This window comes from Musca autumnalis, unplaced genomic scaffold, assembly GCF_047663935.1.
Source record: "Musca autumnalis isolate F117 unplaced genomic scaffold, ASM4766393v1 scaffold_4, whole genome shotgun sequence".
In the NCBI taxonomy this organism is placed as follows: domain Eukaryota; kingdom Metazoa; phylum Arthropoda; class Insecta; order Diptera; family Muscidae; genus Musca; species Musca autumnalis.
Window position 1 is genome coordinate 111,474,614 of NW_027411977.1, and position 72,089 is coordinate 111,546,702.

General features: G+C 36.6%; 3 protein-coding genes across 3 annotated transcripts in view; all 3 read left to right on the top strand.

The window, feature by feature from the left end:
• Positions 1-478: 478 nt before the first annotated feature.
• On the top strand, positions 479-57,844 carry LOC141402730 (uncharacterized). Its single transcript, XM_073984613.1, has 7 exons — positions 479-893; positions 32,850-33,019; positions 36,518-37,064; positions 37,132-37,425; positions 57,103-57,314; positions 57,414-57,485; positions 57,638-57,844. The coding sequence occupies exons 1-7, from the start codon at positions 818-820 to the stop codon at positions 57,770-57,772; spliced, it is 1,506 nt and encodes a 501-aa protein (XP_073840714.1). The 5' UTR covers positions 479-817; the 3' UTR covers positions 57,773-57,844.
• On the top strand, positions 26,689-27,651 carry LOC141402733 (uncharacterized). Its single transcript, XM_073984616.1, has one exon. It carries the CDS (start codon positions 26,807-26,809, stop codon positions 27,527-27,529), a length of 723 nt encoding a protein of 240 aa, XP_073840717.1. The 5' UTR covers positions 26,689-26,806; the 3' UTR covers positions 27,530-27,651.
• A 13,928-nt stretch (positions 57,845-71,772) lies between the features above and the next one.
• Positions 71,773-72,089, top strand: part of LOC141402731 (venom serine protease Bi-VSP-like) — an 18,531-nt gene continuing 18,214 nt past the window's right edge. The window contains exon 1 of the mRNA XM_073984614.1: positions 71,773-72,089. This exon is cut by the window's right edge and continues 244 nt beyond it. Coding sequence (XP_073840715.1) covers positions 72,037-72,089 — 53 coding nt within the window. The 5' untranslated portion in view covers positions 71,773-72,036.

Genomic DNA, 72,089 nt, shown 5'->3' on the forward strand with positions numbered 1-72,089 from the left:
TGGAAAAACAAGATACTCGGGTGCAAAAATATAGCGTTCTAGCTCAATTATTGTGGACGCTAGAGTGATTACAACAGACGAACAGGCGGACATGGCTATATCGACTAAGAATTTTATCCTGATCAAGAATATATTTTATAGGGTCGCAAATGATTATTTCAATGTGTTTCAAAAGGAAAAACAAACTTAAAGGAAAAAAACTCAAAAGGTTTCTAATATCGAATCACCTTATATGTACGATTATATGCCATTTAAAAAAAAAAAAACTAATCAAAATATATTACAGGAATAAGAGGTTGTTAAAAAAGACATCACCCTAATGTACTATACTGCTGAAGTGTGTTTAAGGTCAATTCACTTTGTGAAAAATAAAATCTAACAAATAAATCAAATTTCAAATTAACTCCATTTTGGATGACTTTGCATATGTGAGGGTGTGTGTGCGGGTTTTCATTTGCCCATTCTTCTCATACATGACCAGTGCGGGTGAGTAATAATGCTGCTGCTCTACAACGTTTTACGGGCTTTTTTCAGATTTTAATTTTAAAATCAATTAAATATTAAAATTGCTTATAACAATAATTAAAACATTTAACAACTTTTCAAGTATTTGGGATTTTTTGCCGGCCTTTTTTGTGAGAATATTTTGTCAGACAAACAGAAATTCGGTCGATTTCATTTTGTGTAGTAGCTTTTGGTGCTTTTGGTGTTAGTTCGACTAGACTTTGTTCACAATTGTTGCCGTTATAAGTTAAAGAAGAGCAGATCGAAGACTTTTTACAATAAGTTGGTTTTTTTGTTTAAGAACATTTATAAAATGCAAAGTGTTGTTGTTGAAAAGATTTTAGAAATATTCATTATGTTTGTTGCAATAGTTCCTGCATTGGTGAAATGTGAGTAAAAATTTTGTGAAAAAAATGAGAAAATATTAAAATCTATAAGAAATATTTGTTCAATTTTATTTCGTTTGGACTTGATTTGAAGTTTGAATTGACCAGCGTTACTTATAGTCTAATTTATTCAGTTTTGCGAATCGAACTATAAGTAAAAATAAATAAAAATTATTATAAAGGAGTCAGTGGGTTTTGTCTCCAAGTACGGCATTCACACTGAATCTCCGTACTGCCTCGTACAGTCTGTCCACTAAATCGTTACAGGGATGCTCACTGCGATAACACCCAAGCAGGTACTGCATTCTACAACATCCTGTTGTGCTGAAGCACCGGTGTCATGATGAGACAGCCTGTTGCAGTTCTCAGGGCGGAATTCTGGCAGGTTTCAATATTCTTCCACTGCGTAGCGCAAACAATTGCATACCACACTGGTGCCACAGACCGGCCTATTGCTTTGTTAGAAGCAGGCTTTTGGAGTCGGAGTCGAGCAATTTTGCTGAAGTCTGAGTCTGAGTCGAAAAAATAACTAGACTCCAACTCCGGGCGAAATTTTTTCCACGTTATAGAAATATAACATTAAGTTTGGAACAAGAAGATTTTTTTTAAAAATCATTATATATTTAAAAAGAAAGGTATAAGAAATTATATATGCAAATTATATATTATACTAAGTTAAAGGACAATTCACAGAATATTTACTATCCTCTGAAGTGTAGTCTATTCTATTTGTTGATCCAATTGATTCATTACTTTTTTGCAAACAAAAGTAAAGTTCTATGACAATCGAATTATCGACAATCGACCTTTAACCTCTTTCGTCAGAAATCTTACTGGTCTTCTCACAAAGGTCTATTGGTATTATCATCTTGTTTTTTTATGAGAAGTCGTCCTTGTCTTCTATTAAAGACATTGTGGTCTCTATGGGAAATCTTACTGAATACCCTGTGACACAAGATCTGGGGGAGGAGCCACAATTGAGAACCCCAAAGGATCTTATAGCTAAAATTTCTGAGTCATGACATAATGAATTTTTTGATTGACTCCCATCAATCATTGAGAAAATAGCTTTATATCTCTGTTTGGAGATATTGTTTCATCATTTTTAGATGACATGTTTTAAGTTAAATAGAATGAGGAATCTTTTTGTCGAATATGCTGTTCTTCTAGCTCAGTTCCATCTATTTCCTTTTTGTTATTGAACTCAAAAAGTTAAACCAAATGCAATTTTCTACAGAAATGTTCCACCGAAAATTATATGTAGGTTTCTGATATCCAAGAAATATATATTGTCACGTTTTCATTGTCCTTTATCAGTTTTACCCGTTACTTTCTCAAAAAAAAGTATGGTTACGTATTTCGGTAAATTTCGCATAATATATTAACATTTTGTTTTTCAAAATAGTCAGGCTTAATCCCATAGTCTTTGTTTTAATATTTTATTAAAACAACTTTAATTTATTAGTGGGAAAAATTGGCGATGTTTACCAAGAGGTAAGGCAGGGAAGACTATAGTTTCAGATCTCGCCACAGATCTTTATCAGTTCCCTTGTTTCTTGTTTTTCAACAAGAAACTTTTTGTCTGAAGTGTGGAAAATTAATTCGACTTGGGGAATTGCGGAATTTTTGGGGAAATCTGAAAAATATTTGGGGATTTTTGGGGAAATTCTTTTTTGAGTAAATATTTCAGTTTATCTGAATGGATCCAGGCTTTACTTTTGAAAAAAAAAAAACTAGAATGCTTGGATGAGTCAAATGCTGAAACGGATGCCTACAAATATGCATTTTTTAAAACTTACAAGCATTTTCCCCCCAATATTTGCTACAATTCATTGGGTCAACCCAATTTTAGTTCTATAAGAACCTTTTTAGAAACAGTTGTCAATACAAGAACCTCCATGGGTGTTTACGAATCGTAATGGATAAAATTCCCAGAAGGGACAAGGGAGATTTCTCTCATATCAATCAGTGCATCCCGATTCATATTGGCTCAATTATATGAGACCTACAGTTTATCGCCGAGTCCGAACGGCGTGACTTTGGACACCACTTGTAGAGAAAGTTTAACCCTGCGTTTACACATGACAGGACTGTTGACTTCATGTATTGATTGTCAAAATCCCAAAACTTGTCTGTGTGACGTAGGCGTCCCGATAACTGCAAAAACAGTTGTAAAATTATGAATGAAAATGTTTTCCGTTCACATATTTTGTTTTTATTCATGTTCTTTTGTTTTCAACACATTTGAATTATTAGTTGTGTCTTTTTACTTTTTCAGTAATAATTATTCAGTAACTTCTTTTCAGAGAGTAAGAGAGATTTTACTCTTTCATACGAAAATAGAGAAAAAAGTAAAAAGACAGCATTTAGTAAACTTTAGCAAGATAACAGTTGATTACAAAAACAAAAACATTGCACAGTGGATCCACTTGTATGGAGAAAGTGGCCAAAAATATTTAGGGTGTAAAAATCAAGCCAATACGCCGGTTACAGCTTTGTGCTGCTGCGAAGAGTGTTTTAAGAAACCACGAGCGTAGCATTCTCCCCTCTTTCCCCTCTGGAGGGGGTATACGGTAAGAATGATTTTATGCTGTTAATACAAAATTACATGAACAAAGGTCCCGATTATCTTATGATGCAAAAATAGGCTTAGGGAAACAAAACAGTCTCCAAAACAACATAAAATCCAACTAATTTAGCGGATTAAAAAAAAATTATTTTTTGTCTGAAAATTTTTAAAATATTTAATCTAGATCTTATAGCGTTCTTCCTGGAAGGCACGTACGGCCAACGTAAGACAAGTTTGAAAGAAGATATCTTTATCTTGCCACTGATGCCAATTATGTTAATGTACGTGTTCAGATAACAGAGTTATACGCTAATATATTCATACAAACCCTATTCTAGGGCAGCTTTAGTCGGCGACCCACCATTTATAGTCTGGCACTAGATGGCAGCTGATTTTAATACTGAATAATCTTAAACCCATGACCTACTTTGGAAAATTATTCCCGAGGTGGGCACTGGTGGGCATCATGACTAAAACCTTATGTATATGATCGAATTGGCATTACAAAATACACTAAGAAAATATGCAGCTAACTAGAATTCCACAACACGCTAAAACACTATTTTTTAATGAAAACTAAGCTATTACCCCCTCCTTCAAAATCCACTGTAATATTTTGCTATACGTGTTAGTTTCGCGAAATTTTGAATATATTTACTTGCACTTAAAATATAGGTTGTACTCACAACAAAAAATATTGGTGAAATGTTCTGACTTTTGAATCTATTCTTAGGAAGTTCGCGTTCGAATGAAACAAAAACTAATATATTTTTAAAAAGGTCCATGTCATAGCTGTCAGAGTTGCCAGATGTTGTAGCAAAATTTTGACATTCATTTTTTTATTTTTGGCCAATGGGTGGATCCACTGTGCATTGGCGCCAATGTATGAAAGAAAAACTAACTCCAAAGCAATGAAAAAGTTCTTCAATTTTAAGCAAAATAAATAAAAAATAATAAATATATTAATAAAATAATGAATACATTGAGCAGCTGACCATTAGCAGATGATTAAAAAACAGCTGATCGAACGTGCTAAATGTTCCTGGGAAAAATTTCTCAGCAAACAACTGTCAAAATTGTTCTCTCACTTCGCTCTCTTTTACTGAACTTTTGTGTAAAAAGACAGCATTTAGTAACATTTCGTAATAATTATTACAAATTATCACGTCAAAAAAAAAAAACACATCTATTATCTCCTATCTCACTTATTTTTACAAACATTTCAAAAATTTGTTAACCCGACTGTCTATAAAAAATTATGGACAGCTGGAAGATAGCTGACAAATGTATGTATGTGTTAGTAAATCAGAGTTGTATTTGAAGACAAACTGTCTGGTGTAAACGCCTAGTAACGTAGATGAAGTAGTCAGGAAATGTCGCCAACATTATTGAGGGGTATTTTGCCACCGTTGAAAATGTGATTTTGCCTGACCTGGGAATCGAACCGCAAAGCTTGTGAGTGCAAGGCGGGTGTGCATACCATCGCACCACCGTGCACCCATGGATTAAATTACCCTTCGTAAATTGGAATGCCATATTTGGAGATAATTCTGCTAATGATTTAAAACCATTTTGGTGTAATATTGTTTTTCAAGAAATTGCGGAGATAGTTCATTCCAACAAGTAATGCATGTGTAGAAAGATTTTTTCTATTAGAAACTGTATTAAAAGTATAAGAATAAGTACTTTATGATACCAATTTATCTGAATTTCAATGTACAAATTTGAATGAAGTATTTAGTACAAACTTTTTGTTGACGTTTTCCTATTTTCAAGTCAAATAAATAAAATGCATGAAATGACTTTCAATAGTAAGAAGCTCCAGAACCTGCAAGAAGCTACTATTTTTTAAAACGATAACATATTTTCCTATATCGACGCCTCCAAACAATAGTATGCTAAGTCGACTTAGCATGTTTTCAAGTTCTTTACATTTTTATATTTAACGTCCTTTAACTTAAATTCTGTCAAATTTTGGTAATAATCGGACAATCCGAACAGAAGTTATTAACAAATATTTACTTAGCATAGTACTGAAGGTCAAAAAAAGTTCCACACTTTGAGAGCTTCTCCTGCAAAACTCACTTTTTAGACTTAGCATACTATTATTTGGAGGTGTCGATATGTTATCAAAAAAAAAAAATATATATAAAATAGTAGATTCTTGCACTCCTGGAACAGACCAAAAACTACTTTTAATTTTTTTGTAAATATTTGTTGAAAACGTTTGGGGATTTCTTTGGGGAAATTCAATAAAATCTAAGGAATTTTGTGGAAAAATGTTGGAGAAGTTGAGGGAAAGAGGCTGAAAAATACTGGCAACGCTGCTCAGAAATCTGACAAACGTCGAATCTTTCTTGTAGGATTCAATATATACTCAATGGGGGCTTTAGATGTAGACATTCAAATAACCGGATCGGTCCGCCAGGAACATATATATGTAGTTCATGTGAATCCGAGTTTTCAACACAATCAATAGCATATACGAAATTCAATGAAATACATAATCATAGAGTTTTCATGAGAAAGGATCGGCTAAAAGTGATAAAGGACAATGAAAACATGACAATATCGATTTCTTGTCCTAGTGGAGCGACCGTACATAAAATTTTCCTAGCAACATTTTTGTAGAATATTTTCATACACGAAATCTCATCGTTTGCTAATTTTCCAGTTCCAGAAAACATCCATCTGCCTACGTACTGAGTGGTGTACACAATATATCTCAAATCTATATAAATAAAAATCAAATGTCGTTAGTTGGTAATGGCATCAGTTGAGAACGGCTGGACCGATTTGGATAATTATTTCTGTGAAATGTTCGCCATAACCTGACTTAGGTTTTTATGAAAAAAAATGACCACACCCACTTTTTTCATTTTTCAATTTTAATTTTTTCTACAAAAACTACTGAACCCATTTTTCTGAAATTGTCAGGGAATGTACAGGGATGGCCCCCGGTTAAAATAGGCTACAAAGTCAGTTGAATTTCGGAAGGGGCGGGGGAAATCCCCTATACCCTATTTTTTAAAAATGTTATATTTACAATAATTACGAATGTATCTATTTGGAAGTTAATTTGCGAGACAATTGTGGTGTCTCCGACTTTACCCACTTTTTTAGGACCCAAAGACTTGACCACACCTACTTTTAAAAATATTTTACATCTACAAAACTACTGAAGCGATTTTCCTGAAAATTTCATGGAATGTACAGGGATGGCCACCGGTGAAAATAGTATGCAAATTTTCTTGAATTTTGAAGGGGGCATATTTAAAAAAACGCCTTATCTTTATGAATAAAAATCAAATGCTGTCATAACCCAACTTAGGTTATTATGGAAAGAAAAGTTTACTACGCCCACTTTTTCCAATTTTCAATTTAAATCTATTCTGCAAAAACTACTTAAATTGTCAGGGAATATACAGGGATGGCCCCCGAAAACGGGCTACATATTTTATTGAATTCCAGAGGGGGGCGGGGTACCTCCCCTATGTGATATTTCTAAAAAAACGTTATATTTGCAAACATTATGCATGTATCGGTTTAAAAAATACGGGTTAATCTACAATCTAGGTACTTCTTTAGGGCCTAAAGACCTGACCACGCCTGTTTTTTTTTAAATATGTCATAACTCCAATACTACTGAAGTGATTTCCATAAAATTTGCAGCAAAAGCTCAATGTTTTCCGTTGTTATGTATATTTTATGAATTTCGGAAGAAGTGGGATACCATTCCCATGATTATCTTTTAAACGCTATATGTATAAGCCAAACTTTCAGCATGCATTTTGGTAGGCAATGAAGTTGTGTGCACCCTAGGTACATATTTGGAGCCAAAAATACCGGACCACGAACACTTTTTTAATATGTTATATCTTGAAAACTGATGACCACGCCCACTCTTTTCAAAATGCTATTGTTTTATAATCGCTATATTTGCTAAATTTATGAGTGCATCGGGTTGCAAATTAATTTTCGAGACAACGGTGGTTGCGCCGCCGATCAAGAAAAACTATATATTCACAAATTTCCTTAAATGGTGAGGTTCAGCGGTCCATCATCCATGAACAACTAAAATATATAAGTGCCAGTAAGCGGGAGAATTCGACTTAACCATTTTTTTTTTTCAACTTTTATAATTAGATAGCTTTAGGATAAAGACAGTGACATGGACGATAATAAATCCTAAACAGTATAAATTGGCGAAAAACTCCGACAAAGTCCGTAAGAGAAAAAAAGGTTACAGACCAAATCTGTTGATAAATTTTAAATTCCTCCTCCGTTTGACAATGGACCGAAGAAGTGAGGTAGAAAATACCTGTTTTTGAATTGTCAAGCATAAAGTCGATAAAAAGTTGTCATTAAAACTCATAACGACGGGCCAGCAACGCAGACCGGGGTCTGTTAGTATTTCAATAAAATTATCCACTCCACACCAAAGTTCAACATGTAAGGGCCGAATTTTAGTTTAAGGGGTGATCCCTATTTATAAATTTCAGAAAAAAGTAGAAAGTATAAATAGCATAGAATATGTGGTCAAATTTTTTAAGTCGATCGGAACAATACTGCCTTAGTATGAGCGTTGGATGGGAAAAATTGATTTTATTTTGTATACAGCACAAAAATATATGACCATTGGTTTATTAGTTTTCGAGCTAGTGTTGGCACCGCAAATGCTTTAATAAAAACAGGTTTTGGGCCTCAAAACTTCGTAATATTTTTCTTCTTCAGCTGAAGGAAAAAAATCTGTCAAAAAGTTTCGTAGTTTTTTCGGAAAAAAATCATGAAAAATGGCTTTTATAGGGCTTTACAACTGGGGGCCTCCTTTGAAGGCTAAGTACACTAAAATGTTGGCTTACATCCAGTTGAAAATTGGTGAGGAATTGCTTATAATTTTTATTGCATGTCGTCCTTATGATTCATTTTCACGTATTTTGAAAGCTTAAAGATCTTCTCACGCGGAAGAATTCCGTCCAGAATATACTCGTGCAAAAAAAAGGAAAACCGACAAAAACTTTCTAACTTTGTTATTTGTCAATGTAAGATTCGGCAGAAACAGTATTGATATGTTGGAATGTATTCCAACGAATGTCCATTCTAATGAATATGTAAGGAAAAACTAACACATTAGCCTATATAGGCTAAATTTGTGCATATTTTATTCATTTTTAGTTGTATAAGAATTCACTCTTAGAGTCGACCCGGAGTCGGAGCCGCAGTCGTGAAAAAAAAACTCGTCTGGAGTCGGAGTCGAGCCAAAAATACCACGACTGCGAAACCCTGATTAGAAGTCAACAATGTTTCTCTGGCTTTTGCAGACAATTTAAACATGTTATCAAACGTCACACCCAATATTTTGGGGTACTTAGTGGGCGGAATCTGGACACCATCGATCAGTATTTTCAGTGGGAATTAGATCGCCTTAGTAAAATGACAAAGAACATGGACGATAATGTTGTGTATTTAGATTGAAAACAAGCACGCGTTTGATAATGTTTCAAGAATAATGCTTTATTTAATAAATAATAACAACAAATATGAATATAAAATCGAATAAAAATGGTGTCGAACGTTTTGATCTGTTTGATGGTTGAAATCGAAGTGAACAAGTCCCGTATGGGATGTTGTGGAACAATGTTTTTGTTAGTAAGCAAAATGGCAGTTACCAAAAATGTAACGAATAGTTAATTAGTACAAAATATACGTTGATAGAAAGAAAATTTATAACATAGAAATAGTGTTACCATGTGTATGAAATAAATATGAAATACAATACAGATAATAAATCCCAAACTGCATCAATGGGCGAAAAAATTCGACAAAGTCCCTATGAGAATAGAAAGTTTACAGACAAAAATCTGTAGATACACCGAAGAAGTGAGATAGAAAGTACCAACTTTTGAGTTGTCGAGCATAAAGTACATAAAAAGTTGTCATTAAAACTCATTACGACGGACCAGCAACGCGGACTGAGGTCTGCTAGTAATTATATAATGTAATATTTCAAATATATGCATGTATGTATATGAAAAATGTATTAATGTTCCCTGCAAATATTTTATATCGCCTGCTTGACGGAAAGGTCACTTAAAAGCGATTGCGGTGTCTGCTACGACAGTCGCATTTTTATCCAAAAAAGATAAAATGACTAAAGAAACTGTTCCACTTTTGCGGCCCTAACTGGCTTGTCGCTTCCGTCACAACTGGAAGTTTTGAAAGCGATAATATTGGCATTAACGAAAAAAAGGATATTTATTTTTTATTGTTTTATTATAATTTTAAATTTTCATTTTTTTACTTATATTTTATTACTACTTTACATACTTAGTTGAATTACTCAGAAATTGTCGTCAACATTAATTTTACCATTTTTAAAGTCTGATGTTTCCTGGCCCGGGAATGCCAGCCGAGCATGCTATCCATTACACCACCGTTCAATATAATACTCAGATGTACTAATGGCCTTTATATGTTCAACGTTGTACAAAATAAATAAATGTGAACAATCGCTTTTTTGATCTAAAGTAAGGCGCGCAATGGATTCTTGGAGATGGACAGTGGGTAAATACCCAATGGGTAAATACCCGGTAAATTGGGTAAATACCGGGTAAATACCCATTTGTGGGTATTTATTTGGGTATTTACTATATTGAATACAACATCTTAGACCCTATTTCTGGGTTTAGGTTATGAAATCGATTCAAAATGGATAGTTTTACAATACTTTAAACAAGGGGGTAAATACTTGGGTAAATACCCGAGTATTTACCCAAGTGTTGGGTAAAAACTCATTAACTGCCGAACCATTTGACGTAGGCTGACAAAATTTGGCTCAAATCTTACTTATATCAAGAGAATATCTAGCATTGAAAATGGGGTCTCTGGGTCCATGTTTTGATATAGCCCCCATATAACCGTACCTCCCGATTTAAGGTATTTTTTGTCTATTTGCCTCATTTACAATCACAGTGGCTGAAATTTGGCACAGTGAGTTCTCAATATGTAGAAAATATCCTTGCAAAAATTTGTCAACATAGGTCCACGTTTTCTAATAGCCCCCATATAAAGGTACCCCGATTTTGAGTATTTACCCAAATGTTGGGTAAAAACTCTTTAACTGCCGAACCACTTGACGTAGGCTGCCAAAACTAGGCATAAATCTTTTTTATGTCAAAAGAACTTCTGCTACTGAACATGGGGTCTCTGGGTCCATGTTTTGATATAGCCACCATACATCCGTACCTCCCGATTTAAGGTATTTTTTACAATTAGCCTCATTGTACAATCATATTGGCTTAAATTTGGCACAGTGAGTTCTCAATATGTAGAAAATATCCTTGCAAAAATTTGTCAACATAGCACCACGTTTTCTAATAGCCCCCATATAAGGGTACCCCGATTTCGAATATTTACCTAAATATTGGGTAAAAACTCTTTATCTGCCGAATCACTTCACGTAGGCTGACAAAATTTGGCTCAAAGCTTTCTTTTATTAATAGTAGTAAAGGTATTGAAAATGGAGTCATTGGGCCCATGTTTTGGTATAGCCCCCATATAGCCGTACCTCCCGATTTATGGTATTTTTCATCTGTTAGCCACATCTTACAACTAAATTCGCTGTAATTTGGCGCAGTGAATCCTCAATGAGTAAAACATATCCTTGCAACGTTTTCTAATAGCCCCCATTTAAGGGTACCCCGATTTCGAGTATTTACCCAAAAGTTGGGTAAAAATTATTTATCTTCCGAACGTTGACGTAGGTTTAGGGTTTTGGGTTTTCCCGGTTTTTATTATTCCCGGGAAACGGGAATCACAAAATCGCCATTCCCGGGAATCCGGGATTTCCCGGGAAATTTTAAAATACGAGAGTGGATCAATATTTCCTTTGTTTTTTTTCACTTTCCATAGCAACTTATATGAAATACAATATTTTCAAAGAGTTACGGGCCCAAAAATGAATGACACGGTTGCGCTCTATGGATTAAAAACGAAAAAAATATGGAAAAATTCATAGACTGGATTGGATTTCAAATTTGAGCCTCAGCCACCATGTTGCCCGGATTTTGCCCACACTGACCATTTCCATTATTCAAAGCCAAGGAAATCGCTCGATGGAAATTGATTTGGCTCAAACAATGAAGTTATTGATTAATTTTATGGACCTCGAAAACCGAATGTTTTATTCTTATGCTTAAGATTGCTTGAAACAAGTAAGAAAGTGTCAGCTGAGCCGACAGAGATATACCCTCAGCCTCGGACCTAAAGAAAAGAAGCAAACACAATACTTCTGACGATTCTACAGTTTTTTTGAGTTTTTGAGCCAATTTCTTAGGCAGTATGAGCTGCATACAAAACATGTTGCCAAACATTTAAAAGGGATAGTGTGGGAGATTTCTCCCTTGTGGTTGGTACCGGCAGGCTGTTTTGAGATTTTGGTCTACACGGAGTAGTGGACTCGATATAGCCCATATTGGAACCCGTTCTATGCCTGAAACTAATATTACCCTATGCAAAATTATGACCGATTCGGTTACTCCCTTTGAGAGTTGTCATGCGCACCATTTTAGCGATAATTGTTGAATTAGGAGGGTTGGTGTTTTTTATTTGGGATGACAACTTCTATTTTGTTTTTCAAAATAGTCAGGCTTGATCCTAATCTATGGGAACAAGATATTTGTTGAACTTTTGTGAGGGAGGTACCGGAAGTAGTGGACCACCGATATGCTCCATCTGCGAACTTAAACTAAGTTTGAAAAAATCTCGAATGCAACCAGCCATCGTGCGCACCAGCCAGCCTGTCGGACGCAGTCCATGTCGTTGTTATAGTCCATGTTTTTGGCGCGGCTCTTATAACTTTTGCCTTGAAAACACTTTTGTAGATTAAAGTTATTTTCAAATCTTTTGTAATTTCCTGATTCTGTAAAATCTAATCGAATATTAATTCTATGGTTAAAAGGGACGGGCATAGTTTATTCATTCATTCAATATTAATTGTGATATATGTAAAAATATATTTCCCGATTTCTCGGGAAATATGATTTTGCTTCCCGGGAAAATCCCGTAGCCAAAAAACCGAGAATTCCCGGGAATTCCCGGTGCGGCATTTCCCTACCCAAAACCCTACGTAGGTTGCAAAAATTGGACTGAAATCTTTGTTTTATCAAATAACTTCTGGTACTGAAAATGGGTCCTTTGGGTCCACGTTTGGTATAGCCCCCATAATGGGACTACAAGAAAACGTGAACCTACGACGAAAATTTTTTGCAAGGATATTTTGTACATACTGGGAACTCACTGTACCAAATTACAGTCAGTATGATTGTAAAATGTGGCTAATAGATGAAAAATATCTTAAATCGGGAGGTACGGCTATATGGGGCTATACCAAAACATGGACCCAGGGACTCCATTTACAATACCTTTAATACTATTTATATAAGAAAGTTTTGAGCTAAATTTTGTCAGCCTATGTTAAGTGGTTCGGCAGATAAAGAGTTTTTACCCAATATTTGGGTAAATATTCGAAATCGGGGTACCCTTATATGGCGGCTATTAGAAAACGTGGTGCTATGTTGACAAATTTGTGCAAAGATATTTTATACTCATTGAGGACTCACTGTGCCAAATTACAGCCAAAATGTGGCTAATAGATGAAAAAATACCTTAAATCGGGAGGTACGGATATATGGGGGCTATATCAAAACATGGACCCAGAGACTCCATGTTCAGTACCAGAAGTTCTGTTGACATAAGAAAAATTTGAGCCAAATTTTGTAAGCCTACGTCAAGTGGTTCGGCAGTTAAAGAGTTTTTACCCAACATTTGGGTAAATACTCGAAATCGGGGTACCCCTATATGAGGGCTATTAGAAAACGTGGACCTATTTTGACAAATTTTTGCAAGAATATTTTCTACATATTGAGAACTCACTGTGCCATGCTACAGCCAATATTATTGCAAAATGTGGCTAATAGACAAAAAATACCTTAAATCGGGAGGTACGGATATATGGGGGCTATATCAAAACATGGACCCAGAGACCCCGTGTTCAGTACCAGAAGTTCTTTTGACATAAGAAAGATTTATGAAAAGTTTTGTCAGCCTACGTCAAGTGGTTCGGCAGATAAAGAGTTTTTACCCAACATTTGGGTAAATACTCGAAATCGGGGTACCCCTATATGAGGGCTATTAGAAAACGTGGACCTATGTTGACAAATTTTTGCAAGGATATTTTTTACATATTTAGAACTTACTATGCCAAATTTCAGCCAATATGATTGTACAATGAGGCTAATAGGTAAAAAATACCTTAAATCGGGAGGTACGGTTATATGGGTGCTATATCAAAACATGGACCCAGAGACCCCATGTTCATTACCAGAAGTTCTGTTGACATAAGAAACATGTAAGCTAAATTTTGTCAGCCTACGTCAAGCGGTTCGGCAGTTAATGAGTTTTTACCCAACACTTGGGTAAATACTCGGGTATTTACCCAAGTATTTACCCACTAGTTTAAAGTATTGTAAAACTATCCATTTTGAAACGAATTTACAACCTAAACCCAAGAATAGGGTGTAAAATGTTATATTTGCCATTCAATATAGTAAATACCCAAATAAATACCCACAAATGGTTATTTACCCGGTATTTACCCACCGTGTGGGTATTTACCGGGTAAATACCCGGTAAATACCATCTCTATGGATTCTGCACAAGGTGTAAAAGAAGTTAAAAAAGAGAATGAGCATAGTTCAATGAAATTGTTTTTGTAAAATGACAACACTCACTTTTTAACGCTATTTCGGGCACTTTTAACAGAGGCCTTTGCTAAAAGAAGATATATTTAACTTCCAAATGTTTGGAGGCTTATTACTAATGTTGAATCTGATTTCTTCCTTGTCCAATAAAATATTTCCATTCACCTTTTTGATTCAATTATAAAATTTCCAATTATAAAATGTATTGGGCATTTAATTTACTAAAAAAGCACAATTTCTTTAAGAAAAACAAAAAACAAAACGCTGATTTATTTACTAACTTTACCGTCTTTACTCAACGATTGTCTGGAGGAAACTGAAGAAAAAATGCTCTCAGCCTTTCTCGCAAAAAAAATAAAAAAATCAGTTTGGTTATCTGTGAGGTACAGAAAAAATGAGAGCAATGTTGTAACGAGAGCAATGTTGTAACGCTCTTTGACAAAAATCCTCCCTCCACCCATAAAAAATATGTTCTAACATAAAAAATATATAGTGGTACACAAGCAAATAAAATTGGAATATGTTACAAAATTTTGCAAACATGTATTTGCAACCACTCTCAAACATATATTTGTTTGGATCCAAACCTATTTCTAACATATAGTTTTTGCTTGTACATCCATTACATCTCACCGAAATTGACTGCGGTGGATGCGGATCTAGGAAACGTAACAGATTCAAGGCCCGGGGTTCATCTCTATACCGGCACGGATCAAAAGAGCTCGGACCAGGCATTCCGGGATAAGTTACGACTTCCATGGTGAACAAATTACACGAACACATAATTGTTGAGGTGACTTTCCCTGGCCGAAGATTTTTACAAGTCAATCCGCTCATAGAAACGGCCGCCGCGGGATTGTCCAGGGGATATTTATTTAAGTCACAGCAGCCAAATATACAAAGGTCTTGTTACGGCCTGTTTCGATAAATAAAAGTTGTCCTACAGGTGGAATACCTGCAAAAGGTTTTATACAAATAAAAAGTTTACAAACGGTTATCTTTGATAACTAGGGTTAAGAATTTTTGACATTTTTTCTCAAAAATGATTTCCTGTATCAGGGATGAATGAACTTTTGCCTAAAAATCACTACGCTATCGTTTATTCCATTGAAATATAAAAAAAGTTCACGCACAAATCGATTTAAAAAATTTTTTTTGAAAAAATATATGAAATGAAAAAAAAAAAAAAATTCAAAAAATTATTTTTTGTTGCGCGAATGAATAAATATAAGCCTACTAATAACTATAATAACGTTTATTTCATTCAAATATTAAAAAAGTCGCGAAAAAAGTCACTTTGAAAAAATTTTTAATTTTTTGTTTTTTGTTAAAAAATTATATTTTTGATTAAAAGCGTTTACGACATTTTTACGATTCTCAGAATTGAAGAAAAATAGTGAGAAATAAATTTTATGTCATTTTAATTATCTCATGTGGCTCTAAAGATTATTTTCAAATATATATCTGTTTTCAGTGTCTTCAAAAAATTTTCCATAATTTTAATAAATTCAAATTTTAAAATCATTTTGTGCGTGAGGTTTTTTCACCGAATCACCTTATAATTAAGATTTCTTATGACAAAACTCATTACGCTATTGCAGGGATATGAGGTTGTAAAAAAGTCATAACCCTATTGATAACATGTCTCTAGCAACATGAATGAATTATGATTGGCATTTTTTACCTAGGTTAAGAACAGCAATGAATTTTGTTTTTATGTTTTTGTTTTGAGTTTTGTGGTCGGATATGTATGCTCTGCGCCACCTTCATCTATTACATAGTAATGGGAAAAATATATTTTGCAACGTAAGTGATGAGAAAAGCGTATCGTATGTTTCTCAAATGTTCGCCGAGTATATTGTAACCATTTTCCACATTGTCAATAGGCGTGAAATATTTTAGCAGGTGTTATCGACAAATAATAACGGCTAATCAAATCTAGCACACCATCCAACCAATGACAAATCAATTATCGAATGAAATAAAATCAGCGATTTCGAGGAATGTGATTATAGCGGCTTCGAATATTTAAAATGTCATCGCCTGTTGTTCTAATTTAATTAGAAGTTTTCAAAGCTTATCCGGTGCCGGATGATTTTGAACGAGGTGAAATGATGGTCAAAACATAATAATTTACAACCACTCAACCGGAACTATGGAAATACCTAACTATGTATGTATGTATGTATGTATGTATGTATGTATGTATGTTAGTTTGAGAATTGTAATAACAGCGTGGTGAAGGCGTGATATGCCTACTGTACACACATAAATACATACATACATATGTATATAATATTTACATACAATTCCCAACAAATTGTTAAATAATAAAAAAAAATATTTGTTAATCGTGAAATAATTATTAATTATTTTTTTTTGGGAACTACTGTAACAACACGCCAAATGAAAAAAAAAAACTATGAAAAACGAAAGTGAAAATGTAAATAATCCTAAAATAACATATGCGTAGACCTTTGAGAAAATATTGGGAGATGATAACTATGGAACGAAAACATGATTGAAGTTTCAGCAATTTCGATTTATACCAACAAATTTCTTGCGGGTAGTTTTTAGGCTCAAGAAGACTAAATATCAAACTTTCGATATTTCGATAAGGTAATGTAGGAAAAACCTTCAAAATACCCAAAATCAAGAGGTACGCTTCTTTGGGGGATATAGGAAGACGTGGACCTATGTATACTGATAATTCTCTTCTGGTATATTTAATAACCTCATGGAAGACTAAATAACAAATTTCAGCCATTTCGGTGGGATATTGACGTTACAATCCTCAGAATTACGAAAATCGGAAGGTACCGTGCTATGGGGGCTATATCGAAACGTGGACCTATACCGAAACGTGGACCTATAGTCTGAAAAGTTTTTACCTCCAACGTAAATTCCAAATTTTAGCCATTTCTGTGGCTGATTTTAGGTATTTTGAAGGTTGTGGTCACAAAAAAATCTTGATGTACCGTTCTTTAAAGGCAATAAAAATTTCCAGGTGTAAAGTTTTGTATCCCCAACAAAGACTAAATACCAAATTTCAGCCATTTCTTTGGAATATTGAGGCCACAACCTTCAAAATATCGAAAATTGGGATGTACCGTCCTATGAGGCTATATGGAGGCGTGGACCTGTACTGACAAATTTCTGGGGGAAGGTTTTATACCACCAACGAAGAATAAATACCAAATTTCAGCTATTTCGGTGGAATATTGAAGCCAAAACCTCAACGAAGACTAAATACCAAATTTTAGCCATTTCCTTGGATTATTGTGGTCACAACCTTCAGAATACTGAAAATCTGGAGGTACCGTTCTGTGGGGACTATATGAAGTCGTAGACATGTACGGACAAATTTCTGGGGGAAGGTTTTATACCACCAACGAAGAATAAATACCAAATTTCAGCTATTTCGGTGGAATATTGAAACCAAAACCCCAACGAAGACTAAATACCAAATTTCTGCCATTTAGGTGTGAAAATGAAGTTAAAACCTTCAAAATACCGAAAATCGGGTGGTACCATTCTACGGGGGCTATATCAAAACGTGGACCGATATAGCCCATTTGCAATACCAAATATCCTAGGAGTAATAGAAGCTTCTATACCAAATTATAAAACTCTATCTTAAAAATTGCGTGCTGTATCTTGATGTCAACAGACGGACGGACGGACATACTGTTGGACATGGTTATATCGACTTAGAATTTTAGCCTGATCAAGAATATACATACTTTATAGGGTCTCTCATTATCATCCATCCTCGGCAGGAAGAGATCTAATGTGACGTACTCTTCTGTTTGCCCTGTCACTCTGAGTGACTTAACCGTTGCCCATAATTCACTCATTCAGGCTCCAATTTAACCACTTGTTCCGCTTATGCTCACAAGCAAACCGGTTAACTTCGAATGTCAGATTCATGACTCTGGGGTCACTGGGGTTGGCACTACGAAACTCATCACTCCTATTTGCTAATACCGTCGCCTTTGCTGGGAAGTTTGGTCTCTCTTAGGGTACTCGACCAGTAGGTACATGGCGAGCGCCAGCAGTAGTGATAATGTTTCGGAACGCCCGTTCTGCTACCCGAGCTTCAGAAGGTTTGGGCAGATCTCTGAAGCGGTAATTAGGGGTGCTTGACAAACTGTCGACTAGGTTTCGAGAGTGACTTAACCGTTGCTCATAGTTCACTTAGTCAGGCTCCAATGTTGCAACTCTTCAGATTATTTAACCACTTGTTCCGATTATGCTCACCTACAAACCGGTTAACTTCTAGTGTTAGATTCCTGACTCTAAGGTCACTGGGGTTGACACGACGAAGCTCATCATGCCTATTTGCTAATACCTTCGCCTCTGTCGGGAAGTTTGGTCTCACTTAGGGTACTCGACCAGTAGGTATATGGCGAGCGCCTGCAGTAGTGATGATGTTTCGGAACGTCCGTTCTGCTACCCGAGCTTCAGAAGGGTGGGGAGATCTCTGAAGCGGTGATTAGGGTTGCTTGACAAACTGTCGACGAGAACCAGACAGCTGTTTACTTCATGTTGTGAGCTTTGCAATACTCTCGCTTACTTCATTTACCATCTTGTGGACCTCCTCCTTAATTGAGATTTCCATGATGGTTATGTTTTTTTGCTTTAGCTATCGGATTCGGAGTCTGCGTTGCTACCTGTATCTGACGGCTGGGTAGAGCATTAGCTTCCCCTTAGTTTCTCATTTGCCCTTAAGTTGTTTGCTTTAGGGTTATGACTTCTTTACAAATTCATATCCCTGTAGGAGTATGCTTTATCAAAAAATATACTTTAGCCAAATGTACTTTAATGTTTTCATACATAAATAACATATGAAGTATGCTTTGATTTCGTTTACATATAAAATAACATAGTAGGCTTAGATGTTAGAATATAAGTTTTGTGAATACATATGAAAAATAAAGTCAATCCAAATTCAGTTTTTCAAATTGTCGGTTGTGTGTTAATTTCCTCTCCGCCTATATCCCTGTATCATAGCGTGATGAGTTTCTACATATGATTACATAAAATAAATAAAGTGATTCGATAAAAAAGCTTCCGCACAAAAATCTTTTAAAGTTTTTATTTTTCAGAACTTTTGACCATTTTTTGAAGTCACTATAAACAGATATTTACCTGAAAACAAGGTATAGGGGCACACGACGTTAGTTTCTCACAATTTTATCCTCGTATTTTTACATATATTACCCTGCGTTTACAAATGAAAGGACAGTTGACTTCATGTATTGATTGTCAAAATTCCACAACTTGCCTGTGTGACGTAGGCGTCCAGACAACTGCGAAAACAGTTGTAAAATTATGAATGAAAATAACCGATTTCTTTTTGTTTTCCCTTCACATATTTTGTTTTGTACATATTCTTTTGTTTTCAGCACATTTCAATTATCATCTCACTTCTTTTTCACAAAAATGTCAAAATTTTGTCAACCCGGCTGTCTGTGAAAAACTGATGGACAGCTGAGAGACAAACGACAAATGTATGCATGTGTTAGTAAATCAGAGTTGTATTTGAAGACAAACTGTCTGGTGTAAACGCCTAGTAACGTTATTTCATATATGATAAAAATTAAAAGTTGTTTGTGCGGGACCTTTTTCAATATTTATGTGAAATAAAAGTTATTTTAGTCATTAATAGGCAAAAGGTCATGCATTCGTGCAACAGAAAATAATTTTTTGAGAAAAAATTTTCATTTCATATTTAAAAAAAATGTTCAAAGTGTGCGGAACCTTTTTTCTATAATAAAATGGAATGAATGTTATTTTTGGAATTTATAGGCAAAATTTCATTAATTCTTACTACAGAAAATCATTTTTAAGAAAAAATGTAAAATAGTCATAACCCTAGTGTTCTTATCACAGTACTTTCGACCACACCTGTGGGAGAGATTTGCTGACGATCGTTTGATGACGACGGAGTGTGACTCGTACGCAGATCAGCGACACCCGTCGGTACTGCGTTCTTCAGACCCTGCACATTAATTTTTGTACCCCCCACCATAGTATGGAGGATATATTAATTTTATTTTTCCATTTGTAATGTATTGAAATAATTATTGCGGCCATATAAAGTATGTATATGGTAAATTTCAAATTTCCTTTACAATTCCATCGAAAAAAATTAAACATTTTTTTTACAAGCACATTCACGATTTTTGGTACATGGGTTAAGAAAAAATCGTAGTTTCAAATCTGCTCGCGTTCACAAAATTGGATGCTGCGCCCAAAAGTTATGGGGGGTTTTATTCCCTTATAAAGAAAAAATATTTAAAAATCCCCTTTGTGTTGTAATACCAAAATGTATATATAAATCGGTAACAACATTTAATATCTATCCGTAGACGCCTAAATATTTGCTAAATATATTTTCATTTTCGCGGAAAATCAAAAAATAATGAAGAAATCTTGTAGTAAATTTTATTAATTCTAACTCTGAGTCCATAAAAATCTCTAAAAAACAAATTAAAAATACGTACAGAATCTAGACAATGTCCAGAAAAATGTGAGACCAAAATTTTATAGATTAGGATTTTAAATTGCATATTGCAGCTACAACAAAGGACAAAAGTTTATTGTTGGAACATTATTTCAAGAATATATTTTTTGGTTTAGTACGAAAAATTTGAGAAAATTTTTTGGGAGTTATTCTACTATTTCCCTAAATTTCCAAACAAAACCTGAATTATTTTGCTAAAACCTCTTCAAGGAAATTAGTTTATCATCGTGACAGTATATTTGCTTAGTGTGATAAGCAATAGAATTAGGAAATAAAGAATGATATTGATATTACAATCAAAGAAAAAACATAAAAGATAAAAACCGTATAACGCGCGAAATAGTTAAAATCAGTTGAGGCGCATGCGCTTTTCGCATAGAGCGAGTGCATCTCTGTCAATATGTTTGCATTTTTCCATGTTTCATTCAGCGACCAAAGTGTGCCATCAGTTGCATCTTACTACACCAAAATGCTTCATGTGGGTAAAAATAACGCGATGTTCATATGATTATAAGGCGCATCCGATTTCAGTGACCCCCTATTAAAAATACGTCAATAAGAAAAATTTTATACAGATTCGTCAAGAACCGCGGATGTGCTACCTGATTCTATTTTTGCTTAAATACGAATACTACTCCCGAATCTCTGTAATTTATGACACACCTTTTTGACAAATATTATAATCGCGTATAAAGGATTCCGTTTATGTAAAAAATTTTAAGGGAAATCGCGGTTTAGTATGCGGATTAGTCAAAATAAAATTTTGCTTATTTTCCTATTTTCAGGGTATCTATATCCGTGGTTTTAGTGGATGGATTCGATCGCGGTAGGGCTCATTAAATCCGGCTCGGAAAAAAACTAAAATCACGCGGGGTTCAAGGGTACCTGAGTCACAGTTGTAAATTTTGAGGCCAAAAAATAGATTTTTAAAGAAAATTTACGCACCAAAAATTCGACTTTGAACTCTTATTACTAGGGAGCTGTACGGAGCACACTCATAAGATATACATCAAACGACGTGGAATCACGAGTTCTACAATCCAATAAATAGTTTAGGTCATTATCTGGTTGCGCCCTCCAATTATAAGAAAAATTCAAAAAACCCCGATTTCAAAACTTCAAAATATCAGCATCGATTTAAGGGGGATGCACTGTATATATCAAAAAGTCATACATCAGAACCATGTTGCTCAAGGGGTATTCTTCAATTCTTTCTTTGAGCTCAGGTCTGAATTTTCCCTGGTTTGACCAGAAATAAAAAAAAAAAACACAAAAAACTTGCTAACTTCAACACATTTTTACCCATTTTTTATATTACCACCAACGCAGCTTCCACGTAATTTATTTATTATGGTCTATATTATGAGACCCCGGCTAAAACACTTCAATGAATATAAATATATTCATATTGTATAAAATATATTGACAGTTCGCGACTTATTAAATGGTGAACCTCAACTTCAACGATTGTAAAACATTTTTGAATATTACCATATATATTCAAGATCAGGATAAAATTCTGAATCGATCTAGCTATGCCCGTCTGTTGTAATCACTCCAACGTCCACAATAATTTAGGTAGAACGCTATATTTTTGCACCTGAGTGACTTTCTTCCATAGGCAGGTCAAATTCGATGATGGGCTACATCGCTCCACGTTTTGGTATAGACTCCATATAAAGCAGTGTGCACCAGCAACAACAAATTCAACCGCTGCGTTTGTGTTGGGCACACACACGAGATTATCTATCCGTCTCTAGATAAACATCGTGTGCGTTAATTCATTGCTAAAACAAAGAAGATGATCGGTGGTGAGAGTAACGTTCAAACTCACCACAATTGAGATTGTGTGTGTTCACACAGACACGGCTCGCGAGCCCAGTGGTGATTAACACTGATGTAAAGCAAGTTTATCTAGAGAGGGGTAGATAATCTCGTGTTTGTGCCCAACACAAACGCAGCGGTTGAATTTGTTGTTGCTGGTGAACACTGATATAAAGGTACCTCCGGATTTTTGTTATTTTGAGAATTTTAGCTGAATTTATTGTCCGAACTCTTTGCAATTGGACATTTAAAGTTCCCATTGGTCAGACAACTGTTCCACCTCAAATTGTCAATATAAATACATATTTTGGTGTAGCCCCCCATATAACGATACCTTTCGATTTTAGGTGTTTTGAGTGGTTTAGCTAAATTTTTCACCGAACTACCTGTAATTTGACATTTGAGGTTCCAGTGGTCACAAAACCTCTCCACCAAACATTGCCAACGTTTTGTTATAGCTCCCATATAAATGTACCCGCCGATTTTTTTTTTTTTTTTTTTAGAATTTTGGCTAAATTTTTTTACCGAAATGCCTGTAATTTGACGTTTGAGGTTCCAAGTCGTCCCAAAACTTCTTCACTAAAAATTTGGAAGATAAGTCCATGTTTTGGTGTTGCCGCCATATAACTGTACCTTCCGACTTTAGATATTTTGAAGAGCTTAGCTACATTTGTTGACATAAGTATATGGAATTTGAAATTGAAGGTTCTCAGTAGACCCAAAACTGTTTAACATAAATTGTCAATGTGAAGTCCATGTTTTACTATAGCGCCAAATTTTAGGTGTTTTGATGATTTTTGCGCCAACGAGGGTATATACACTTTCATACGGGAAAATGCGCCCCATCGAAATAATGGTTTTAGACCCCAAGCATGTTTGGACGAAATCCGTTTCTGACAATTTTGAGTTGATTTAGCCATGTCCGTCCGTCTGTCTGTCTGGCTGGCTGACAACTCTCGAACGGATAAACCGATTCGGTCCAAAATTTGGCTGTCGTAATATTTTGTGCAAACATAGTTCGAATATGGATTACATCGGTCCACTCCTTCCGGTACCCCCCCACCCCCACAAAAGTTCGAAAATGTTCGAAAAATTTGTACGCTCGATAACTCTTAAAGGGAGTGACCGATTTGGTCCATATTTTACACATCGTGGAAATTCTACCAGACTTAGACGAGATTTCAATATGGACTCAATCGGTACCCTCCTTCGGATAACTCAAACACAAAATTTCGAAAAAGTTCAGTTTAGGACCTGCTCTCGAATCGCTTTGATTTTTGTTGTAACAACTTGTATTCACTGTCCCCCATACGACGGTACAATTTTCATCAGAGGCAAGTCCATACTTCCTGAGAAAATAGCCTGAAATGTGTAAAAAAAAAATCGTATGATATCGTGTGTAGTGGTTGGAGCGCTAGATAACTCTCGAATGGATCTGCCGATCCGGTCTAAATAATATTTTATACAAACTTAGTTTATATTTGTCCAATCATACAAAATTTCGGATAAGTTCACTTTAAGACCTGCTCTAGAATCACTTTGAGTTTTGTTGCATTCGCCGCTCCAATTACGACGGTAAAAGTTTTTTCAGGGGCAAGTCCATACTTCTGGAGAAAACAGCCAGAAGAGTCCAAAAATTCCCTATAGCACCATATGTAGTGGATAGAGAGCCTTTGTCATATTTTGTCCAAATTTAGTTTCAGTTCGAAGATGGGCAATACCGGTTCATAACTTCCGGTACTTCCCCAAATATTTAAAAAAAAATTGGTATGCACGATATGTCTTGAACGGGGCAACCAATTTAGTCCAAACGTTGTATCTCCTAATATTTTTTTTACTAAATATAGTCACTGTGTGCCTTAACAAATTCAAATGGAAGGTGCTTACACCTCGGAAGTTTTTGCTGATTCTGAAACTACAATGCTCATAGACGAAAAATATCAAGAAACAAAAAAATCGCCGGAGGGATTTTAAAATAAATCGCGATTTAAGTTCACATTTGTAGGGGTTCTTTAGGTTTTCACGATTTAGCTTGGAAACCGCGAGTTCTATGTAAATGGGTCTAAAGAAAATGTTGTAGCAGAGAAAATTCTCCACAAGATTGGCCTTTATGATATTTTCGCAGGTTTTACCGTTTTTGAGATATAGAATTTCAAATTGAGACAATGCACTGACTGTATCGCCTCCTTATACAACAATGTCATTACTGCAATTTTCCAAATTAAACTTATATATCTTGAAAATGGTACAACCTAGAAAAAATAAATCATCCAATCTTGTACAGAATTTTCACAGCTTCACTATTTTCTTTAGTCCCTTTTCGATAAGACTTGCGTTTTCCAAGCAAAATCTTGAAGACTTAAGATAAAAACCCAAAAATTTGAACTGAACCTCTATATCTCAAAAATGGTAAAACCTACGAAAAAACCTAAAAATTAGTCTTATAGAGAATTTTCACAGCTACAACATTTGCTTCAGACTCATTTCGATACGACTTGTGGTTTCCAAACAAAATCGTGAAAACCTAAAAAATCCCTAAAATTGTGAATTTTGATCGCGATTTATTTAAAAACCCTCCGGCGATTTTTTCAATTTTTTTTTTATTTTTCTTATCTATGAACATTGCTGTTTCAGAATCCGCAAAAACATCCCATGTGTAAGCGGTTTCCATTAAAAGTTATAATAGTATAATATTGTTTTATAAGGGGACGATACAGTCAGTGCATTGTCCCAATTTGAACTTCCATATCTCAAAAACGGTAAAACCTACGAAAATATCATAAAGGCCAATCTTATGGAGAATTTTCTCTGCTACAACATTTTCTTTAGACCCATTTACATAGAACTCGCGGTTTCCAAGCTAAATCGTGAAAACCTAAAGAACCCCTAAAAATGTGAACTTAAATCGCGATTGAAAATCCCTCCTGCGATTTTTTTTGTTTCTTGATATTTCTCATCTATGAGCATTGTAGTTTCAGAATCAGCAAAAACTTCCGAGGTGTAAGCACCTTCCATTTAAATTTGTTAAGGCACACCGTGTGGTTTAACTTCTAAAATGACGCATATCGGTCCTCTCCTTAGGGTACCTCCCCGACAAAAGTTCAACATTTGTGTCTAAATGCAGTTTCGGATCTGTTCGAAGATTTTGTCCAAATGTAGGTTAACTTCTAAAATTATCGATATCGGTCCTCTCCTTAGGGTACATACCCCACAAAAGTTCAACATTTGTGTCTAAGTGCAGTTTAGGGTCTGTTCGAAGATCCTTTGGAATTTTATACAGATGATGTTCGTTGTGGTCCTGTTTACAGCGATATTACGTGGGCAAGTCCATGCTTTCTGGTCCAAAAGTTATACGATGACCCACTATACTAGTGGGCGAGATATCTATTGAAAGGATATGACTGCCAAAATAAGATCCATTTCCATAATGGACTACTTCGGTCCAGTCCTTTATGTACCTCCACTTTTGAAATTTAATTCTAATCCACTGTTTTGTCGGCAAGTTCAAATGTCCAAAAAGGGCAACATAATTTAGAAAAGACCCCTAATGCATTCGATCTGTCCGTAGATGAAAGTTTCAGTTCACATAGCCTGAGGGTATATCTCTGCCGGCAAAGCCGTCTGATAGTTCAGAATATTTTATGTTGGAGGGTATAAAAAGTTCAGCAATTCGGAATCTAACGATTTTTTACTTGCTTAATTATAAGTTTCCTTTATTACCTTTTGGAACTTATCTAAAGGGTAAGGAAAACCTAAACCAAATTTTAAAAATTATTTGTTTCACGGTTTGGTTTGATGGAGTCACAAAAATACCAAAACTCTGTTCATGTTTTGGTCATGTTAATAAATTACCCTCCCCTTTATACGAACAACAATAAAAATTCTTAATTGACGCCCATGGTGTGTTAACGTTAACCACCACATACACACATTATGTAAGTGTAATTATGCATTTTCACTGCGTTTTTCATACGTTCTGGTTTTTGCCCCGAATTGTGTCAAACCGATTATCAACTGGGCAAGTGGGTGTTTAAATGGCCATTCTATGGCTTGGCATGGTTGTTGGTATTTTCAATTTTGTAATTACAGCTGTCATCTCCCAATCATCATCGTCATCAGCAGTAACTCTAATTCATTTGTTCAGCTCCAGTTCAAGGCTTAGTTGTAAATCAAACGTCATAGCATTGAATAGATGACAAATAGCGAGTGAACGTTGCAGTGACCGGCCGGCAGCATGGAATTCTCATTAAATTTTAGTGCTAAAATGCTGTTCAACGATTTCTGTTTGAAAATTTATTTTTGGCCATTTCTTTCGTATTTGGCCAATATTAAGGGTATTTGTCCGCCAACAGGATCACCAATACCTCCCACGATAATACCGCCGTATACCATACCTACCATACCCACATATCAGCCAACGCCACCACTGCCGACGACGACAACAATGGCACCGACGACCACAACCCTGCCGCCATGTCCAGCCGTACCTTTGGTATGTTTGGCGAATGGGGATCGTCCCATAGCCTATTGCCCTTGCATAGATCCACGTCAACAAATGTCAGCTGCCCAACAACAGCAAATGGCGGCAATAGAGGTCATAATGAACCAACCAACAGCCGCAGCAGCTGCAACCATCCAGCAGCCTTTAACGTTGAGCCAACTGACAATTAGTCACTCAAGCCAGCCGGTGGTGGACAATCAACAAGCCTTAACCATGGATCAGCTAATGACCAGTGACCAGTTAATAGCTCTACAACAACAAATGAATGAACAACAAACATCCGGTGGTCAAACGATGACAAGTGAACAATTGCTGGAAATGTTGGACACACAAAGTTTAGAGTTTAGATCGGCAGCAGCAAAAGCACAAAGTTCGGGTTCGGAAATGATGGTATTTTCCCATTTACCAAATAGTAGAAGGCGAAAACGACAATATGCTGAAAATAAAATAAATTAAATTGTGTTGTGTGTGTTTGTGTTTTTTAAAGAAATTATTTATTTACCAAAAGAAAAGAATCTAATAAAAGACTAGTCCTAATAACAACAACAAAATTTAAAGTGACTTATGTTTCAACGTCATCCGCATTTATATAACTTCATTATCCATCATGTATCTTCATATCATGTCCTTAATGGCTCTTTTGTTAGCCGAATCATCAGATCGTGAAGAAATCAATTCAAATTCGATCGCTAAACGTACCAAGATTTTAAAGGATCCGAATCAAGGTGTGGCCTATGATTTTTTTATTTTTTTAGACGGTGAAAAATATGACCAAACGAACCATTTTTAAAGAGAACAAGTAGGTTAGGTTCGGTTAAAGGACGCGCAGCTGTCATATAGACAGCCATTCCACTCGGGGACCTTGTGGTCTATTGTGCTCATCCTGTTAAAGTATTGAAAAATTGAAATTGTAGAAAATAAAACATTAATCATAGGCAGAAATAGAAAGGTGTATAAAGCATATATGGAATAGTAGATACAGGGATATATAGACAAATCATGTCATTCGCTTGGAGAGGATGGGCAAGATTGCTTTGGACACCCTACAGCCGAGTTCGTTGTGCCCTGTCCTGGTATCTTTGTTCTATCTGACGCATTAAGTGGCACAAGGGTGGCTTGATAGAGTTCGCCAGTTCATCCGCTCTTTCTCCTAGGGCCTCCAAAGCTTTCCTGCAGTGCAAGACCGCAGCATACTTAATTGATGGGATGGAATTTAAGTGATTTAAGCGCCGGTCCAGCTATGTCCCCTTCCATGTTTCTTATCAACCCTGCTGATTTCATGATCGCAAAGATTTCGGCTTGGAAGACTCTACAATTTTTGTTTAGCTTGTACGAGATCCGTAGATTGAGGGTATCTCTGCAGACGCCCGCTCCTGTTCCCCTTTCCATCTTGGAGACATCGGTATATACATATATCTATACCGGGTAAGGTGGGAAGTTGTGGGTCCAGGCCTCTCTCTTGGATATCCGAACATCAATTTCGTCGAATTGTAATTGTGATGATATTAATCACTGATTACCTCCGATCCAATTGATAGTGCAGATTGTCGTGGAATAGCAGCGTGGCTATATTCGGAGTTGCACCATGAATTTATCTCCCTAAGTGGGAGAGCACCCTTTGCTGCCTATTCTTGCACCACGAGATTCAACGGATGAAGATGCGGTAGTACATTGAGGGCAGCCTGTGGAGTGTTTTTTTCATGGCACAGGTAATTAAAAGTGATGCCGCTCTTTGAACGGTATTTATTTTGTGGAGAAAGGATGTCTTACTCGAAGCATTCCACCATGCCAAAGAACCATAAGTAAGAATGGGGCAACTATGGCCGTAAAAATCCAATGGATGACCTGTGGTTTCAATCCCCAACTATTACCAATAGAGTTCTTGCATGAATAAAAGGATATACGATCTCTCTTGGAACGTTCGACATTCCTTTTACACGTTATCCTGGACCATCAGGATTATGCCGATGTACTTGGCCTCTAGAGAGCTTTAGGGCTACTCCATCCAGCGTTGGTAGGGTGAATGGTTTCTATCTTAGATGGGTTCACCCCAAGTCCATTGTTGTGTGCCCATATTGATAGTTTGACTAGAGCTTCTGCATGAGTTCCGATAGTGCGCGTGAGAACTTCCCGCTGATCATTATGACCACGTCATTAGCGCAAAATTCCTTAAGTATTTCGTTAATCACCAGAAGCCACAGCAGTGGCGATAGTACGCCACCTTGTGGTGTGCCCCTTCCGAATGGATGTCTCACCGATGTTTGAATTGATTATCCTGCCGCTAAGCATTCCATCGATCCAATTGATCAGTGTAGTGGAAACGCCTAAGTTAGAGAGAGAATTGTGGATGGATTCAATCTTAACGTTATTAAAAGCGCCTTGTGGATGGATTCAAGCTTAACGTTGTTAAAAGCGCCTTCTATGTCAAGAAAGGCTGCAAACGTATAGTTTGAGCCCATTATATTCCTCTCGAATTCATTTAGAGCAGTCTCCACAGATCTGCCTTTGATGTGGGCATGTTGAGCAGGACTTATAACACTATTTTCAAGCGTGGACCTTATTCCAAGGTCAAGCGATCTTTCTAATGTTTTCAATAGAAAGGAAGATAGGCTGATTGACTTCCCTGTTTTGTGGACAGGCCCTGATGGTATAGGTGTGGAATAGGTGTGGAATCAATACCTGGACCAGCTTATTTAAAATGCTCAAAAGTGTTTACCGCCCAAGCTTTCTTTGTGTGACTTATGATCTCCTCGATGACTCTCACCTCCCCCGTGGCTTGGTTGCACATAGGTGGAACGCCTGAGCGATCTGGTGTATCCATGCAGTTGGGAAGGTGGGTTTTGGCTAGGAGATCAAGAGTTTATAGACCGGAGTTAGTCCATGTGTCATCATTCCGTTTGATACTGCCGATGGATTCGGGGTCCTTCGAGATTACTCTACGGAACCTGGCTACGCCCTTTACTCCATCTAAAGATTCTTTAAAGCAGACCCATGATCTGCGTTTAGCCTTCTTTATTTCGCTGTTGTACTTATTGAAAGACACTCTGCAGTTCTCCCAATCTGTAGACAAATTAGGTTTGTTGGCTTTGTTGTAGAGCCTTCTGCTAGTCTTTCTGAGATTAGTTATATCTTTCGACCACCAGACCGGTTGACATCTTCTGCCTGGATGAGTAAGTGGGCTCATAGCTATCCACTAGAACCTCTGTCACATGCTTCACTGCACTATCAACCTCGGTGTCTGTTAAAGGGCAGCGTGATACCCCCAGCTTAGAGCTTACTAGTTCATTGAATTTGTTCTAGTCGGTTTTCCGTTGATTTCTATATGGTGGTTGTCGAATACCGTTAATGGAGACTTGAAAGAGTATCTTCCGTTGATTCGAAAAAGAACATTCTTTCGATACCCTCCAGTCACTGATAAGGGTTTCGTCTTTGTTGATGAGGGTTATATCAATAGCCTACCTCTGATTCTATTTTGAAATGTACATTTGTTTCCCCTGTTGTATATTCTAAGGTTATGTTTTAAAATTAACTCGAATACGGATTCACCTCTGCATTGGCATCACATCCTAGGATGATGAGCCATGTGCTAGCCATTTCTTTGACAAGCTTCTCCACGTCGTTGCCCGGTGGGTCAGGGCTCTAGAATGGCATGTATATGGATGAGAATATGATGGCTCTCTGGGAGCTGCATTTCATCCTTGCAGCAGTAATATCACCTCCGCTGAAATTCCCGTTCTTACCTCGTCCTCGTTGGATGTGGCGAATATGGTGTAGTAGCTATCGATTAATCCAGTAACCCTATTGTCCCTATGTCAACTTCTGACTTCTTGAGGGCTATATTCAGAAGTTCAGCAGTAGCCGCATTGCAGTTATGGAGATTAATCTGCATTATGCAAAGCGGCTGCTGCTTCCGTTCCTCCACTACTTTCGCCCTAGGCGGAATCTGATCCATCCTAGAACAAAATGTAGTTTGCCCTCACAAGTTCTTAAGTAATCTTGCCACTGAGTGTCTATTGACACCGTGACGGCAACACCTCCATTCTTCAGATTGTGGCTAACCAGAGAACAAGTAAAAAAGCGTTAAGTTTGGCCAGGCCAAACTTTTTATACCCTCCATCATAAAATTTTATGAACTAAAATTGGAATAATTATTTTGTGACAACGGATACTTCAAATAAGGTTAGCAAATGAATCTGGAAATGCCTTCAAACTGGAGGCACCTTTATATAGGACAAGGACCTATGTTGACAATTTTTAGTGGAGAGATGTTGTGACTACTGGATAACTCAAACGTCAAATTACAGGTAGTTCGGTCAAAACTTGTAGCTGAAATTCTCAAAATACCGAAAATCAGAAAGTACCATGATATGGGGGCTATACCAAACGTGGATCTATGTTAACAGTTTTTGGTGACCACTGAGAACCTCAAACTTCAAATTACAGGTAGTTCACTCAAAAAAATGTAGCTAAACATCTCAAAATACCGAAAATCGGGAGGTAACATTATATGGGGGCTATACCAAAACATGGACATATGCTTAAAAATTTTTGCGGAGAGATGTTGTAACCACTGGGAAACTCAAACGTCAAATTACAGGTAGTTCGGTCAAAAAATGTAACTAAAATCCCCAAAATACCGAAAATCGGAAGGTACCGTTATATGGAGGCTATACCAAAACCCGGATCTATGTTGGTGTTGGACCGCTAGGAAAATGCGAAATTACAGCTAATTCAAATAAAAATTAAAATCTTCAAATTACCGTAAGTCGAGAGGTACCATTATATGGGGCAATACCACCAAAACGTGTGCCGATATCTTCGAACTTGACCTGCCTATGAAAAATATACTCGGGTGCAAAAATATAACGTTCTAGCTAAATTATAGTTGACGCTGGACGGATCACAACAGTCGGACAGACTGACATGCCTATATCTACTCAGAATTTTATTCTGATCAAGAATATATCGCTCATTTATTCAAAGAGTGGCATAACTCAAAAAAAGCGATTTATGAGTTAGCAATTTCTATTTTTTCTACAATTTCTACTTTATCTTGTGTCAATTTTTCATGCTGATATCTCTAAAAGTCAACGAGTTACAGATCATTTACTACAAACTTCGCATAATTCAACGCAGCAGTTTTTTGAGTTTACGAAGCACTAAAACAAATCAAATCATGCTTGATCTTGCACAGAAATTTAGCACTGATATCTGGCTAGCTGTTCGCAAAATATGGTCCAAGTAGTTATTTTAGTGTTTGTGTAATAATCTTTGTAAGTTGGGAAGTCAAATTCCAATCGCGAACTTAAAACGCTTTTTGCTCGAAACTGGATTTTTTGAAATGTGTCGCTCTTTGAGTAAATGAGCGATATGTACTTTACTATGTATGTACTACTTTATAGGATCGCAAATGATTATTTCAATGCGTTACAAATGCAAAAAAAAACTGAATATACCCTCCATACTATGGTGGAGGGCATAAAATAGGTACTGTAACAATGTTAATGAAAATATAGTCGCAGTAATCATGTATTTTATGTTCGAATTCATAAAATGGTTTCAGACAATCATGTGTATTTGTATCAACATACCTATTATGATCTTAAGCCATGCATTTTCCCAGGAGCTGAATTATTCCAAGAAAGTATTTTGAGTTTGTCAGAGACATTTTTTTATGTTCTACAATATTTCAGGGTCTGCCGTAAGCTTGTGGTCCCATTAATCATATTCATTGCATAAGTACATTTAATGTGGTTTGGCTTTTATTTTTTTATAGCCCAGGACTGTGTTGACTCTCGGTTACGTAGTGGAAAATGTGTTGCCCTCTCCATGTGTCCCGATATGGTTCAAGAATATTACGATGAAGTTCGCAAAACATCATATGCTACAGATTTTCAAACCTTTATGAGCAACTCCATTTGCGGTTTTGATGGCAATAATTTTTTGGTAAGTAAAACAGCTAAGTACAGCTTAATAATGAACAACACGGTGCTCTTGAAACAATTTTAAATGGAAGGTGCTTACACCTCGGAAGTTTTTACGGATTCTGAAACTACAATGTTTATAGATGAGAAAAATCAAAAAAAAATCGCAGGAGCGCTTTTTAAATAAATCGCGATTTAAGTTGACATTTTTAGGGGTTGTTTAGGTTTTCACGATTTTGCTTAGAAACCGCAAGTCCTTAATGGTATTTTCGTTGTTTTTACCATTTTTGAGTTATAGAAGTTCAAATTGGGACAATGAACTGACTGTATCGCTCCGGCGATTGTTTTTTAATTTTTCTCATCTATGAACATTGTAGTTTCAGAATCCGCAAAAACTTCCAAGGTGTAAGCACCTTCCATTTAAAATTGTTTCAAGAGCACCGTGACAAGTAAGATCGGAGTTAAGTTCGGTCGGACTACGAACTGTATTGAAGTAAATAGGAACAATAAGTTTCCATTCGTTTGTGAAAGTAGTAAGCTCTTTCTGCATGTTAAGGCTTATTCCTTGGAGGCTTATTCATTGGAGGCTTATTCCTTGGAGGCTTATTCCTTGGAGGAGTAGAATATCTTAACCGTGGAGCAATATTTACACTTTTCCGTATTGAGCATTTGTATCCTCCGACAGCATGCATTACCAGATTACAGCAATCTCTGATCAAAAATTTGACAAAAACCCTTCGAAATATATAAAATTGGGAGAATTCGACTAAAACCTGTTTTTTTGCGAGTAGTTTTGCTATCTTCTGGGAACTCAACATTCCGATTAAAAACCAATTTGTTGTAAAGAATGTGATTAAAATTTTCAAAGAAAAAAATTAAATCGGGTGGCACCCTTATGGGGGTATACCAACGTGAACTTACGTATTCTGCCTGGAGGTACCGTTCTATGGGAGACGTGGACCTATACCGACAAATTTCTGATGGAAAGTTGTATACCCCTAACGAAGACTAACTACCACATTTAAACAATTTCCATGGGATATTGAGACCACAATCTTCATCAGGTTGTTTCGCCTGTTAATGTTTGCACCTTTATTGGATAGAGGGAGCTCTACCCATCAGCTAGTTCCTCTCTTCAAGCCAACTCAGAGAACTTTGGTGCAGTCTTCCTCCATTTTTTGTTTCACTGCAGTCTTGTTGGAAGACTATAATTTAGCCACATTCGTCGAAGACTAACATGTTGCGTTGAGAGGGGGATCTGATAGTCTGAACATCCACTTTAGATTCCAATTCTTTCAGGTGGATGAGATAGCCCGTAAGGGTCTTGACACTTCCTTAGGCTCCCCAGGTTGCGGTTGTGTCATATCCTTGCCACTAGAAAGGAAGTTCCACTCTTCGTCACTTCCAAAGGGGTGGAGGTGAGGATATTTACTTGAGATTCATTCTCACCAGCTGTAATTCACGTAATGGTTCTTTGGGATCCTTTTTGGTGTATAAACTGTCAGCATTTCAATGATGACCTTCTTGTTTCTACTTCTGATCCCAAAATAGCTTGCAAATAGCTGTGGCTTGTGCGGGCGACTTAAATGTGATATCGAATGTTACACCCAATATTTTGGGGTAGTTTGTGATCGGATCGGAAGACACCTTTGAAAAATAGGTTTAGTTACCAGTGTGGCAGTGGATTTCACGGCGAATATTTTCATAATCCTCAAATAGAAGAATTGCACTAAGTGAGCAAGATCGTACAAAGAGAAGAGGTCCTCGAATTTTTATTTCTGAATTCCACAAACGTCTACGTCCACACCGGCGTTGATTATCCATCGTTTCAAAAACGCATAGTGGAAAGTCTTCTCTATGTTCTCGAAAAGCTTGGCATGGTTGATGGTATTGAAGGCCTTTCAAGACTGCTCGATTGCTTGGCCTGTTGTGGTTCAGTCCTCAACTGATATGTATGGATATGGTATGTAATGTTGTGGTGTGGTACTGTGTATTTTCCGGCAACCATGCTAATGTTGGGAAACTGGAATCTGATTTTCGTTATGCGAAGAATTAGTGGCTCTAGATTCTTCGCTACTAGCAAAATAGAAATCGGCCTGATTAGCTATTGCCCACAATTTACTTAATTCTGCACCAATGTTGCGTTGCTTTAGGCGATCTAGTAAAATTTGCCGCTTATGTTCGCCTACAAGTTGACTTCAAAAGTATGTTCCCAAAACTCTTCGCTCTTCAGGCTTCATACGATGAAGCTAATCACTCCCATATTCTGGTCCCGTCGCCTATGTTGGATGAACATCTCTCTGAAGCCGAAATTGATAAATTCTCTGAACACTTGCCAATAAGCTTTTCCATGGTTCTGAAAAGGCGGTCAGAGGTTTGTCGGGTGGTCTTTCAAAAGCAAACTATTATATGACGCGGGACACAGCGGTATGTATATCGGCGGTATGTACACATTTAGCAACTTTGCTTCGGCAGTCCCACTCATTACTCCGCTTCCTGTGCGATCCTTGCGCAAATCGTTGTACAATCGCAATGTGCAAGCTTCAGGCGACGATAATATTTATTTTCTGGATCGCGGCAATAGCGATGTTTCTCCGACTCATACATTTTATAATTGTGGTGGATACGGATCTGGTATACGGAGCAGTTCCGTGGCCCGGGGTTCTTCTCAATACTGGCATGAATCAAAACAGCTCGGATCAGGCATTGAAATATATTGCCGCTCTCATAGTGAAACAAATATACGAACACAAACACATAGTAGTTGAGGTGACGGTCGAAGATTCCTTCGAGACATTCCGCCAATGGGTTGGGTTACGTCCGTGGTTTTTGGTAATGATCGTAAAATATTTGGTGGATGAAATGGGTTATAAATAAATATTTCGCTTGATTTTGTTTTTGTTCTACAGATCACAGTTGTATTTCGATCACCACGAACCTCGATTATCCGTTAACCTCCATTATCCAGGAAATGAAAACACAGAATTTTTGTTCATTTACAACAAGCGTAAAATCGTTATGATCTGATATCATAATTCATTCGACCAAAACAAAGAACAAATGAATTATTTTAGAACATTTTCAATCTTTTAAAACTCACATTAAACTCATAATTGTTCTTATTTTAAAATATTCGAAACAGTATTAAGCTGAAAACACATCCAACGTTTGGGTAAAGTTTTGTGTCGTTTTGGCCGTTTTTACACTGTTGGGCATGATGCCGAAAAATTCAAATTCATTTAAAATATATGCCGGCTAACATATCAACGCTGGACTTTGGTGTTTGTGTCGCCCTGTTGTTGTTGTTCTTTTTTTCTAAGCCCAACACAAAACTTTATTCAAACGTTGGATGTGTTTCCAGCTTTACTCCATTATCCGGGAAATCGATTATCCGTAATGCCTCTGATCCCGACCATTACGGATAATCGAGGTCCGGCTGTACATCTATTGAAGTCTCATTTCTAAAAACAAAAAATACTAACGCACTGTACTTTTGTCTTCTTCATTTTTCATCATTCAGATTTGCTGTGCAAGTTATCCTACAACGCCATCACCTGCAAAATCGCCATTGATGATGCTTTTCGGTACAACAGCACCGGTGACAACAGCAGCTCCATCAAATGTGTTTCTTTTTGCATCACTGAGTAAATTGAATTCTAATGCCCAAACACAGGCAACACAAACTCCTGCTATGATATATCCCGAAGCGAGTTATCCCACTTCTTCCAATATGAATCCCTTTGTTTTCCAAATGCCGGGACAAAATGCTGTTAATACCATGCCACCATCACAAACACCACCACCAGCTACGGCTTATCAACCGGTGCCACCTGCCAGTGTTGGTGGTACAAATGTTTATCAGCCCATACCTCAGCCAGTGGGACCAATAATTCTAACCACAACCACTACACCAGCACCAGGACAAAATAACGTCTATCAGCCGATACCTCAACCGGTGGGACCAATAGTTCTTACCACCACCCAAGCACCATCAACGACAGTGGAAACTTGTGGCATAAGTCGTGGTAATACAAATCGTGTTGTGGGTGGTGCAGAAGCTAAAAGAGGTAAGTTAATGGAAAATAATTTGAATTTCTTTCTTTATTTTTGTATTTATTTCTATTTCATTCGCAGGTGCCTATCCCTGGATGGCAGCCTTGGGCTATCGCGATGAACTCTCTCCAAGTGTTTTGAAATATTTATGCGGCGGCAGTTTGGTATCATCGAAATATATCCTCACCTCAGCCCATTGTATTAACACGAATTTATTATTGGTTCGTTTGGGTGCCCATGACCTTTCGAATGCAGCCGAAGCTAATGCCGTCGATTATAGTATAAAACGTACCAAAGTCCATGAGGAATTCGATTTGCGAACTATTGCAAATGATATAGCTTTGATTGAGGTGGCACCAAGTGTTGTGATGACAAGTAAGTTTGAAATGGGGTCCTAGTTTTTTGTCCGTATCATGGGCAAATACTTTAACCTGCATAAAATTTTCGGTCCGTGTATGATACAAATACTCGTAAGTTCGTCTCTCCATAAAGGATCTTTTATAAAACGTCTCAAAGGACATGAGCAATTCGTTTGTATATGTCGAGTTATTGCAATTTTCAGGATGGTGATGTGGCACTTTTGAATACACTTCCTTTTCGCGTACCGTAGTCACCTCTGTCCGGGCTTTAGGTTTATAACAGGTCAACAATGTTACTGCATCATAAATGCTGCAGGCTGAAGACTTCGTAACCTTGTTCGTATTGGATGATTTAAAATAGCTGTCGGATGTAGAATAGTATTTGGAGTTTTTTGGAACTCTTTGCTTCGCTCTCAGGTCCTTCGACTGCATTTCACGTATGAATATCGTCCACATATTTCAGATATTTCCGGCCTTACTCCAGAAAGAGGTGGACTACATTGCGTCCAAACTATCTGAAATTTTCAACGCATGCTTATAATTTGTGTATACTCCAAAAGCCTGACAGGAGGCGAGGATAGTATTTATCCCCAAACCTGGGAAGGCAAGTTACGCAATTCCTAAGTCTTATCGTCCGATAAGCCTAACATCCTTCCCGCTTAAAACCATGGAACGTATAGACGATACCATGATTAAGAGCAAGATTGCAAAAGATATGCTTAAATACAAACAACATGCATACGTTAAAGGTAGATCAATGGAAACCGCATTACATGAGGTTGTACACCACATCGAGAGCACCTTCGACCGGAAGATGTATACACTAGCGGTATGCATTGACATCGATGGTGCTTTCAATAACGTCACCACCGAAACCCTTATCCAATCCTTAGATAAATTTCAGGTGAACCGGTCCCTTAGGGACTGGATAAGCCACATGCTAAGGAATAGATGGATAATCTTAGGGCTACTTGACGTAATAATAAGGGACAAAGTTGGTCAGGGTACGCCGCAGGGGAATCTTATCCCCACTCCTATGGGTCACTACCATAAATAGCCTATTAAGGATTTTAGCCGATGAGGGATTTGACCCAGTCTGCTATGCAGACGACGTTATAATACTTCTGAGGGCTAAGACTCCAAATTTGCTACGCAGAAGAGCTGAATCAGCACTAAAACTCGAGTACAACTGGGCTAGACCAAGAGGTCTTAACGTAAACCCGAATAAACGGAAATATCCCTTTCAGTAGGAACACGAAACTGGGAAACTTTGAAGAACCAGTTTTCCTAAACAAGACAATCAATATTTCCAATAAATTTAAATATCTGGGAGTAATCCTGGATAGGAAACTTAAATGGAAAGACCATATTCAAGAGAGAGCTAACAAAGCTTATAGATGTTGGTCAACCTTAGAATATAGGCTATAGGCTATAATCCTAAGATGACACACTGGCTATACAAAAGCGTAGTTAGACCTATTCTAACATACGCATCAGTAGTCTGGTGGACAGCTATGGATAAAAAGTGTAATATAAAAATCCTACTGAAAGTCCGACGAATGTGCAGTAAGCAGTGTTCGAAAATAAACACTATGGAATCGTACCGTACCGTTCTGTACCGTACCAAGGTGGATAGGTACGCTACGATAATGTACCGTACCGGTACACAAACACTAACAAATATTTTAGTGATACTGTACCGGAGCACAACGAAAATCTTACTGTACCGACTGCGGTACACAACGATTTTTAGTGTACCGACTTCGGTACGCTACGATTTTTTAGTGAACCGACTGCGGTACAGTACGATTATCGTAGTGTACCACTATAACGTACCGGTAATGTACCGCACGTGTGTTTTTTGTAAATTGTGATGAAAAATTATATGTTTGATGTTTTTGAAAATAAGGGCAAGAATAGTAACAAAATTCAAGATTATATAAATTAAATGCACGAATGTGGTAAATTCGGTCGGTATACGAAAATTATGAAATTAGCTAAAATTTCCAACCAATACATATTTTAATAAATTTACTCTCTATTATAGTATTAGGTTTAAAACCCATATTATTAATGTATGTATTTCTATTTACTCGCTTTGAGAAATTTTTATTATGGGCTCATTAGGGTCCTTGTAGTCAATGTACATATTAAAACACTGCTTTTTAAATATTATTTGTTCCCTAGTTAAATAATTAGACAGTTTTTACAAGTAAAAAGGGGTGATAATGCATGTATCATAAAACCATTTCTGTGAATGGAAAAGAATAACGTTAATATGTTGGTGTCATAAGGATGTTTATTTGCGGCAAAAGTCAATTCATAGAAAGGTTATGTTTGTTGTCCAATCCACATGAACAAACAAAACAGCCACAGTCGGATCACTAAAGATTGAGTCTCCAGGTAGTATATTTTAAAATTTTAATATGTTTATTCTGTTGAAGTTTTAATGTTGATATGTTTGAATTAATTAAAATAAAATTGCATAAAACATAAAATCCGTTTGTAATAGGTAACAAAAAAATGGTAAGAATCAAGGCACAATTACACAGGTAGTGGCATCGTAAAAATTTGAATATGTTATGTCAAAACTTTCTTTATGTTGTTGGGGAAATTACAACAAAAATATTTTTTTATAAAGTGATTTTACTTTTCATATTCGATCAGCTGGTGTGATACCACTACCTGGTAGTTCTGGCATGGTAAGAATATGAGAATAATGCCTCCAAAAACTCAAACTTTCTGCTGGGAGAATACGTTTACGTTTGTCCATAATTTATCCCACCGAAATGGCTTAGATTTGGTATCTAGTGTCCGTTGGGGTTATACATGCATTCCTATAAGAATTTTCGGTACAGGTCCACGTTTTTATATAGCCCCCCATAGAACGGTTCCGCCGATATTGATTATTTTGAAGGTTGTAGCCAAGTTATCCAACCGAATTAGTTGAAACTTGGCATTTAGTCTACGTTGGGAGTATAAAATATTCCGACGGAGAATTGTCTGCACAGGTTCATGTTTTGATATGACCCCCATAGAAATGTACCGCCCGAATTTTGCTAATATTAGATAGAAAATAATAATAAAAACAATTATAAAATATTTTGTTGCAGTTTGTTGCAGCTAAAACTTTACAAATTTGGTAAGAACTATATATAACTAAGAAGCTTTAACAAAGTACAGAATTTGAAAGAAAAGCGGATGTCACGTGATTTACATATGTGTAAAATCCGAGTTACAATAAATAACATATTATATAAAATATTTTTTGCTCACCTGTCTTCACGAAAAGCTTTAAAATTACTTTGTAGGAAGACTGCATACGACGCACATAGGAGTAATATATGTTAAAAGTTGATTAAAACTCCTAAAAACCTCATTTATAATCCGATTGATATAATATTTTGCACAAATCATATCATTGGTCCAAGGACTATTTTTGTAGAAAATAATGAAAATCGGTCCAGATTTGGATATAGCTCCCATATATATTAGCATCGGATATGAGGTAAATAATGCACTAAAGGCGTAGTATAGGTCCGATCAAGCTGAAAATTGGTACAAGCCTACCTACCTTATTTCTACACGGATATGTGGTGGTATTTTTGATATTTGCAAAAAAGTGCAAAAAGTTATAACCCTTGTGCGCACTTGTTGTCTTAGCCATATTTTACTTCAGAAAAACCCGTGATTTTTCCGAATGGCGCAAACATTTATCAAAAGTTTTAATTTAGTCTGATAAATAAGAGCCCCGGCTATAAGACAGATCAAAAATTAGTGTTGGCAAACGTTGCCGAAATATTTTTGTAATTTTTTTAAAATTGTTTTACATAAATTATTTAAATTTTACTTCAGAAAAACCAGTGATTTTTCCGAATGGCGCAAACATTTATCAAAAGTTTTGATTTAGTCTGATAAATAAGAGCCCCGGCTATAAGACAGATCAAAAATTAGTGTTGGCAAACGTTGCCAAAATATTTTTGTATTTTTTTTTAAATTGTTTTACATATATTATTTAAATTTTACTTCAGAAAAACCAGAGATTTTTCCGAATGGGCAAACATTCATCAAAAGTTTTGATTTAGTCTGATAAATAAGAGCCCCGGCTAAAAGACAGATCAAAAATTAGTGTTGGCAAACGTTGCCAAAATATTTTTCTATTTTTTTTTTTTAATTGTTTTACATAAATTTTTCCTATTTAACTGCAGAAACAAATTTAAAGGTTTTCATGATTGCAGTGGAGAAAAATATGATTATTTCAGATTGGCGCAACTATGCGTAGCGTATTATCTTTGAATCACCATAATCTGCAGAAACTTGCATAAAACATCAAAAGTAACTATGGTTCGCAAACGTTCGCATCATGTAGTATTTCACCATTGAAATTTGAGTTATCATAAAACATATCTATGAATGACGGGATGTATCACAATAAACTAATAGTGAAGATGCAAAAACAATTATCTTTGGCGATTTTTATGAGCTCTAATACACATGGATACAAATAAAATAAGTAGATTTGGCGAACGCTGGAACCAAAATATATTTCTATATTGTAAATGTTTTTCTTAAATACTTCCATATTTAAATAATTCAATGGTTTTAGTTGATAAAAATGAGATATTTTTCAGAATGGCGCAAATATGCGCAATATATTATGGTTGGATCTAATGTAGAAGACTTCAGTGCATAAATCACCAAAAGTAATTATGGTCCGCAAACGTTCGCATCATGCACTTTTTCACTTTTGAAATTTGAGGTATCTTAAAAATTTTCATAAAAAATATGCATGAAGGAAGAGACGTACCACCATTATTAAAGAGTGAAACTGCAAAAACAATTTGGAACTTTTATAAGCTTTTCTTGTACGGAGAATATACAAAAACAAAAAACCTTGAAAATTATAAATTTTCGCGAAAATATTTTTATTTCAATGTTCACTTCATTTTATAATATTTGAGAATGTACTTTTTTGCTTTCATTATAGCTGAGTTCAATCGGCTGCTGCTTTGGATTGGTTAACCGCAGATAGTTGCGGATGGTCATAGGGAATGGGGAAAAGGGTCAGGTGACTGTTTACCAATAGTTTGTTTTTAAAAACACGATTTTTATATGTTGAGTTTTGATCAACTTTTGGCCTATATTACTCGTATGTGCGACGATCGCAAATTTACTACTAAAATATATTATAAAAACCAGTCCATAAATTGTGAACAAAAAATTAAACGTTATTTTGCTTTGGCTGATGTAAAACAAATTATTTTAACTGTCGTTAGATTCTGTGGACACCTTAGATCAATACTGCACCAATAATTTTTACATAGGCGTATGTGATTTTTTTAAGTTTTGGCGCGCTATATCTGTATTTTTTCCACTGTTCGTTTGGCACAAAAAACATCAATGTGACTCCAACACGTGCCTTATTACTTTATACAAATATCTTGGATATACATATGTATATAACACAATTATGGGGTCAATTTATATAGTCTTCCATAATAAAACAAAAAACCATTAAATATTTTACATTTTCTCATCTATATATATAAAAGAGTAGTGAGGTGAGTGACTGACTGACTGACTGATTGACTGACTGATTCATCAGCGCCCAGACGAAACCGCTGAAGCTAGAAAGTTGAAATTTTGGGTGTAGGTTGCTGTTGGTGTGTAGGGGTGAGATAAGACTGCGTTTTTGGAAATTCGACCTAGAAGTGTACGAATAGTACTAAAAGGTACTAAATATGGTACCCTTTGTATTAGGCAAACGGTAAGAGCTAGAATTCTGAAATTTGGAATGAGGGTAACTGATGGAGAGCTAAAAAGATGTACCAACGGGTTTTTGGAAATTCGAACTACAAGGGTACGAAAAGTACTAAATGGTACTAAATTTAGTACAATTTGGATTTGTGTGAACGGATAGAGCTGGAATCCTGAAATTTGAAATTAGGGTAACTTGTGGAGAGTAACAAAGAAAGGTTTTTGGAAATTCGAACTATAAGTGCACGAATAGTACTAAATGGTACTAAATTTAGTACAATTTGGATTTGGGTGAACGGATAGAGCTGGAATACAGGCTATATGGTATAGAATTTTGTACAATTTGTGATTTTGTAAAGGGTAGAACTGGAATTTTGAAATTCGGTATTAGATTAGCAATTGGTTTTAGAGTGGAGGTAGGGAGGAGGTTTGGAAATTCCTACTTATTTATACAAAAACTACTAAATAGTCCTCAAATGGGTTTCAGAAGAACTGGTAAAACTGGAAAACTGAATTGGGGTTAGGATATATGGTAACATGGGGCGCCTTCGCCACGTTTTTGTTCAAAATGTTCTCATACCGACACCGTTAAAGTTTTTTCAAATATTATTTTTGGTACAAATATTAGCATATCTTGACTATAAGTTTTGATATATAAATGGTTATAATTTTGTTTTTAAAATATTATTTTTGAGAATTTACAAAATGTGTAAAAAGTGGCGAAGCCTCCCCACCCATGGGGCACCTTCGCCATCGATATTGAACATTCTCCAACGGACTCTAAAACTGTAATTTACCTTACTTCTTCCTCAAATATCAACGTCATGCAAAAAAGGAACATGTTTTCTATTGAATAATTAAAAATTATTTTAAAATTCACAAAAAGTAACCGATTCTAGCGGTTAATTGAAGTTGGTGCCTTGAATTTAGGTACAAAAATCATAATATAACTAAAACAAGATACGTTTAGGATAATATTTGATTTTAACTTCATATTATAGTGTGGTATATCTATGGTATAAAGAATTTAAGTTAAACATGACAAATTTCTAGCATTAACCCACCACGCCGCTATCATGGCGTAGGCGCCCCACCCTTTACATATTTCATAATATTAATATATTGACATTTGCATTTACTTGTTTCATGCGAATTATTGGGATTTATACTCTTCAGTAGTTGTTTTCTAACGTTATAAAATGTGCTTTTGATATCACAAAAGGTAAAGAAGATATCACAAAATATACCTACCATAAATATTTTTCCCAATACCCTGAAAATAGTAAACCGCGTGCGTCCGCTATCATACCTATGACACAACTGCCAACTTTTGGGAGATGATAGATCTTCATTCTTCACGGATTTTTTCTAGCACTTGTATTTTGCGAGAAAATCGGTGCTGGCGTAGCCGCCCCAGTGGCGAAGGCGCCCCATGTTACCATATGTTGAATATAAGGAAGTAATTTTTGAAACGTTTACCTATGTGTAGGAAAAGTTGGGTAACATGTTGATACCAAAACCATTTTAAATAGTTAAGGTACTAAATTTGGTGTTGGGTGTAGGAACAAAGCTGGGATTATATAATTTAAAAATACGCTATTTGTACAAAAAATACGAAATGGAAAAATATTTGTTATGAAGATCGCTCTAAAGTTTGAGACAAAGTTCTGAGTTTGAAAAATTGTACTGAATATTGCCCCATTGATTTGATGTTAACGCCAAGGAGTTTCTAAATAATGAACTGAAATTAAGTAGTCAAACGTGAAGTATCTTTTCAAAAAATGTTTTTTGTTCTGACCGCTTTGGTATGTAAATTTGAAAACGTGGTCTAATGCGACAATTTTGTTAACTAGAAGGTATTTACCCCTGATATTAAAAAATCCTAAATTGAAATGCCTTCAATGCCTTTTCTAACCTTTCATGCCACAAATTCCGAATTTCGGTAGGAAAATGTGCAGACGATCTTCAAAATACTCTAAATCTTCAAAATATCTCCTCTAATAAACGTGGATTGAAGTGGAGATTTTTTAAATTAAACTTCTATATCCTCTGAGTATTCAAGGCCCAAATTTAAAGAAAATTGGAAAATATACAATTGTTCTTCTTTAAAAATACACTAAGTCGAGAGGTACCGTTATATGGGGATATACGAAAACTATTCGGGTTCTGAGCGAAACTGCTAAAGCTAGAACCTTGAATTGTGAATGTGCGTGATTGTTGTTGTGAAGGGGTGAGATAAAGTTTAGTGTTTGGAAATTCGTACTGGAAGAGAATGCTGTGTTAGTGAAGGTGTAAAACCAGGAGTCAAATCTGAAATTTGCAATATGATACGTAGTTTTGGAAATTAGAAATAAAAAATATGGTAGCTGCGTAGGGATGCGATACGGCAATTTTTTTTTAAATTCTGACTACAATCGAAAAAATATTGGTAACAAAAATAGGTCTTAGTACAACAGAATCTCCAGTATTCACCATTCCCGTATTAAATATTGTTTATATATATTTCGTTTCCTTTCCGCATACGAAGTAGCGGGCATTTGCTAGTAATTCATAAAAACACATGTATGTTACATTACAGATACGTATATTATTTTCATTGTTCCAACAATACGAACTACTAAGTTTTACTGCTTCGTCCTTTTCAGTAGTACCACAAAGTAACAGGCAAAATTCTCGTTGATAGTCCACATTACCTTGCTATGAATAGTTTTTCTGTTATTGGTGCCGCCAATAATAATGATTTTGCACGAGGGGATTTTTAAACATCCTTATGACATCAATTAGTAACCTCATACTGGTGTTATGATAAATACATTCCATATTGAAAAAATCATAATAAAATTTGTAATTTGGCTACAAATACTTTTAAATGTGTAAATAAACATAGCTTGGAAAAAACCCTTAGTGATGAACAGTACTGTTCGCTACAAACAAAATAGATGGGTATTTTTTGTTGGTACTGGTAATATTAATGTGGATTGTATAGCAAATATTAAATTTTTCTGAATAATCTTTTTCCAAAAAATGCTAATAACATCAAAAAAAGTAAAATTATTCTTTACTCATTCATGTAAATGATTTTATAATTCACGATTTTCTTAAACAACATTATATTTTCTAGTAATTTTCTCAATATTTATAAACGATTAAAATGTAATTAATTTATACAATATTGAATTTTATTTATTATACTTGTCTTCTTTCCCAAGAAAGCTTAAAACAATTCATATTTCCTCATAATTAAAAAAACACATGTGTGGTACATTACCGGTGCGTTAGTGAACCGACCAGTGGTACACTACGATATTTTAGTGTACCGACTGCGGTACGCTACGATTTTTTAGTGTACCGACTGCGGTTCACTACAATTTTCGTTGTGCTCCGGTACGGTACGCTAAAATATTTTTTAGTGGTTGCGTACCGGTACGGTACACTAAAATATTTTTTAGTGATACCGTACCTGGTACGGTACGTTATTTTAGTGTACTGTTTCTTTTCGAACACTGGCAGTAAGCGGCGCAATTAGGACAACACCAACGAGGGCATTAGAAACTATTATATATGTATATACACCCAATTGAAATCCAAATGAGATATGAAGCGGCCGTCGCAGCTATCAGTCTTAAAGCCATGGACGAGTGGATCAGTAGGTACCACGTAACATGCCATCAAAACATTCTACGGGTAACAACGGGAGAGTCAATGGATAACATTGTATCAGGCCGTATACCTGAAACAATTGTAGCTGCCTCATGCGAAGCATTAATTCCAGACAGAGACTCGTGGATTGGCGGAACTCTAGCACAAATGCCGACAGTAAACTGTTGTTATACAGACGGCTCCATGCTAGGTGGGAGAACGGGACTGAGTCTTTTTATTGAAGAACCAGAGACCGAAATATCTCTTCGTTTGTCGGATCACAATACGGTCCATCAAGCGGAGATCCGAGTGATTACAGAGTGTCTGAACTGGCTTAATGCCAACAGGACAGGAAAACTGCAATCAAAGCAATAACATCAAGACAGTAAAATCACAAACAGTCTTGGATTGAATAAATTCGTTCAACAGTTATTCTCAACATGGCTCGGTGTGTATGATATGGGTTCCGGGACATGCGGGGAATAGAGGTAATGAGATAGCAAATCCTCTGGCAAAAATGAAAGGGAATTAGCAACAGTAAATTTAGAGAACGCAACGCAATGCAAAAACTTGGGCAAAAATGTCCACTTATCCCTATGGAATAGAGACGAAATAGGGAAAACCCACAAAAATCCTATGGGGACACCCAAATGTGGACAAAAATAAAAACCTATTACTGTTTGGTAAGACATAGTTAAGTAGATTTACAGGTGTCCTTGCAGGTCATCTGGGTTTACAAGCTCATCTGCACAAAATTAATTGTGTAGACAACAGCATATGCAGGGCATGCGGAGAAGATGACGAAACACTGGGGCATTTTCTCTGCCAATGCCCCGCTTTTACAAACACCAGATACCAGTTTTTAGGTAACGACACAATACCAGATCTTAATCAGAAGACCTGAAATAATTACGGGATTTTGTTATGGGCACAGAGTTCCTTAAATAAAGTACAATAGAGTCCCCTTCTTCAAAGAAACCTTGTCTAGAGCGCACAACAGGCCTATTTCTGGCTTAAGTGTATGTATGGGCATGTGGCGATTACTCGCCCCTCTTTTTAACCCAACCCAACCTAACCCAAATAAAAAAATTGCAGTCCTTCGGTGGAATATTGACGAGACAACCTTCAGAATAACGAAAATCGGGAGGTACCGTTCTATGGGGGCTATATCGAAACGTAAACCTAAAGCGGGAGTTTCAGTCAAAAAGGCTTTTACCTCTAACAAAGACTAAATACCAAATTTCAGCCATTTCGGTTGGTTGCTGTGTTCACAACCTTCAAAATACCGAAAATCGGGTGGTACCTTTCTATGGGGGCTATATGACAAATTTCATATGGAAAGTTTAATACCTTAAACGAAGAGCAAATACCAAATTTCAGCCGTTTTTGAGGAATATTGAGGCCACAACCTTCAAAATACCGAAAATCGTGAGGTACGTTTTTATGGGGGATATATGAAGGCATTGACCTATGCCGACCAATTTCTGGAGTAAAGTTTTATACCCTTACCGAAGACTAACAGCGTGTTTTTGTAAAATGTTTTTGCCCATTCGTTCGTCGATTTCATGAACGAAGACACAATTTGGTTTTCATAGCGGTTGACGTTTGTATTCGTGTGACAAACAAATGAAAGCTTTTTATTTTCGTAATTTTTTTGGTTTTCGTAACAAAATCAGACGAACGAATACGTCAAAAATAAACGAATGGAAAAGACCCATCGTTTTGAATGAAAATTAAATAATTTGAGTAATAAATGGCACAAAACACACGCAAACTGGAAGGGAATTCAATTTTATTTATTTTCATAGAAGCACACGCGTATATGTACATCCGTTTCTTCATATTATCACAATTATTTTTGGGCAAATTTGATTACATTTTTTTCTTATTTTTTGTTGGTCATCTGTTTATCGGGGTTGCCATTAAGTAGCAAATTTTACGTGCAGATGCCTATGCAAAATTCACAAAATAAGTATCATGGAAACCCTGAAATATAAAAGCTTTTATGAAATAGACGTAAGCTTTTAGATAAAAACGAATGGTTCGTAAAATTTTACAAGAACCAAATTTTGAACGTATACGTTTTAGTACGAACGGTTCGTGTGACAGGCAAGCATTTTTACAAAAACACCCTGTAAGTACCAAATTTCAGCCTTTTTGGTGTGATAATGAGGCTAAAACCGAAGACTAAGTACCAAATTTCAGCCTTTTTGGTGTGATAATGAGGCTAAAACCGTCAAATTACATTAAAATCGGGTGGAACCGTTCTATGGGGGCTCTATGAAGGCGTGGACCTATACCGACAAATTTCATATGGAAATACCAAATTTCAGTCATGTCGGTGGAATATTGAGGCCACAACCTTCAAACTGCCGAAAATCAGGAGGTAGCGATCTATGGGGCCTATATGAAGGCGCGGACTTATACCGACAAATTTCTGGGAGAAAGTTGTATACCCCCAACGAAGACTAAGTACAAAATTTTAGCCGTTTCGGTGTGATAATTAGGCTAAAACCTTCAAAATACCGAAAATCGGGTGGTACCTTTCTATGGGGGCTATATGTAGGCATGGACCTATACCGACAAATTTCATATGAAAAGTTTAATACCTATACCGACAAATTTCTGGGAGAAAGTTTTATACCCCCAACGAATACTAAGTACAAAATTTCAGCTCTTTCGGTGTGATAATTAGGCTAAAACCTTCAAAATACCGAAAATCGGGTGGTACCTTTCTATGGGGGCTATATGAAGGCGTGGACCTATAATGAAAAATTTCATATGTAATGTTTAATATTCCGTTCAATATTCCGTTTCTGAGGAATATTGAGGCCATAACCTTGAAAATACCGAAAATCGGGTGGTACCTTTCTATGGGGGCTATATGAAGGCGTGGACCTGTACCGACAAATTTCATATGGAAAGTTTGATACCTTAAAGGAAGACCAAATAGCAAATTTCAGCCATTTCTGAGGAATATTGAGGCCTTCAACCTTCAAAATACCGAAAAGCGGGTGGTACCTTTATATGGGGGGCTATATGAAGGCGTGGACCTATACCGACCAATTTCTGGGGTAAAGTTTTATACCCCTACCGAAGACTAAGTACCAAATTTCAGCCTTTTTGGTGGGGTAATGAGGCTAAAACCTTCAAAATACCGAAAATCGGGTGGTACCGTTCTATGGGGGCTATATCAAAACGTGGACCCATTTGCAATACCAAACATCCTAGGAGTAATAGAAGCTTCTATACCAAATCACAAAACTCTATATTAAAAATTGCAAGTTGTATCTTTATTTCAACAGACGGCCAGACGACATGGTTATATCGACTTAGAAATTTACCCTGATCAAGAATATGCATACATTATAGGGTCTCCGATGAATATTTCGAAGTGTTACAAACGGAATGACAAATTTAATTATACCCTCCATATTATGGTGAATGATATAAATACGGCCGTTGTGCCACAAAAAATTAAGCCGTGTGTGAACGAATAATGCAAGATCGCCATGTTATATACTGTGAGATAGAACCATCCTTGGACATTTCTTCCAGTAACTAACATTTGATATTGCATGAACAACTGGCAGCAAAAATGGATTTTTCTCGTTAGATTCAACAAAAATGGACAATTGCTGAAAAAGTGGCTCTTGTGGATTGGTGCAAAGGAATTTAAATAAAAACGATCGTTGTGCTGCAACCGACGTTTATATGATCGTAACAGGCGACGAATCAAACAGGAATCGACTGCTTAGGTCTTCGAAATCGAGCCAAATCCGACGAAAGTTGTTCATGTAAGAAGCACTTCGAAGCAAGTGGTCGACTGTTTCTTTGGCAAAACTATACAGCTTCCGAAATGTAGGACGATTAATTCTGAGTGGTACTCTACAATTTGCTTGCAAGAAGTATCCTGAGAAATTCGAAAAACGAATAAGGGAAGACGAATCATTCTGCATCATGACAATGCGAGCTCTCACACCTCGATTCAAACCAGCGCCTGTTTGACCGGACAAAACGTGGAATTGATGGGTCATCCGTCGTACAGTTCTAACTGGGGATCCAATGACTTTATTTGATTCCAGCATATCAAGAAACAGGTATATAAAAACATGGAACAATACCGGAAATTTTAAGGTGGGAAGTTTTATACCACCAACGGAGATGAAATATTAAATTTCATCCGTTTCGATGCGGTATTAATGACGCCACCTTATAATACCGAAAATCGGGAAGAACGCTTATATGGGGGTTATTTGAAGAAACTGGCTTATACTGCTATTTCTCTTCTGCAATATTTTATACTCCCATGGCAATTTAAATACTAAATTTCAGCCATATCGGTGGTATATTGAGGCCACAACTTTCAAAATACCGTAAATCGGTAGGTAAGATCCTAAGGGGGTATTTGAGGACGTCGACCTATATATTTTGGCAGTATAGTATAGCTAAAACCTTCAAAAATACCAAAAATTGGGAGATATTGTCCTATGGGGACTATATGGAATGTTTTATACCCAAATGAAGACTAACCACCAAATTTCAGCCATTTCGGTGGAATATTGAGGCCACAACCATCAAAATACCGAACATCGGGAGGTACCGTCCTATGGGGGCTATATGAAGTCGTGGACCTATACCTACAAATTTCCGGGGGAAAGTGTTATAAATACCAATTTTCAGCCATATCGCTGCGATAATGAGGCTAAAACCATCAAATACGAAATAAGTGTTTTGGAAACTTCCATCTCTGTTATGAACACATGTTAAATTTTGTTTCGATCTGGCAACTCCTTCATATAGAAACAGGTGTTCAAAAAAGACGGATCCGCAATTTTTGTACAATGGAAAAATTAGAAATGCGTGCTGTCATTAAATATTTACATAAAAAAGGTTTATCGCGACAAGAAATTCATAATGATATGATGAATGTGTTAGGTGAAATTGCTCCTTCAGTAAAAAATTGGGTTGCTGAATTTAAACGCAACGCATTGAAGATGAACCACGTAGTGGACGTCGAAAAACAGCAACAACAACATAAATTGTAGCCAAAGTGCATGATATGGTATTAAATGATCGACGAATAAAAGTGCGTGAAATTGCTAATATCATGGGCATCTCAAATGATCGAGTCCATTTAATTTTGCATGCAGAACTAAAGATGAAAAAGCTTTCTGCAAGATGGGTGCCGCATTTGTTAACAGTCGATCAGAAACGCATAAGAACGCATAAGAACATTTCTCAAGCTTGTTTGGATTGTTTTAAGCGAAATAAAATGGATTTTAAGCGTCGTTTCATAACTGTTGATGAGACATGGATCCACCACTATACTCCAGAGACAAAAGAACAATCCAAACAATGGACTGAAGCTGGAGGAAGTGCCCCAAAGAAGGCAAAAACAACTCAGTCGGCTTGTAAGGTTATGGCAACGTTTTTTTGGGACTTCAAAGGTATTTTATTGATTGACTATCTGCAAAAGGGTAAAACAATAAATTCAGAGTACTATTGCAACCTTTTGGATCAATTAAATGTACAAATTCGAGAAAAACGTCCTGTCTTACAACACAAAAAAATAATTTTTCATCAAGACAGCGCACAAGAGTGGCTAAAATCAACGAATTAAAGTACGAGTTGCTTGACCACCCACCTTATTCTCCTGATTTAGCTCCCAGCGACTTTTACTTGTTCCCAAATCTAAAAAAATTCCTTGCTGGCAAGCGTTTTACCTCAAATGAAGATGCAATTACAGTTGTAAACCACTATTTTAAAGACCTTGAGGAAAACTATTTTAATCAAGGGATAGAATTGCTAGAGATGGACAGTGGGTAAATACCCAATGGGTAAATACCCAATGGGTAAATACCCGGTAAATTGGGTAAATTGGGTAAATACCGGGTAAATACCCATTTGTGGGTATTTATTTGGGTATTTATTATATTGAATCGCCAATACAACATCTTAGACCCTATCTCTGGGTTAAGTTTTAAAATCGTTTCAAAATGGATAGTTTTACAATACTTTAAACTAGTAGGTAAATACTTGGGTAAATACCCGAGTATTTACCCAAGTGTTGGGAAAAAACTCATTAACTGCCGAACCACTTGGCGTAGGCTGACAAAATTTGGCTCAAATCTTATTTATATCAAGAGAATATCTAGCATTGAAAATAGGGTATCTGGGTTCATATTTTGATATAGCCCCCCTATAACCGTACCTTCCGATTTAAGGTATTTTCTGTCTATTAGCCTCATTTTACAATAAAATTGGCTGTAGTTTGGCACAGTGAGTTCTCAATGTGTAGAAAATATCCTTGCAAAAATTTGTCAACATAGGTCCACGTTTTCTAATAGCCCCCATATAAGGGTACCCCGATTTAGAGTATTTACCCAAATTTTGGTTAAAAACTCTTTAACTGCCGAACCACTTGACGTAGGCTGACGAAATTTGGCTCAAATCTTACTTATATCAAGAGAACATCTAGTATTGAAAATGGGGTCTCTGGGTCCATGTTTTAATATAGCGATTTAAGGTATTTTTAGCTGTTAGCCTCAATGTACAATCATATTGGCTGAAATTTGGCACAGTGAATTCTCTATTTGTAGAAAATATCCTTGCAAAAATTTGTCAACATAGGTCCACGTTTTCTAATAGCCCCCATATAGGGGTAACCCGATTTCGAGTATTTACCCAAGTGTGTGGTAAAAATTCATTAACTGCCGAACCATTTGACGTAGGCTGACAAAATTTGGCTCAAATCTTTCTTATGTGAACAGAACTTCTGGTACTGAACATGGAGTCTCTGGTTCCATGTTTTGATATAGCCCCCATATATCCGTACCTCCCGATTTAAGGTATTTTTTACCTATTAGCCTCATTGTAGAATCATATTGGCTGAAATTTGGCATAGTGAGTTCTCAATATGTAGAAAATATCCTTGCAAAAATTTGCCAACATAGGTCCACGTTTTCTAATAGCTCCCATGTAGGGGTACCCCGATTTCGAGTATTTACCCAAATGTTGGGTAAAAACTCATTAACTGCCGAACCATTTGACGTAAGCTCAAATCTTTCTTATATCAACAGAACTTGTGGTACTGAACATGGAGTCTCTGGTTCCATGTTTTGATATAGCCCCCATATATCCGTACCTCCCGATTTAAGGTATTTTCACCTATTAGTCACATTTTACAACCAAATTGGCTGTAATTTGGCAGAAGGAGTCCTCAATGAGTATAAATTATCCTCGCAAACATTCGTCAACGTAGGTCCACGTTTTTTTATAGCCCCCATATAAGGGTACCCCGATTTCGAGTATTTACCCAAATATTGGGTAAAAACTCTTTATCTGCCGAGCCACTTGACGTAGGCTGACAAAATTTGGCTCAAAACTTGCTTATATCAATAGTATTAAAGGTGTTGAAAATGAAGTCCCTGGGTCCATGTTTTTGCAAAGCCCCCATATAGCTGTACCTCCCGATTTAAGGTATTTTTTACCTATTAGCCTCATTTTACAATCATACTGACTGTAATTTGGTACAGTGAGTTCCCCATATGTATAAAATATCCTTGCAAAAAATAGTCAACGTAGGACTACATTTTCTTGTAACCCCAATATGGGTTTCTGAAATCGGGAGTTACGGCTATATGGGGGCTATATCAAAACGTGGACCCAGAGAACCCATTTTCAATACAAAATGTTCTCTTGATATAAGTAAGATTTCAACCATATTTCGTCAGCCTGCGTCAGGTGCTTCGGCCGTTAAAGAGGTTTTACCCAAGATTTGGGTAAATACTCGAAATCGGGGTACCCTTAAATGGGGGCTATTAGACAACGTGGACCTATGTTGACAAATTTTTGCAAGGATATTTTCTACATATTGAGAAAACACTGTGCCAAATTACAGCCAATTTGGTTGTTAAATGTGGCTAATAGATGAAAAGTACCTTAAATCGGGAGGTACGGCTATATGGGGGCTATACCAAAACATAGACCCAGGGACACCATTTTCAATACCTTTAATATTATTGATATAAGAAAGTTTTGAGCCAAATTTTGACAGCCTACGTCAAGTGGTTCGACAGTAAAAGAGTTTTTACCCAACATTTGGGTAAATACTCGGGTATTTACCCAAGTATTTACCCACTTGTTTAAAGTATTGTAAACCGTCCATTTTTAAACGATTTCACAGCCTATACCCTTCGTCAAGTGGTTCGGCAGATAAGGAGTTTTTACACAATATTTGGGTAAATACTCGAAATCGGGGTACCCTTATATGGGGGCTATAAGAAAACGTGGACCTACGTTGACAAATGTTTGCGAGGATATTTTACACTTATTGGGGACTCACTCTGCCAAATTACAGCCAATTTGGTTGTAAAATGTGGCTAATAGGTGAAAAATCCTCAAATCGGGAGGTACGGCTATATGGCGGCTATATCAAAACATGGACCCAGGGACTCCATTTTCAATACCTGTAATACTATTGATATAAGAAAGTTTTGAGCCAAATTTCGTCAGCCTACGTCAAGTGGTTCGACAGTAAAAGAGTTTTTACCCAACATTTGGGTAAATACTCGGGTATTTACCCAAGTATTTACCCACTTGTTTAAAGTATTGTAAACCGTCCATTTTGAAACGATTTCACAGCCTATACCCAAGAATTGGGTGTAAGATGTTGTATTGGCGATTCAATATAGTAAATACCCAAATAAAAACCCACAAATAGGGAAAAACCCGGTATTTACCCACCGTGTGGGTATTTACCGGGTAAATACCCGGTAAATACCATCTCTAAGAATTGCTAGAAAAGCGTTGGGCTAAGTGTATTGAAGTTTCAGGAGATTATATTGAAAAATAAAAATATTTTTGAAAAACTAACTAATCTCTTTCATTGATAGGCTAAGAAGTTTCCGAACCACCCTCGTATAAACATTTTATGGTAGAAATATTTCTTAACCTCTGGAAACACAAAATACAAACTTACAACCGATTCTGTGGTCAAATGGACAAATACATTCAAAATATCTTAAAGTGACGTTATATGGGGGCTTACCAAAACGTAGACCTATATAAACAAAATGTGGTAGAAATATTTTTTAGTCTCTGGAGACACAAAATGCCAAATTGCAACCAATTCGGTGGTCAAATGGGACAAATATCCTAAAATTTCCTTAAAACGACGACGCGTCACTTTGTATGGGGGCTATACGAAAACGTGGACCTACATAGCCCGCTTTCAATACCAAAAGTCCTACATACAAATAATAGATTTTACCAAAATTTCATCCACCTACTTCAATCCGTTCGGACGCTAGAGTGATTTCCACAGACGGACAGACGGACGGTCATGCACGCTGATCAAGAATATATATAGTTTGTGGGGTCTACAATGATGATTTCGAGGAGTTACAAACGGAATGACAAACTTAATATACCCCCATCCTATGGTGGAGGGTATAAAAAGGAGTTGTAAACCATTTTCGTAGCCAGAAGGTGCTGCAAAAGCGTTCAAAAACCATGTTTTGGAGGTGTCTAAATCGGAGTGGAAAAAGGGATTATAAATCATGCTGGAGACTACTTAAGAAAACAATAAATCTATGTTTGATGGTAAATATTCGCGTTTTCATTGTTAGGCCAGATAGATATCGTTCAGCCCTCGTACACCAGTCTGTCCAGTACAGACAAATTCCATACATGAAATGTATGGGTGTAGTAGTAACGTATGGGGATGCCGAGGTAGATTTACTTATAGCCTGTTTATGTATGTTGACCGAAAGGTTTCTTGCGCTTCCGAAGTGAAAAAAAAAAATTAATTTTCCTATCATGTAAACACCGTCGAAACGAAATCTATGCGACCGACAAGCCATACGAAATAACACGCAAACGTACACTTTTCCATGTAAATTTGGGTTTATGTATGTATTTCGAAAGGACTGTCTTTTGTAGAAAGAAAATGTCAAAATCACTCACTTCCCAACTAGCATTTGGAAGATTGTTTTTTCAAAAATCACATTGAGGAATCACATTTTCTACTGAATTGATTATTAATTGGATGGTGTGTTCCCAGATGATAGAAAACTCACTTGCAAAAAACAATCCATATACATATATCCAGGTCCAGTCGTCCAGCCATCAGTGTACCGGTATTGCCCACTTTATTTCGAGGTTTTTTTTTTGTAAAATTTTCGAATTTCTGACAGTGCTATAATTTGGTATTATGTCTTCTCAGAGGATACAAAAACCCAATTCAGAATATTCCGTTCTGATTATCTTTTCACTTTTTTCCACTCTTCATTAGATTACATCGCACCAATTTGCCTACCCGAATCATCGACATTCCTCACCCAAGAATTTGTTGGTATGAATCCATTTGTGGCCGGCTGGGGAGCGAATAAACATCAGGGAATTACGTCGAACGTTTTGATGGATGTTCAAGTGCCAATTGTAAGCCGACAGTCGTGTGAGCAAAGTTATCGCACCATTTTTAATTTCGTGCAATTCAGCGATAAGGTTGGTTGGTGGTTCATTTATTCGCAAACGCAATTCGTTAAAAAAAAAAACAAACAACACAACATTGTATAAAAATATAATTTAATTTGTATTATTTAGGTAATTTGTGCTGGTAATTCCAATGTGGATGCATGTCAGGGGGATTCCGGTGGTCCGTTAATGATGCCACAGGTAGGTTTGTAATAAAAACTTTGTATGTTATTAAATATCTCACTCACATGTATTTCATTGATGGCTACTACATGGAAGATCGTGCTGAATCATCATCTGTATTATGTTTGGGAAAATTTTGTTTGAATTGTTTTTTTTTTTGCCTTTTGCAGTTGGTTGGATCTACATATCGTTACTTTTTACTTGGTACCGTTTCGTATGGCTATGAATGTGCCCGCACTGGTTTTCCCGGTGTTTATACGAGAGTTGCTGTCTACATGCCATGGATAAAACAAAATATGATTTAAGTTTACGTGTTTAAAGAAAAATATGTATCAGATTAAATGTATGTAAGTAAATATCGTATAATGTGTAACAAATATTCTGGGAGTTTTATTGAATTGGAAAATTCTATTTTTGTTTATTGTGGAAAAACCTAAAATCAATAATCGGTCTTATTTAGTACTCATGCTGGAAATGTTCATACTAGACCACTGGTGTGCACGGCCATCCACTGGTGGTTTTTGTAAAATACTCTTAATTTAATTAATTCAACAACACTTGGACGTTTAAGTATTTTTTGTAATAATTTGTAATAAATATTAATTTGTAGCACGATTTTAGGTAACATTAGAGCTTAAAAATGTCTAAATATGTAATGAAACAATAAGAAAAATTAAATATTAATTCTCTCTTAAATTTTCTCTTTTCCTATTTTGCTCACCATTGTACTAGACGTAGATAATAGGGATCAATGACGATTTCATAGGCATAATGGCCCAAACATTGTGGGCGATATCTGTCTGCTGTAAAAACATAAGGGTCTTTCTGAGTAAATTCAGACATTTGTACAAAAATGATTTTTGATTTTCTTTATTTTTGGCTGTTTTGATTAGGGTTATGACTTTTTACAACCTCGTATCCCTGTATGATATTTTGATGAGTTTTTACGTAAGATTGCATAAAATATTAATTATAAAGTGATCCGACAAAAAAGCTTCCACATAAAAAGCTTTTAAAGATTTTATTTTTCAGAACTTTTGACAATTTTTAGAAGTCACTTTAAGCAGATATTTAACTGAAAACAATGTATAGGGGCACACGACATAACCTAAATGACATAACCGTTTGTTTCTCACTAATTTTATCATCGTATTATATATTATACATAATTTTATATTATATAACATTATTTCATATATCATAAAAATTAAAAGTTTGTGCGGGAACTTTTTTAAAATTTAAATGAAGTAAGAAAAACATTTTTTTCATATCATAGAATTTTTAAGAAACAAAAAATGTTTTTCATAGTGGTTTGTGCGGAACCTTTTTAAATGGTTTTATTTAGCTCACCCCGTTTGTTTTATTTATTATTTATTCTTGGGTCAAATTTAGTAATTCAAATTTCACCCTCTTCCTGTCAACCGATTAATCTGAAATTTTGTATACACTTTGGATTTTGGTGACAATACAATTATATTTATTCATTATCATTATAAATTCAAGATGGCGGCCGCTACAAAATAGCGGATAACGTAGGTTTTATCAATCGCATCAATATGGGTATCAAATGAAAGGGCTCAAAAAGCTCAACAACAATATACTATAAAAAATTGAAATCCAAGATGGCGGCCGCTACAAAATGGCGGATAACGTAGGTTTTATCAATCCCACCAATATGGGTATCAAATGAAAGGGCTCAACAAGCAGAATACAATATACTATAAAAAATTGAAATCCAAGATGGCGGCCGCTACAAAATGGCGGATAACGTAGGTTTTATCAATCCCATCAATATGGGTATCAAATGAAAGGGCTCAACAAGCAGAATACTATAAAAAATTTAAATCCAAGATGGCGGCCGCTACAAAATGGCGGATAACGTAGGTTTTATCAATCCCATCAATATGGATATCAAATGAAAGGGTTCAACAAGCAGAATACAATATACTATAAAAAATTGAAATCCAAGATGGCGGCCGCTACAAAATGGCGGATAACGTAGGTTTTATCAATCCCATCAATATGGGTATCAAATGAAAGGGCTCAACAAGCAGAATACAATATACTATAAAAAATTGAAATCCAAGATGGCGGCCGCTACAAAATGGCGGATAACGTAGGTTTTATCAATCCCATCAATATGGATATCAAATGAAAGGGCTCAACAAGCAGAATACAATATACTATAAAAAATTGAAATCCAAGATGGCGGCCGCTACAAAATGGCGGATAACGTAGGTTTTATCAATCCCATCAATATGGGTATCAAATGAAAGGGCTCAACAAGCAGAATACAATATACTATAAAAAATTGAAATCCAAGATGGCGGCCGCTACATAATGGCGGATAACGTAGGTTTTATCAATCACATCAATATGGCTATCAAATGAAAGGGCTCAACAAGCAGAATACAATATACTATAAAAAATTGAAATCCAAGATGGCGGATAACGTAGGTTTTATCAATCCCATCAATATGGGTATCAAATGAAAGGGCTCAACAAGCAGAATACAATATACTATAAAAAATTGAAATCCAAGATGGCGGCCGCTACAAAATGGCGGATAACGTAGGTTTTATCAATCCCATCAATATGGGTATCAAATGAAAGGGCTCAACAAGCAGAATACAATATACTATAAAAAATTGAAATCCAAGATGGCGGCCGCTACAAAATGGCGGACAACGTAGGTTTTATCAATCCCATCAATATGGGTATCAAATGAAAGGGCTCAACAAGCAGAATACAATATACTATAAAAAATTGAAATCCAAGATGGCGGCCGCTACAAAATGGCGGATAACGTAGGTTTTATCAATCCCATCAATATGGGTATCAAATGAAAGGGCTCAACAAGCAGAATACCATAAAAAATTTAAATCCAAGATGGCGGCCGCTACAAAATGGCGGATAACGTAGGTTTTATCAATCCCATCAATATGGATATCAAATGAAAGGGTTCAACAAGCAGAATACAATATACTATAAAAAATTGAAATCCAAGATGGCGGCCGCTACAAAATGGCGGATAACGTAGGTTTTATCAATCCCATCAATATGGGTATCAAATGAAAGGGCTCAACAAGCAGAATACAATATACTATAAAAAATTGAAATCCAAGATGGCGGCCGCTACAAAATGGCGGATAACGTAGGTTTTATCAATCCCATCAATATGGGTATCAAATAAAAGGGCTCAACAAGCAGAATACAATATACTATAAAAAACTGAAATCCAAGATGGCGGCCGCTACAAAATGGCGGATAACGTAGGTTTTATCAATCCCATCAATATGGGTATCAAATGAAAGGGCTCAACAAGCAGAATACAATATACTATAAAAAATTGAAATCCAAGATGGCGGCCGCTACAAAATGGCGGATAACGTAGGTTTTATCAATCCCATCAATATGGGTATCAAATGAAAGGGTTCAACAAGCAGAATACAATATACTATAAAAAATTGAAATCCAAGATGGCGGCCGCTACAAAATGGCGGATAACGTAGGTTTTATCAATCCCATCAATATGGGTATCAAATGAAAGGGCTCAACAAGCAGAATACAATATACTATAAAAAATTGAAATCCAAGATGGCGGCCGCTACAAAATGGCGGATAACGTAGGTTTTATCAATCCCATCAATATGGGTATCAAATGAAAGGGCTCAACAAGCAGAATACAATATACTATAAAAAATTGAAATCCAAGATGGCGGCCGCTACAAAATGGCGGATAACGTAGGTTTTATCAATCCCATCAATATGGGTATCAAATGAAAGGGCTCAACAAGCAGAATACAATATACTATAAAAAATTGAAATCCAAGATGGCGGCCGCTACAAAATGGCGGATAACGTAGGTTTTATCAATCCCATCAATATGGGTATCAAATGAAAGGGCTCAACAAGCAGAATACAATATTCTATAAAAAATTCAAATCCAAGATGGCGGCCGCTACAAAATGGCGGATAACGTAGGTTTTATCAATCCCATCAATATGGGTATCAAATGAAAGGGCTCAACAAGCAGAATACAATATACTATAAAAAAATTAAATCCAAGATGGCGGCCGCTACAAAATGGCGGATAACGTAGGTTTTATCAATCCCATCAATATGGGTATCAAATGAAAGGGCTCAACAAGCAGAATACAATATTCTATAAAAAATTCAAATCCAAGATGGCGGCCGCTACAAAATGGCGGATAACGTAGGTTTTATCAATCCCATCAATATGGGTATCAAATGAAAGTGCTCAACCAGTAGAATACAATGTACTATATAAAATTAAAATCTAAGATGGCGGCCTCTACAAAATGGCGTATAACTTAGGTTTTATCAATCCCCTCAAAATGGGTATCAAATGAAAGGTCTCAACAAGTAGAATACAATTTACTATGCAAAATTGAAATCTAAGATGGCCGCCGGTACCAAATGGCTGATAACAATTTTTTATCAATCCCACCAATATGGGTATCAAATAAAAGGGCTTGACAAGAAGAATACAGTGCACTATACAGTACATCTTATACGCCCGAAAGCCATACAGTTTCCAGCTAAGTACAATTACGGGACGGCTGAAAGAAGAATGTTGCCTTTAATACTATCATGGGCTTCTACTATACATAAAATGCAGGGCAGCACTGTGGATCACGCAGTCGTATACTTAGGTGCGAAACTGTTTGAAGAAGGTCAAGCCTACGTGGCTCTTAGTAGAGTAAGATCTTTGCAGGGACGACGTATAGAGGAATTGGACTGCAATAAACTAACGGGCAAGAAACCTTGCAATAATGAAGCACTAAACGAATTAAACAGAATGCGAAATAAAAACTAAAAACTAGAAAATAAAAATAGGTAAAAAACTTTTTAAGTTAAACGGTTTTATGTTAAACATACCTTGCAATGTTTAAGATAAATGTACTAAAAACCAAAAAATAATAAAATAGATACAGTCGTGGGAATTATAAACATATGCATAGACTAGACTAAAATAAAACCGTGGGGCACGTCAATTGTCTACAAATTATCAACTTGATGTGCGATAGAAGAATCGTTTAATTCGTCGTTAGTCGGTTGTCGGTTGAACAACTGCCTAATTATAGTGTAACATTACAAAACAAAAGTTCATTCATTCTCACTACAGGAAATCATTTTTGAGAAAAAATTTCAAAAATTCATAACCCTAGTGTTGATGCTGCTCCTTAGCAAAACATTTCAGTACATTTTCAGATTATTTGAGTACCGGTTCCAGAGACATTTAGGATTCCTAGTGATCAACAAACTTACATTTCAAAAATTATTGGCATATGCCCATGTTTGTACTTCCCGATTTTCGGTATTTTGACGGTTTTATCAGCAATTTTTAACCGAACTAGCTATAATTTGACACTTGAGGATCTCAGTAGTCATAAAACTTCTCAACCAAAAATCGTCAACATACGTCTATGTTTTGGTATAGCCCCCATATAACGGCACCTTCCGATTTTTGAGGAACTAGCTAGAGTTGTCTTTTGAGATTCTTAGTGGTCACGAAACTTGTCCACCAAAAGCGTCAACATTGGTCCATGTTTTGGTATAGCCGCCATATAACGGTACCTCCCGAATTTCGGTATTTGAGGATTTTAGCTACAATTTTTAACCAATTTGACATTTAAGGTTCTCAGTTATCACGAAACTTCTCCACCAAAAATCTTCAACATAAGTTTATGTTTTGGTATAGCCCCCATATAAATGTTACTCCCGATTTTCGATACTTTGAGGACTTTAGCTAAAATTTTTAACCGAACTAGCTGTAATTTGACAGTCAACATAGGTAAATGTTTTGGTATAGCCCCCATATAACTGTACCTCCCGATTTTCGGTATTTTGAGGGTTTTAGCTGCAATTTTTATCCGAACTAACTGTAATTTGACACTTGAGGTTCTCAGTAGTCATGAAACTCCTCAACCAAAAATCGTCAACATAAGTCTATGTTTTGGTATATCCCCCATATAACGGTACCTCCCGATTTTCGGTATTTTGAGGATTTGAGCTACAATTTTTAACCGAACAACATAAACATTGTTCCACAACATCCCATACGGGACAAGGGAGACTTCTGTCATATCAATGAGTGCACCCCGATTCATATTTAGCTCAATGATATGGGACCTACTGTTTATCGCCGAGTCCGAACGGCGTGTCTTAAGACACCACTTGTAGAGAAGTTTTTCAAGGCTGAAATACTCAGGAAATGTCGCCAACATTACTGAGGGGTATTTTGCCACCGTTGAAAAATGTTTGATGTTGCTTGGCCGGGGAATCGAACCCCCGACCTTCTGCGTGCAAGGCGGGCGTGCATACCATTGCACCACGGTGGCACCCAATTTTTAACCGAACTACTTGTAATTTGACATTTGAGGGTCTCAGTTATCACAAAACTTCTCCACCAAAAATCGTCAACATAAGTTTATGTTTTGGTATAGCCCCCATATAACGGTACCTCCCGATTTTCGGTATTTCGATGATTTTAGCTGCAATTTTTAACCGAACTAGCTGTAATTTGACATTTGAGGGTCTCAGTTATCACGAATCTTCTCCACCAAAAAAACGACAACATAAGTCTATGTTTTGGTATAGCCCCCATATAACGGTTACTAACGATTTTCGGTACTTTGAGGAGTTTAGTTAAAATTTTTAACCGAACCAGCTGTAATTTGATATTTGAGGGTCTGAGTGGTCACGAAAATTCTCCACCAAAAATCGTCAACATAAGTCTATGTTTTGGTATAGCCCCCATATAACGGTACCTCCCGATTTTCGGTATTTTGAGGATTTTAGCCACAATTTTTAAGCAAACTAGCTGTAACATTTGATGGTCTCAGTAGTCACAAAACATCGCAAAAGAATAGTCAACATAGGTTAATGTTTTGGTATAGCCCCCATATAACTGTATCTCCCGACTTTCGGTATTTTGAGGATTTTAGCTACAATTTTTAACCGAACTAGCTATAGTTTGACTTTTGACGTTCTCAGTAGTCAAGAAACTTCTCCACCAAAAAACGTCAACATAGGTCCATGCTTTCGTATAGCCCCCATATAACGGTACCTACCGATTTTCTGTAGTTTGAGGATTTTACCTACGAAACTTCTCCACCAAAAATTGAACTCGCTGTAATTTGACATTTGAAGTTTTCGATGGTAACGAAACTTTTTCACTAAAAATCGTGAACCGTATCTCCCGATTTTCTGTATATTGAGGGTCTTAGCCACATTGTTTTACGGAACTACCTGTAATTTGACTTTTGATTTTCCCTGCAGTTATAAAACTTGTCCACCATGAATTGTAAAAATAGGTTGATACTTTGATATAGCCCCGTAGGTGGTACCTTTTACCTTATTAAATTTTAATTAAGAATATTTTATGGTGGAGGGTATAAAAAGTTCAGCCCGGCCGAACTTAACGACTTTTTACTTGTTAACTGCCTCCTTTTTTTCATTTTATACATGGTTAAGCAATTATTTTAGTTTTTTTTTGCCCGCGATAGGATTAGTCATTCCATATTTCAAGTTCAAATCCTGTTTCCTATTTAAATAACCATCTTCTGAAGAAAATATCACATTATTATTTGGTAGATTATTCGGCTCGGATGCCCAGTCATATAATCCCCAAGCGGTAGTTATTTGATCATCAAGTCCAGCTGGTACAATAATTGCTGAACCATTTTTAAAATTGAAAAATGACATTGTTTTAAAGATGTTTAAGATAAATTCGTAAATAAGACAACAAAACATATGTTAAAAAATGTAATTATTATTATTATTATTTTTTTTTTTTTGATAAAATAACTAATGTTTCATTCACACTTGTATAAAAGACGAATGTTATTGACAAATTAAAAAAAAAAAACCCTTTAAAAATTAAGAGAAATTACTAATTGTACTAAAAACACTAACAATTTTATTTTATTTTTTAAATATTATAATAATTATAATAATTGTTCCACAAACATCCCAGACGGGACAGGGCAGACTTCTTTCATATCAATGAGTGCACCCCGATTCATATTAGCTCAATGATATGGGACCTACTGCTTATTGCCGAGTCCGAACGGCGTGTCCTAAGAACACCACTTGTAGAGAAGTTTTACATGGTTGAAATACTCAGGAAATGTCGCCAACATCACTGAGGGGTATTTTGCCACCGATGAAAATTTGATGTTGCCTGGCCTGGGAAACGAACCCAAGACCTTTTGCGTGCAAGGCGGGTGTGCATACCATTGCAACACGGTGGCACCCATGGTGCACCCACTGTGCATTTTTTCTCAGAAGTCTCCATTTAGACTTATGGAGGAAGTCGTACAGACAAAGAATAAAAAGTACCAAAGAGTAAAATAAACGGCAACAGGCATTTATCCTCAGCCTGTGTGAATTGATACTTTTTTCTATGGATAGATCGAATACCGGCTACACAACCAAATCCTTTTTCACCAACAATTTTAGGGGTTTTCCGAATTTTTTGGTCCTTTTCGGACGCCTGTACTTGCCGACAAAAATATGTATTTGGATTAAAGCTCATAAATGTTGCACAGGAAGTACCTGAAGGAATAGACCGCATTGTCCATTTTGGAAGAGGATTTTTATTTTGGTAGTCTTTCCTTTCGATAGATATTGCGTCCACCAATCATTTCAGTTGGACACCATACATTTTGGAGCTTTTGGGTCATTTTGCCACGAAAAAAACTGATATTGCTGTAAACAGGACCATAAGGAGTGCCTTCGGTAAAAATTTTCAAAGGAATTCACAGAGCAGGCCTTAAACTGCACTCAAACTAAAATGTAAAACGTTTGTGAGGGAGTTACCCTAAGGAGTGGATCTATATGGTGAATTACGAACTTAAACTAAGTTTGGAAAAAATTATTAGGAGAGCCAACGTTTGGACCAAATCGGATTTTAGCGAAAATGTGAACTTTTGTGGGGGAGGTACCGAAAAGAGTGGACCGATAAGCAACATCCTCGAACTTTATCTTAGATTTACAGAAATATTACGAAAATTAGCTTTGTTCCAGAAGTAAAAAGTTTTTACAATTTTTACGACTTTTATACATTTTACCCGAAAAACCGTTCCCGTACACAAAAATGTTGTAAAATGTTCACTTCTCTTTAAACAAAAATGGCACTGAATTACGTTCTCTTTAAAAAAATTTTACTCGAAAAATTCGAGCGTGTAAAAAATAGTGACATGGTTGCCGGCGACTGATTGGCTGGTACGCCGGACTTTGACATTAGTTCCAGTTTCAATTTCAAAAAACTTTTGTGTGAGAACAATTTTTCACAGTTCTCTCTTTTACGAGTTTTACTATTAAAAAGTACGGGAACGAAGCTATTGTCGTCAGCACCAGCCGCTACACATGGTGGCCGAAGGGGGTTTTTACTGCTTTTGAGCTATTTTCTCACGAAGAGTTGACTTGCCTCTGAAAAAACTTTTACCGTCGTAACAGTGGTTCCGAGAACAACCAGTAGTAAAAAAAATTAAAACGATTCGAAAGCAAATCTTATACTACACTTTTCCGAAATTTTATGTGGAAGGTACCCGAAGGTGTGGGCCGATATAGCGCATATACGAACCTCGTCTATGCCTGGAAGAAATATTACGATGTGCAAAATGGAGACAACCGGTTGGGCCCTTAGAGAGTTATCGTGCGAACTATTTTTGAGAAAAATTTTGACCTTTTGGGGGTAGGTACCCAAAAGAGTGGGGGTAGGTACCCAAAAGAGTGGCCCATCTTTGAACTTTGTACTGGGTTTGGACAAGATATTAGGTAATATCGTGTGCTTCAGCCAGACGGATGGACATGGCAAAATCAATTCCAAATTATCTGAAAGGAAATTCGTCCAAGCATACATTCGATGAGTCACATTTTGGTTGTAGGAAAGTGTTCATGCCCTCTTTAATCTGAAGACTAGGGTTATAAAGAAACTTCATGGAATCTGTGTCATAGGCCTACAACAGAAGCGGATCAATTAAATACGATGTTGTCCTCCTTGCGAAGTAGTTGTATATACCTACTTAACTTTGATCGCACGCTCATCAGCAAACAGTTCTTTCCCGTGGGTCTTCAAAGTGTTTGGGAGCTTTTGGAGAGCGAGGGCCAACTTAATTTCTATAGATTCATTATTGAGGACCACGTTTGGTTTGGGGTTTCAATGGACAAAATGTAAACGTTTGTGAGTCAAATATACAAAAAATGTATAAAAAATGATAATTTGTGTTTTTTCGAAATTCAATTTTTCTGCTTAATTTGGGTATATATCCAGTTCTAGGAATTTGGCTGCTTCGATGGGTTGTAACCACACAGCTACTGGAGTTAATTGAGTGGGTTTGACAGGGCAGTCGAAATGGTGCACTGTGTCGTGTGGGCCTGTTCCGCATGCTGGGCGTAGTTGAGCCAAAACTACTCTGGTTTGTCGTGGCAGCTGACGCTCCTCAGCTGCGATAGATGGGGGATGATCTTCGAGGACCGCAGTCACACATTAGTTGTTTAAGGCTGTGTGAAGGCTATTTAAACTTTCATGTATTGTTAGACCGCTCTAGAGCCTGACATGCATGGGGTTGGTTCTATCCACCATATGGTGATCAGAGATGGTCTGTCGTCAATAATGACGTATCTGACATACATATCAGACGTATATTACATACGTCGGAAACGTCGTAAATCTAGCAAAAAAAACAAGGTTTTTTGACAGAATAAACAAACGATTTTTATAACCTAAAAATCGATGTTTTTTACATAACAATATACCTCATTTTATTATTCCATTTGAGATCCTATTATATTAAAAAAACAGGCATAACAAGATTTAACTTTAATATATACATTTTATATATTTTTTTTATATTATATGGGCATTATACATACATATGTTTGTTTATTACTTCACCCGCAAATTCTTTGAATCGTACTCTAAAGCCACACTTTGAAACTTTCATACCAAACTTTCACAGCTTTTCGGCGAGAGGAGCTTGGGTGAAGGATATCCTTCATCCTTCAACTTTTGGATGAAAGTTTCACCGTGTGCTTTTAGTGATACGTAAATCAGTGGTAATGTTCGAAATATATTGTAGATGGCGTGCTAAGTGCGTAATCCAATTTATTCAATTATTTTAGTTATTTTAAAAATTACAATATTAATAAAAATATGCTGTTATTTTCAAAAAAGGTACGGAGGCCCTTCAATAACACAGATCGGTTTGCAAAATTAATATTAAGTGAAAAATATGATGGTAACACACATTTTTTTAGGTTTATGACGTTTACTACTTTTTATACGTTTTCTACGCGTATATGACGTTTTCGACGTTTACACCTTTCTGACCGTCGAAAACCTAAAAAGTCGTCATACAGACCATCTCTGATGGTGATCAGTATGGCTCTCCATGTAACACCAGAGCAAGTACTGTAACAAGAACATGCCATTGTGTTGCTGTATTGGAAGAATCTTTGTCTACTCATGTAGATGGTCCACTGAAGACATGAGGAGACATTCTGTTGCAACTTCCAGGTCGACATTCTGACTGATTTGAATATTTTCCATTTTAATTCGCGGAATAAACTAGCGTCCTATAGCTAACCATTGACCGAGCTATCGCGTTATATGTGGTCAACAAGATCTCCACTCCAAGTGCTGCCTGCAAGGGACTTGAGGACCTTGTTCCTACATCTCAGCCTATCACATATAGCTGTGCGCGGATGAAGTGAACATACTGTCGCATGTGGCCCCTAGAAACTTGTGATAGATGGTGGTCGGTCAACACAGTGCTCACCTCTGCAGTCATTTGCTGAACATAGTGGCCGTAGATTTATTGGCGGAAATTTGCATATTCCTCCCATGGAAAAAGGTCGTAATATTGATCTAATAGGAGTGCTGCCTTTCATGACATCAGGGAAAGTACCTGCCGCCAAGATTGTACAATCATCCGCATACATTAGGACCTCAATGCAGTTTGGAGTGGGTGGAATACAGGAAAGGTAGAGGTTAAATATTTCTGAAGATATCATTCCACCTTGTGGAACTCCCTGTTTCAGTCAACAGGGTTACGACTTCTTGTTCCTAAATTCCACGTACGACTGGCGTTCACACATATAATTTATTATTTAACGTTTCAAACATGGCCGGAGGGAAGTCTGCTCGATAATATGTGTGGTGGGAGCGCTGTTGTCGTGCTGCTTCGGCAAACAATACTGATAATCGGCAACTGCATAGCTTTTTGTCATGCTGGGGAGGAGTAAAGCCTCAAGAAAATTTTTTACGTGCGGAAGGTAGTCTGCTCGATATTTTCACAAAAGTCCTGGGCTAGTATGTGTGGTGGTGGCGCTGTTGTCGTGCTGTGCTGCTCCGGCAAACCATACTGATGATCGGCAACTGGATAGCTATTGGTCATGCTTGGGAGGAGTAAAGCCTCAAGAGGCTTTCTTACGTGCGACAAAAGCGAAATCGGTTTGTACGATTCACCTTTGCTGGCATCCTTGCCTGGCTTCAGTAGCGGAACCACCCTGCCATTTTCCAGATTTCGGGCTAGCGACAGTTTGAGAACTTTCGTAAGAATCTCAACTCCTTACTTATCCAGCTGTCAGGGCCTAACGCATTTAATGTCTTAACGTTCCTAATGACATTTGCAACATCACCCATTGTAAAATGCGGTGGTTCCTCTTCCGCAGGAAGAGATCTAATGCCAAATAATACTTTTACCTTCGCCTTGTTACATCGGGGGTGCTCGACAAATTGTCGATTAAAAAATTTGCACACCTTTTCGGATCAGACAGCGTAACATTGGTAAACGCGACTGAGGACATATCTTGTTTCCTTACCAGGGTTCGAGAGTGACTTCGCCGTTGGCCACAATTCACTAATTCCGCTTCCAATGTTGCAACTGCTCAGTTGATTTAGCCACTTGTTCCGCTTATATGTTAATTTCCAGTGCCAGTTACCTGACTTTGGGGCCACGAAACTCATCACGTTCGTTTGCCAATCACATCGCCTCTGTTGGGAAATTTGGTTTCACTTTGGGTTTTCGACAAGCAGGTATATGGCTACCGGCTGTCTCGGAATGTCATCAGAGCGGTTGGACAGATCTCTGAAACGGTGATTAGAGAACTCTTTGAAACTAGGCCAATTAGCTTTCAAATAAATGATGAAAGTGGGGCGTCAGGAGTTGATGAAATCGGGCGGTCAGCTGATTGAAGCTATTAAGGGAGATGGTCTAACCCAAGAGAAACGACTGGTTTCCTGGTGACATAATTTGACACACCACGTTGACACGATTCTTATGCCTGGAAGCATCTCCATTGACAGCGCAAAACGTAGAGCTATCAACCTGTTCGGCCTGCACTATACCCATCTGGTCGTTTCCGAGGTCCGAATGACTCAACTCATAATGTGCATTAAAGTTCCCCAACACCATACGGTTATGACCTTCCAAAAGCAGGCTAATATGGGCCTATAACCTGGAGTATAGCTATTTATCCGTGGGATACATACGTAAAGGAACGCTACCTCGACAGTTCCACACCTGACTGCTACCCCCACACATGTCATGTACGGTCTATTAGAGCCAGACTTAAGCGAGATAGGTCTGTATTGAATATACTGATGCAACAGGAAAGCTAATACCCCGTGATATTCTTTGGAGTCAAAAAATCCACTATTTCCTCGAACATACCTCGGCGTCCATTGTAATTAAATTGCAAAAATAATGCTTTTTCAGGGTTAGAATAGCGACGGCTGCTGTTGGAGGTACTGCCGGAGAGTCACATATTCTGATGACGACGACTCATTGAGGGATGTGTTCACGCAGCATGCACCCAAATAGTTCCTGTCGTAGTAGCTGACATGGACGATTTGAGCGCAACTCATGCACCCACTCCTTGCATCTCACCGTGACAAACGGAGCACATCCAAAGTGGACCTGGGTTTTCCTTTGTTCCAGCACAGACCAAAGAATACGGAGTAAGCATTCCGAGATATGCATGCATAGAATTAAATTCTCGAATTATTCTTTGTATAATATTTGCAAATGATGTATACCCCAACCATGAGGACTTGCGTTAAACAAAACTAAACGATGTCGCTCAAAAATCCGGTAAAACAAACTCACAAAGCACATTAGTTGAGATTCTCTGATAATGACATTTTACCACTTAATATGTGCATCATTATTGTTGTTTTAGTTGTTGTTTTGCTTTTGCTAGAGTTTTACAAATTCTAATAAAACAACAACAACATCACATATTTGATAATAAATTTTAATAAATATTTTTTGTTTTGAAAAGGCAACAACTTAGTTGGTGGGAGTCGGGAAGTGGCCGGAAAGTAATGAATAATAAAACACGATTTTTTTATTGCAAATACGAAATTTAATTTTCTATTAAATCTCTGAGGGGTTCAAATGGCTGCCAGCATCATCATTAGTTCGACATTGGTAGTTTGTGTTGATGTGAATTTATTTAGTAGCTTGACTTGCGGCTGGAGAGACGGTCAAACAATTCTAAAAAAAAAACAAATATTTACATTAAAAAAAACAACATGTTATCAAAAAGTTCCGCCCTATGGTTTATTGCTTTCGTTTGTTGCCACTG

What these genes read in the sequence shown, in the direction of transcription:
- LOC141402730 (XM_073984613.1), top strand. Translation starts at nt 818, where the DNA reads ATGCAAAGTGTTGTTGTTGAAAAGATTTTAGAAATATTCATTATGTTT. An exon ending in AGTTCCTGCATTGGTGAAAT is followed by an intron (nt 894 to 32,849) that starts GTGAGTAAAAAT and finishes ATTTTTTTATAG; the next exon opens with CCCAGGACTGTGTTGACTCT. An exon ending in TCGTGCAATTCAGCGATAAG is followed by an intron (nt 57,315 to 57,413) that starts GTTGGTTGGTGG and finishes TGTATTATTTAG; the next exon opens with GTAATTTGTGCTGGTAATTC.
- LOC141402733 (XM_073984616.1), top strand. Translation starts at nt 26,807, where the DNA reads ATGGAATTCTCATTAAATTTTAGTGCTAAAATGCTGTTCAACGATTTC.